General features: G+C 44.3%; 1 long non-coding RNA gene across 1 annotated transcript; it reads left to right on the top strand.

Moving 5' to 3' along the window:
• The first annotated feature begins 25909 nt into the window (after window positions 1-25909).
• LOC115830489 lies at window positions 25910-45567 on the top strand. The gene is made up of 3 exons (XR_004026041.1): window positions 25910-26025; window positions 40176-40331; window positions 45245-45567. It is a non-coding gene; the product is annotated as an uncharacterized LOC115830489 (long non-coding RNA).
• Window positions 45568-72089: the final 26522 nt, after the last annotated feature.

The following is a 72089-nucleotide window of genomic DNA, read 5'->3' as shown; positions in this document are numbered from 1 at the left end:
CTCCTCAGCACCCCCTGCCCTCCTCAGAACCACTTTCTCCCATGCCTCACCCACCACTGTAGAAAAGCAGGGGATGTCCAGAGTCCTGCTCCCTCAGGGCTGAGCGACTGGATATTTAAAGGGGAGGATGGCTCATGCTCCCAGCGTTTGTGCTAGTCCTCAGAGATGTCCTAGCCTGGCAACAATACACAGCCCCCTTCCTGCTCCACTTGCAGTGGGAAGTGCCCCTCTCCTCCACTTGGGGCACTCTGGATTCAGAGTGTGTCCACACCAAGATTTTGCTCACACCTGTGAAAGGAGATCCCACTTGAGGCAAAGGAGCCCTTGAAAATCACAGCCGAGCAGGGATGGAGCGCAAAAGTCAGAGGCCAACTTCCCATCTGCAGAAAGGGAGTGAACATCAGGGGCCAGCAGCTCCCTCCCCACGCCCAGCCTTGTGGTCACTGCAGAAGCAAGAGAAAGAAGTGCAGGAAAGAATGTGAAAGCAAGTACATGAGAATGGGTAGAAATGGCTGCAGTAGAAACCCACATCACCTTGGGAAGGAGACCTCTGCTCACCCTGTCATCACTACAGGGCAGAAAACAGCAGCTCAAGCCCCAGGTAGGCCAAGTCAGTAGAGTCACAGCCAGGTGGTACTGGAGCCCAGGTAGAGGGGGAAGCAGTTGACAATGGGTACAGCAGACAAGTCAGAACTTGAGTACCCCCTCCAACCCAAAACACACACACACACACCCATAAAGACTAGGATTAAAACTGAAGGCAGTGCCCCTGCGGGCTAGGGTCAGCTAGCAGGGGGAAGGGGATGACAGTGGTTCATGGTCAATGCCTGGACACTACACAGTTCTGCACACTAAGGTGTATTTAACCACTCCACCCCACCCCATATACCCTAAAGTCACCTGGAGAGGCACAAGCAGGGTCCCAGGGTCCATTTAATGCCCTTTACTATCTGCAACAGCCAAAGTGGCAGACAACTCTGGGAAACATGCGTGCACAGGGGAAATAATGAACTATTTGAGTATTTGAGGAGGGCAATTCTAAAAAAAAAAAAAAAAACCTAAGAAACTATAACAAAAAAGAGGAAGTAAAAAACTAAACAAAACAAGAATTTAAAATAACTTTATAATACTATTATCAGAGGTAAGGGAGGATATTGGTGGCCTACAGTGGGAACACGCAGTTATAAAGAAGAAGCAATTGGAAATTCCAGTATGGAAAACATCACTGTTAGAATAAAGAATTCTGCAGATGGGTTGAATAGCAGAATAGACACAGCTAAAGAACAAGCAGGTAAAGTGGAAGATGAGGTTGATGCTAAACAGTATTTTAAGAGGATAAAGAGTTATAAAATAGAAAAGTTGAGATATGATACATAGAAATAAAAATATCAATATGGGTTTAGTAAGAGTCCTAGAAGGAGAGAAAAATAAACAGAGGGAAGGAAATATTTTAAGGAATAATGAGTGACAACGTCTCAGTGAAGGGCAGTGCATCCTTGAAAGAAAGTTGAAAGGCCTCGGATTGAAAATGTTCAAATGTACCAAACAGGATGAATTTTTTAAAACTATATTATGACATAACTTAAGATCAAAAGCAAGAAGTAACATTTTTAAAACTTCCAAAAGAAATAGCAGATTCACCAGGCACGGTGGCTCATGCCTGTAATCCCAGCACTTTGGAAAGCTAAGGCAGGAGGATCACTTGAGCCCAGGAGTTCAAGATCAGCCTGGGCAACACAGTGAGACCCTGTCCTGCCCCCAAAAAAGCAAATAAACTACATATGAACAAGAGGCAAATCTACATCAGACTTTTCAACATTGATCCTGAATACAAAAATAAAAGGAAATAGAGTAACATTTTCAGTGTTGCAAGGCAAAAAACTTTAAGCCTAGGATTTTTTAATCCAAGTAACTTATATTTTAAAAATAAAACCAAAAATAATGGATAGTATCAGGCAGATGAGATCTCAAAATATTCTCTTTGAAAAAGTCTTGAAGGAAGTACTCTGGCAAGAAGATAAATAAATTAAGGATTGTGCTGGGAAATATATAGGTAAACCAGAAAAATGTAAGCATCGAAAACAAAAGTGCATCCACAACAATCTAGAACAAAGATTTTAAACAAATCTAACATGGTGGGACAAGGTCAGAGTCATCACGAAGGTGACAGGTCCCTGCCTTATTCAGGGAGAGAAAGTTACTTCAGAACTTAATGAGAAAAATAAATATAATTAGAGGTCTTCATAGGGCAGCCACCAGAAAAATTAAAAACAGAATGAATTACTTTTGATCAGTCAGCTTTTGTGAAGTCATGCTACAGTAACAAGCTGCCTCATCTCAGTGGCTTGCAATGGCAAAGGTCTATTTCTCACTGAGATGTTGGCTGCAGGATACATGTGTCCCATGTATCTTCTCATTCTAGGACCCAATTACAGGAATAGGGCTTGTCTCAGTCTGATGGCAGAGGGACAAGCGCAATGCAGGAACCACATGATGGTACTTAAGGCTACTCAGACATCATGGACAGATCTTTTTCATTTGTATTCCACTTGCCAAGCCAATCTTTTTTTTCTTTTTTTTCTTTTTTGAGATGGAGTCTCGCTCTGTGGCCCAGCCTGGAGTGCAGTGGTGCAATCTCCGCTCACTGCAAGCTTCGCCTCCTGGGTTCATGCCATTCTCCTGCCTCAGCCTCCCAAGCAGCTGGGACTACAGGCACCCGCCACCATGCCCAGCTAATTTTTTTGTATTTTTGGTAGAGACAGGGTTTCACCGTGTTAGCCAGGATGGTCTTGATCTTCTGCCCTCGTTATCCACCCGCCCCGGCCTCCCAAAGTGCTGGAATTACAGGCGTGAGCCACCACACCCGGGCTGCCAAGCCAATCTTAAGCCATGCATGACATTACTGAGGTAGGAAAGTATCATCAACCCACAGGGAAGTGCTGCAAGTCACGGGAAAATAGGCAGGATCGTGTCATCCTCCTGTGGGGAGGATGAAACATTCTTGAAACTAGAAAAAGAAAACAGACTCTAATTAATGATAGTCATAAAAGAGAATGGGTAAAAAATTATGAGACATGAAATAAGATGACAGAAAGGAGTACTAAAATAAATCAAAATTATAGCAAAGATGGGAAATCATATGTATATTTAATTATCTTAAAAAGCAAAACCTAGCAATATATTTTCTGTAAGAGCCATATTTAAAACAAAATCTAGACTTCAGTCTGGAGAACATGATGTAGAACTGTTTCCTTGCTCGTCCCCACCAAATGCAACTATAAACCTTGGAAATGATGCCAGAGGCAACCAAAAGAGAACTCTGAAAGGGGGTGAGAAGGCAAATTGGTCTGTGACCTAGGACAGGAGATCACAAGTAGAAGGGTATCTCATGTTCCCCCATCTAAGAGAAGGTTACCAGACCCACCATTTCTCAAACCCCAACCTAGCAAAGAAGGGAAGTAGGCTCATTCGTCCCCAACATCAAACAGAATTCCTCTGACAACAACAGGTAAGCTCAACACCAATTTGTGATTGATGGGCGCCACAGACACGCCCCTGGGAAAGCGCTCTCCTTCCCTCCTAGGCCTGAGGCTCAACTTCTCCCTGGAGAGCCCTCCTGTGACCCAGCCCTGCAAAACTCCTTCTACCCCTCAGGCAGCATGAGCAGGGACCAGCAGAATCCCCAGCAGCACCAGATAAACCAAATGGACCAAAACAACACAAGGAAAGCACTGAAAATCTATCTGTCATTGGAATGATCACCCACAGATAGAGGCCAAGACCTGTGTGAGAAACCTAAACAGAGTGACCACCTGCTAAAATGAAAAAGTTTAAATAAGACCCTGAGTCTCCTACAATTCCAGGTTACAATTATTTAAAAATTACCCTTCATATCAAGAAAAATCATAATTCAAATGACAAAAGGCAATCCACAATACCAACCCTGAGATGAATCAGATGTTGGGAATATCTAACAAAACACTTTATTATTATTATACTTTACGATCTGGGTTATATGTGCAGAATGTGCAGTTTTGTTACATAGATATACACGTGCCATGGCGGTTTGCTGCACCCATCAACCCATCACCTACATTAGGTATTTCTCCTAATGTTATCCTTCCCCTAGTCCCCCACCCCCACAGGCCTTGGTGTGTGATGTTCCCCTCCCTGTGTCCATGTGTTCTTATTGTTCAACTCCCACTTATGAGTGAGAATATGTGGTGTTTGGTTTTCTGATCTTGTGATAGTTTGCTGAGAATGATGGTTTCCAGCTTTATCCAGGTCCCTGCAAAGGACATGAAGTCATCATTTTTTATGGTTGCATAGTATTCCATAGTGTATATGTGCCGCATTTTCTTAATCCAGTCTGTCATTGATGGACATTTGGGTTGGTTCCAAGTCTTTGCTGTTGTGAATAGTGCCACAGTAAACATACGTGTGCATGTGTCTCTATCATAGAGTGATTTATAATCCTTTGGGTATATGCCCAGTAATGGGATTGCTGGGTCAAATGGTATTTCTAGTTCTAGATCCTTGAGGAATCACCACACTGTCTTCCACAATGGTTCAACTAATTTACACTCCCACCAACAGTGTAAAATCATTCCTATTTTTCCACAACCTCTCCAGCATCTGTTGTTTCCTGACTTTTTAATGATCACCACTCTAACTGGCATGAGATGGTATCTCATTGTGGTTTTGATTTGCATTTCTCTGATGGCCAGTTATGATGAGCATTTTTTCATATGTCTGTTGGCTGCATAAATGTCTTCTTTTGAGAAGTGTCTGTTCATATCGTTTGCCTATTTTTTGATGGGGTTGTTTACTTTTTTCTTGTAAATTTGTTTAAGTTCTTTGTAGATTCTGGATATTAGCCCTTTATCAGATGGGTAGATTGCAAAAATTTTCTCCCATTCTGTAGGCTGCCTGTTCACTTTGATGATAGCTCCCCTCCCCTCCCCTCCCCTCCCCTCCCCTCCCCTCCCCTCCCTCCCCTCCCCTCCCTCCCCTCCCCTCCCTCCCCTCCCCTCCCCTCCCCTCCCCTCCCTCCCTCCCCTCCCCTCCCCTCCCTCCGTCCCCGTGGCCCAGGCTGCATGTAAGGCTCGCTGCTGCCCCGCACCGCGGACTGCCTGGGACTGCCAGCGCTCGCCAGCCTGCTTTTCCTCCTGGGGCTGCAGGCGCGGTTTCGCCATATTGGCCACGCTGCTCTCCGGCTCCTGACCCCGAGTGCTCTGCCCGCCTCGGCCTCCCGAAGTGCTGGGACTGCGGGCGGAGTCTCGCTCACTCGGTGCTCCGTGTGGCCCGGGCTGGAGTGCGGTGGCGTGGTCTTGGCTCGCGGCAGCTCCGCCTCCCAGCCGCCTGCCTTGGCCTACCAGGGTGCTGGGATTGCAGCCCCTGCCTGGCCGCCGCCCCGTCTGGGAGGTAAGGAGCGCCTCTGCCCGGCCACCCATCCTCTGGGAGGTGAGGAGCGCCTCTGCCGGGCCACCCATCGTCTGGGAAGTGAGGAGCGCCTCTGCCCGGCCGCCCGTCTGGGAAGAAGTGGGGAGCGCCTCTGCCCGGCCGCCCGGCCGCCCCGTCTGGGAAGTGAGGACCCTCTGCCCGGCCGCCCCGTCCGGGAAGAAGTGAGGAGCCCGCCCCGCCCTGGAAGAAGCGAGGAGCGCCTCCGCCCGGCCGCCCCGTCTGGGAAGAAGCGAGGAGCGCCTCCGCCCGGCCGCCCCGTCTGGGAAGAAGCGAGGAGCGCCTCCGCCCGGCCGCCCGTCTGGGAAGAAGCGAGGAGCGCCTCCGCCCGGCCCCCCGTCTGGGAAGAAGGAGGAGCGCCTCCGCCCGGCCCCCTCGTCTGGGAAGTGAGGAGCGCCTCTGCCCGGCCACCTCGTCTGGGAAGTGAGGAGCGCCTCTGCCCGGCCACCCATCGTCTGGGAAGTGAGGAGCGCCTCTGCCCGGCCGCCCCGTCCAGGAAGAAGTGAGGAGCACCTCTGCCCGGCCGCCCCGTCGGGGAAGAAGTGAGGAGCGCCTCTGCCCGGCCGCCTCATCTGGGAAGAGAGGAGCGCCTCTGCCCGGCCGCCCCGTCTGGGAAGAAGTGAGGAGCGCCTCTTCCCGGCCACCCCGTCTGGGAAGTGAGGAGCTCCTCTGCCCGGCCACCCCGTCTGAGATGTGGGGAGCGCCTCTGCCCGACCGCCCCGTCTGGGAGGCATACCACGGAGGCCAGAAGCAATCTGGGGGCTGGACATGGTGGCTCACGCCTGTGGTCCCGGCACTCTGGGGGGCCGAGGCGGGTTGATCACTTCGGGCTAGGAGTTCGAGACCAGTCTGGCCAACATGGCGAAACATATGAAGAATACAACAGACAAACCAACCAACCAACTCAGTGACAACAAAACAGGTCTATCCTGGAGTCATACTCTAATTTTTTCTATTTTCCTCCCTTTCTGATCGTTTATCCCACTTTCTTTTTCTTCCTCTTCCTTCTCCTTCTCCATCAAATAGAGGATTGAGTTATTATCACTGATCCATATAAAGTCCCTCTCTCATTTATTTTGATTCCCACTCCCCATTTCTATTCCCCGTCTTCCCATGTGCAACCTTCCTAATATGTTTGATACGCATCTTTTTGTTTGTATGTATTTTTAGAAAATGTTTATTGTTTTTGTGTGCAAAAAAAATTAAAAAAAAAAAAAAAAGAGTACCAGGATAGTTTCTTTTGCTGTGCAGAAGCTCTTTAGTTTAATTAAATCCCATTTGTCAATTTTGGCTTTTGTTGCCATTGCTTTTGGTGTTTTAGACATGAAGTCTTTTCCCATGCCTATGTCCTGAATGGTATTGCCCAGGTTTTCTTCTAGGATTTTTATGGTCCTAGTTCTTATGTTTAAGTCTTTGATCCATCTTGAGTTGATTTCCTGACAAAACAGTTTTTGTAAAATGCTTCAACAATCCATTATGTTTTGGTTTTTTTGTTGTTTTTGTTTTTTTTTTTTTTTTTTTTTTTTGAGATGGAGTCTCCCTCTGTCGCCCAGGCTGGAGTGCAATGGCGCCATCTCAGCTCACTACAACCTCCGCCTCATGGGTTCAAGTGATTTTCCTGCCTCAGCCTCCTGAGTAGCTGGGATTACAGGCATGTACCACCATGCCTGGCTAATTTTTGGATTTTTAGTAGAGATGGGGTTTCACCATGTTAGTTAGGCTGGTCTCGAACTCCTGACCTCAGGTGATCTGCCCCCTTTTGCCTCTCAAAGTGCTCGGATTACAGGTGTGAGCCACTGTGCCCAGCCTCAAATTTTCTTGAAACAAATGAAAAAATAGAGACTCTTAGCAAAGATTGAAGCTTTACAATAAATATATTTATAGATATGTATATATATATATATATATAAAATTAAAAGAACCAGTGGACATTATAGAACTTAAAAATATAATAATACAGACTATAACATTGAGGATTTAAAAAATATAAGAACAGGATTTTTTAAAAACTCCGCAGATGAGCTCAACGATAAATAGAGATAACAGAAGATAAAATCAGTGCATGTGAGGACAGATAAGTAAATTTCACCCACCAATCTAAATGACACAGAGAAAATAGACTGAAAATAAAAATGAACAGAACCTCAGGAATCTGGAAGACAATAACAAAAGGTCTAATATTCACATCATCAGAATTGCAGAATAGGAGGAGGAGGAGAGTGAAGCTGAAAAGGCATTCAAAGAAATAACACTAAAAACTCTTCAAATGTGGTCAAAGACACAAACCTACAGATTCAGGAATCCAAGCAAGCCCAAAACAGAACAAACACAAAGAAATCCATGTCAAGAAACATCATAATTAAACTTATGAAAATCAAAGACAAAGAAAAAATCTTGAAAGCAGCCAGAGAGAAACAATGCATTACCAATAGGAGAAAACCAATTCCAAATCACAGTGGATTTTTCATATGAAATCGTGGAGGCTAGAAGAATGTGCATGACATTTTTGAAGTGCTGAAAGGAATGAACTATCCACTGCAAATTCTATATCCAGTGAAAGTATGCTTCAGAAATGAAGGTGAAATGAAGACATTCTCAGACAACAGAAAACTAAAATAATTTGTTGCTACCAGACCCCAGACCTACACTTAGATATTGACTGAAGAAGGTCTTTCAGTGGAAAGGAAATGATAAAAGAATCTTAGAGCATCAGGAAGGAAGAACAATCAAAAGGACAGAAATATTAGTACATACAAAAAGACTATTCTTCATGAGCTTTATGTCATTATTTGATGACTGAAACAAAAAATCATAACATCATCTGATATTCAAACACCCCAAATTTAGAAAATTTATTCAAACATTTAAGGAACAATTAACACTTCTTTTACACAATCTCTTCTAAAAACAGAAGAGAAGGAAAAATTTCCCAACTCATTTTTGAGGCTAGTATTATCCTATAACATAACTAAAGATGGTACAAAAAAAGAAAACTTCAGACCAGTATCTCTCATGAAATTAGTTGAAAAAATCCTGAATAAAATAGCAAGCTGAATTCAGCAATGTGTATAAAGAATTATATGTCATGACTTAATAGGATTTATTCCAGCTATATAAGGATGGTCCAACATTCAAAAATCAACCAGTGTAGCCCACCATATTAATAAGCTAAAGGAAAAAAGCATTTGATCACATCAATTGATGCTGAAAAAGCATTCAACAAAATCCAACACCCATTTAATATAAAAACGCTCAGCAAGTTAGAAGTAGAGGGCAATTACTCAACTTGATAACAAGCATCTACGAAACACCTACAGCTGACACCATCCTTAATGGAGAATGACTGAATGCTTTTCCCCTAAGAGCAAAACAAGACAAAGATGTCCACTATCATTATGCTTACTCAACATAATACTGGAAATTCTAACCATTGCAATTAGGCAAGAGAAAAAAAAATGGCATACAGATTTAAATGGAAGAAATAAAACTTCTATCTCTATTTACAGAAGACATGATTGTTTATGTAGAAAATCCCAAGGAATCTACAGAAGAAAAATTTCTACAACTAATAAGTGAGTTCAGCAAAACTGATAAAAGATAAAACACACCGTCAGGCATGGTGGCTCATGCCTGTAATCCCAGCACTTTGGGAGGCCGAGGCAGGCAGATCACCTGAGGTCAGGAGTTCGAGACCAGCCTGACCAACATGGTGAAACCCCATCTCTACTAAAAATACAAAAATTAGCTGGGCATGGTGGCAAGCACCTGTAATCCCAGCTACTTGGGAGGCTGAGGCAGGAGAATTGCTTGAACCCGGGAGGCGGAGGTTGCAGTGAGAGGAGATCAAGCCATTGCACTCCAGCTGGGTGACAAGAGAGAAATTCCATCTCCAAAAAAAATAAAAAGATAAAACTCACAAAATCAATCATATTTCTATATACTAACAATAAATATGCAGAAACAAACTAAAAGCACAATACCATTTATAATCACTCCAAAGAAAACGAAATAATTATGTGTAAGCTTATGTATAGAATCTGTATGCTGAGAATTACAAAATGCTGATGAAATACATCAAAGATGACCTAAATAACTGGAGAGATGTACGGTGTTCATGGGTTGGGGGATGCAACATAGTAAAGATGTCAATTCTTCCAAAATTGATCTATAAGCTTAATGCAATTCCTATCAAAATCCCATCAAGGTTTTCCTAAATATAGATGTATTAATTAGAATTCTCCAGAGCAACAGAGCTAATATAATCTCTAGTCATAATAAACCAGATATTTGTTATAAAGAATTGGCTCATATGATTATGGAGGTTGAGAAGTACCAAGATCTGCAGTCAGCAAGCTAGAGACCCAGGAAAGCCAACAGTATTGTTCCAGTCCTAGCCCAAAGCCTGAGAATGAGAGCCAGTGCTATAAATTCCAGTTTGAATCTGAAGGCCTGAGAATTGGGAAAGCTGATAATGTAAGTTCCAATCTGAACCCAAGTCTGAATCTGAAGGCAGGTGAAGACTGATGTCCCAGCTTGAAGACAGCTGGCCAGAGAGAGCAAATTCTCCCTCACTAAGCTTTTTTGTTCTATTCAGGCCCTCAGTGGATCAGATGATGTCCACCCATCCTGGTGAAGACAATGAGCCTACTGACTCAAAAGTCAATTTCATCCAGAAAAACCCTCACAGACATACCCAGAATTATTTTTAACCAAATATGTGGGCACCCCATGGCCCAGTCAATTTGAGACATAGAAATTAACCATCACAATAGACAAGTCTATTATAAAAATTATACAGAAAGGTACAGGCCCTTCAATAGCTAAAACAATTATGACAAAGAAGAATAAAGTAGGAGAAATCACTATCTCATATTAAGGCTTTGTATACAAGTATTGCCATAGTAATCAAGACAATGTAGTATTGGCATAAGAATAAAGACATAGATCGACGAGAGATCCCAGAAATAGACATACACAAATATGCTCAACTGATTTTTGACAAAGGTGAAAAACAATTCAATGGAGGAGGAATAGTCATCTCAACAAATGATACTGGAGCAATTGGACATCTACAAGTCAAAAAATGAACCTTGACCATATAAAAATTAACTCAGGAGGCCGGGTGTGGTGGCTCACACCTGTAATCCCACTTTGGGAGGCCAAGACAGGTGGATCACTTGAGGTCAGGAATTCGAGACCAGCCTGGCCAACACGGTGAAACCCTGTCCCTGATAAAAATGCAGAAATTAGCCAGGCGTGGTGGCATACACCTGTAGTCCCAGCTACTCAGGAGGCTGAGGCAGGAGAATCGCTTGAACTCGGGAGGCGGAGGTTGCAGTGAGTTGAGATCGCGCCATTGTACTCCAGCCTGGCGACAGAGCAAGACTCTGTCTCAAAAAAAAAAAAAAAAAGAAAAGAAAAAAGAAAGTGAGTGTGGCCACAGGAGAGGAACAGGATCCTTGTGGTAATGGAAATATTCAAAGTCTTGACTGTTGTGGGATACACAAACTTATACATGTGACAAAATCATAAAGAACTAAATGTGTTGGGAGGCCGAGGTGGGCAGATCATTCGAGGTCAGGAGTTCAAAACCAACATGGTGAAACCCGTCTCTACTAAAAATACAAAAATGGTGGTGAGCACCTCTAATCTCAGCTACTTGGGAGGCTGAGGCACGAGAATCCCTTGAACCCAGGAGGTGGAGATTGCAGTGATCCGAAATCGCAATACTGCACTCCAGCCTGGGCAATAGAGCAAGATTCTGTCTAAAAAAAAAAAAAACCTAAATGTGCGCACACAGAGATTACTGTGAGGAAATCTGGGTAAGGAATAAGATTGATGTGTTCTCTCAATGTCAATATTTTGATTGTGACATTATATTAGAGTTTTGCAAAAATGTTGCTACTGGGGAAACTGGTTCAAGTGTACATGGGATCTCCCCATATTATTTCTTACAATGTATGTGAATCTACAGTTATATTAATAAAAATTTCAATAAAAAAACAAATCTACAGGAAAGTTGAAAAATAAAGGGATGATAGGGCAGAGATGGATAATTGTCAATTATTAACATACTCATTCTTCCCTTCTTCCATAGAACACAATTTTCAGCTGGGCACATGGCTTCCTGGATTAAACATTACATTTCCCATCCTTCTTTGCAGCTAGGAGTGGCCTATGACTAAGTTCTAAGCAATGGAAATGATAATTACTCTACTTTTTGTTTTTATTTTTTTGAGATGAAGTCTCGCTCTTGTCCCCCAGGCTGGAGTGCAATGCCGCGATCTCGGCTCACTGCAACCTCCGCCTCCCAGGTTCAAGTGATTCTCCTGCCTCAGCCTCCTGAGTAGCTGGGATTACAGGCACCTGCCACCACGCCTGGCTAATTTTTGTATTTTTAGTAGCGATGGGGTTTCACCATGTTGGCCAGGCTGGTCTCGAACTCTTGACCTCAGGTGATCCACTTGCCTCGGCCTACCAAAGTGCTAGAATTACAGATGTGAGCCACCGTGCCCGGGTAATGACTTTATTAAACTTCCAGGTACTGTTCTTAAAGGGGGCATGCCCTTCTACCTCCCCTTCTTCCTTCCTTCTCCCTAAATCATGAGGACAAGAGACATAATCTTGAGACTGTGGAAGGATAAGGTGGAAGGACTCTGGATCCCTAAGGACTTTATGGGGCCACCGTAACAGCTCTTGCCTGTCTGTATTTCATTAAGAAATAAACTTTTATCAGTCATGTTAAAGCTGCACGAATGCTAGGTTTCTTCTGGACTTCTATGAAATAATTTCTACCTTATTTGGGAAATTGGTATTTGGGTTTTCTTTGACTGAAATTGAATCCAAACTTTACTAGTACAAAAAGAAAAAGATATTCCTTGCAAAAATCAAACTACAATTTTGTTATCAGGCCAGGTAGAATTCCAGACCAAGAAGAAAACTACAAGGGACAAAGAAGGATGTCACCAACTGTAAAAGAACTATAGATCAGGCAGATATAAGGATCATGAATATTTATGTGTTTAATAATATGGCCTCAAAGACTATAAAGCAACAGCTGACAGTGTTATGGGGGGAAAGAGATACATAAAAAACCATAGTTAAGGAATTTAGCATACCCCTCTCAGAGACTAACAGATCAAGGAGACAAAAATGAGCTAAAACAGAAGATTTAAGCAATACTACTAATAACCTTAAACTGAAATATAATAAAGGACTAGACTTAAGACATGAGGAGTATGTTATTTTTTAACTCACCTGACATTCAAAAAAATCCTCCATGAACTAGGTTACAAAGGATGATTATTCAACCATTTCTGAATGCTGTAATAAAAATGGGAATCAATAACAAAAAGACAGGATTTTATTAATACCAGAGGTAGAAAAACTAAAAAACCAAGCTACTTAATAACACCTGTGTTAAAGAGGAAATAATAGGGAAAATTACAAAATACTTAGTACTGAATGACAGTAAAAACATCACATGTCAAAATACGTGGGATACAGCTAAAGCAAGACTTAAGGAAAATTAATGGCTTTAACTATAGTTTTTATATATATATATTATTTAAAAAGCAGCAAAGATGGGGAAAGGGAGCTAAGTATTTGACTTAGGAATTTGGAAAAAAGATCACAGAAAAGAAGAAGGGGTAGAAATCAATAACATCAATAATGAAAGTATATTAAATTAAAATCACCTTTTTGCAACTCCTAATAAATTGATCTAGACATTGATCATCAATGGCTACTAAAATCATTAAAGGAAAGCCAATCAGATACTGTCATTATACTCCTCTCGAAGGATTAACATAACCCACTTGTGAGATAGTCTTGTCAAAATTGTATATCTATATTTCTATCAATCTAGATAGACAGGTAGGTATAGATTTAGATATTAAATTTGGTCAAGCCAATTGTAAATTTGCACATAACTCAACGAAATTTTACTCATCTCTAAGTTCAGTGAAAGTTCATCAAAATTCTAGCAGACATTTTTTAGAAAGTTGATGAATTGATTCTTAAATTAATATATAGAAAAATGAAGTTTCAAAGTTCACAAATAGCTAAAGCAATTTTTTAAAAAGAACAAACTATGATGATTTGCTATATCAGATATTAAAACATACTGCAGAACTATATGGTTTTATAAAATTTGGTATTAACTCAAGAACAGACATATAAATCCGATGGAACAGAACTTAAAATATATAAATAGACCTGTGTATATATAGGAATTTGACATATGATTAAGATGTCACAAATTAGTGGAGGAAGGATGATTTATTGAGAGTTCACCAAAAAAAGTATTAAATCTCCACCTCATACCATATACAAAAGTGAATTCCAGATAGATTAAACATCTAAAACTGAAAGGTAAAATGCCAGACCTAATTGAATGAAAATGAATAAAGCTCTCCTCATGCTCTTGGGCAGGGATGGACTTCACAAACAAAACAAAAATAGCCAAAACCACAGACAAAAATTGACTAATTTGACTATATCAAAAATAAAGATTTCTATTAATTGAAAGGATGCTGTATTCGTTTTCTAGGGCTTTTGTAACAAAGTACCACAAACTGGTGGCTTAAAAGAGCAGAAACTTATGGTCTCACAGTTCCAGAGGCTAGAAGTCTGAAATCCAGGTGCCAGCAAGGCCAGGCTGCCTCAGAAACCTGTAAGGAGGAACCCTTCCTCACCTCTTCCAGCCTCTGGTGTTTGCCGCCGACCACCAGGCTGTCTCAGAAACCTCTAAGGAGGAACCTTTCCTCTCCTCTTCCAGCCTCTGGTGTCTGCTCCTGACCCTTGGCTTTTCTTGGTTTGTAGGCTCATTGCTCCTGTCTCTGCCTCCATCACCGCATGGCCCTCTTCTCCCTGTGCCTCTGCCCTTCTTTAAGGACATCAGTCATATTGGATTAGGGCCCACCTTAAAGACAACATTTTAACTTGATTACATCTACAAAGACCATCTGCATTTCCAAGTAAAGTCACATTCAAAGGTACCAGGGGTTAGGGCTTCAAAATACCCTATGGAGGGAAATCAACCCCTAATAGGCGGCATAACTTCAATTTCTGCCTTCACTTTTACATGGCCTTCTCTTCTTTGTGTTCTCTTTCTGTCCTCTTCTCTTCCTATAATGATACCAGGATTGGATTTAGGGTCCTCCTGATTTCATCTTGGGATCCATGTGTATTAGTCTGTTTTCATGTTGCTGATAAAGATATACCCAAGACTGGGTAATTTATAAAGAAAAAGAGGTTTAATGGACTCATAGTTCCACATGGTTGGGGAGGCCTCACAATCACGGCAGAAGCCAAAAGGCATGTCTTACATGGTGGCAGGCAAGAAAGAAATAAGAACCGAGTGAAAGGGGTTTCCCCTTATAAAACCATCAGATCTTGTAAGACTTATTCACTGCTACAAGGACAGTATGGGGGAAACCGCCCCCATGATTCAATTATCTCCCACTGGGTCCCTTCCACAACATGTGGAAATTATGGGAGTTACAATTCAAGATGAGATTTGGGTGGGGACACAGCCAAACCATATCACTATGTTATGGATATGGTTTGATCTGTTTTGCATTGCTATTAAGCAATACCAAGAGTGGGTAATTTATAAGGAAAAGAGTTTTATCTGGCTCATCATTCTGCAGGCTATATAAGCATGGCACCAGCATCTGCTCAGCTTCTAGTGAGGCCTCAGGGAGCTTACAATAATGGCAGAAGGTGAAGGGGGAGCAGCTGTGCCACATGGCCAGAGCAGGAGCAAGAAGATGCCAGGCTCTTTTGAACAACCAGCTTTCACATGAACTAAGAGCAAGAACTCATTCATTACCTCAGGAAGGGCACTAAGCCATTTGCGAGGGATCTTCCCCCATGACCAAAACACCTCCCTCCAAAATTAGGGATCACATTTTGACATGAGACTTGGAGGGGACAAACATCCAAACTGTATTAGGATCCTTTACCAATCACATCCGCAAAACCATATTTCCAAATAAGGCCATATTCTGTGGTTCCAAGTGAACAAAAGTTATTGGGAGACATCACTCAACCCACTACAATCAGCCCTCTGGCCCCTCAAAGTTTACATCCTTTAAATGCGCAAAATACATTCACCTCATCCCAACATTCACAAAATTCTTAACCCAATCCAGCAACAATTCCAAGTCTAAAATGGCATTTAAATATTATCAATTGAATGAGTCTCAAATCTCATAACCCAAATTATCTAAATCAGGTATGGGTGAGACTCTGAATATGATCCACCCCAGGGGAAAAATTCCCTTCCATCTGTGGACCTGTGACACTAGAAAATAAGTTATCTGCTTCCAAAATGCAATGGTGGACAGGCATGGCATGGATATTCCCATCCCAAAAGGGAGGAATTGAAAGAAATAAAGGGGTCACCATTCCCAGCCAAGTCCAAAACCCAGCAGCAAAAATGTCAATAGGTTCAAGGTCTGAGAAAGAATAATCCTCTATGTTATCTGGGCCTGCAGTGACAGCTTCTGCCTCTGTGCCTGCCTCTCTGGCCTCTAACTCCACATCTGTGGGTCTGTCCTCAGTCATGGATCCTTTTCCTTTAACAGCAGCACATGTTTACAGCTGAGCAGCTCTGTCAACTAGTTTCCTGTCTATAGAATCCCAGAAGTCTGATAGCTTTTCTTCATTTCATAGTTTCTGTAAGTCCAGGCTGGCCGTGTTCCTATTGGTATAATATTCTCAAAAATTTTGTGGGTCTCCTGTGTATGCCAAGGGGATACATGTCATTAGACAGAAGCATTCTCCATAGATACTTCCTGATTAACCCCACCTCTATTCCTGGCTTCTACTGTGATGGCTGATTGGAATCATGAGTCACACACCTAATGTCTTTGCAAAATGTAGTCCAGCCACAGCTTTGGAGCTCTCTCCAGTGTGCTTTCTCAACAGAGAAACCAAGAACCTCTCAAATCAGAAAGTACTGCTTCATTTATGCTTAACAATTCCTTCCTCAATTTATCTCTTTCCTCTTGCACTTCACTATAAGCAATAAGGAGAAACCAGGCTGCACCCTCCATATTTTGCTTAGAAATATCCTCAGCTAAATATCCAACTTGAATTCTGCTTTTCGCCCAACAGCAGAACATAAATCAGCCAAGTTCTCTGACGCCTTATAAGAATCACCTTTGCTCAGTTTCCAATAACATGTTCCTCATTTCTTTCTACCATCTCACAGAAGTACCTTTAATGTTCCTATTTCTAGCAACGTTCTTTCTATATATATGATTATATATATTCTCTAAGATGGTAGAAGCTTTCTCAACCATTCTCATCACTTCCATCTAAGCCTTCACTAGAATTGCTTTTAACATCCATATTTCTAGCAACAATCTCTTCTTCAATGCTACCAGGCTTTTTCTATTATGAAATTCAAAAGTATGTATTACAGCAGCACCCATTTCCCAGTAACAAAGTCTGTATTCATTTCCTAGGGCTGCTATATCAAAGTACCACAAACTGGGTGGCTTAGAACAACAGAAACGTATCCTCTCACAATTCTGGAGGCTAGAAGACTGAAATCGAAGTGTCGGCAGGTCCATGCTCCCCCTGAAGCATCCAAGAAGGAATCCTTCCTTGCCTCTTTCAGCTTCTGAGGGCCCCAGGCATTCCCTGGCTTATAGCATCATAACTTCAATCTTTGCCACCGTCTTCACATGGCCTTCTTGTTTGTCTCTCTGTGTTTTCTCCTTCTCTTATATGGACACCAGTCATGGGATTTAGGGTCCACCCTACATCTAGGAGTACATAATCTTGAGATCCTTAATTAGTTACATTTGCAAGGACCCTATTTACAAATAAGGTCACATTCTGAGGTTCCAGGTGGACATGAATTCTTGGGAGACACTATTTAACCTACTACAGATACTATGGACAAAAAGACAAGTGACAGCTGATAGAAAATATTTCGAAGTCTAAAATCATTAAGGATTACAATATATAACATGCAAGAAACACAAATCAACAAGACGGGAAATTCTTAAGAAAAGTAGGCAAAGGAGATGAATAGGCAATCTGTGGAAGCAGAAACCCAAATGAATAAAACTTTTATAAGGAGCTATTTGGCCTCACTTCATAAGAGAAATCCAAATTAAAACAAGGAAATCCCACTTTATGACCAAAACATTAGCATGAAAAATTAAGTCAGATAACACATGTGTTAGAAGAATGTGTAGAAATGGAAACCCTACATAAGCTACACTGACTTCTCCTCTTGCTCAGTGTAAATCCAATGTCTATACTCTAACCCACAAGAGTCTACAATTCCTTGTCCCACTACAGCTCCAACCTCATCTCCAGCCACCTTCTGCTTCCCTCTCTCTGCTGCAGCCCACCAGCTTCTGCGCTGTTCCTCTAACAGGGCAAGCATGCTTTGACCCCAGGGCTTCAGCACTTGCAGTTTCCTCTGCCTGGAATGCATACTCCATTCATCTGAATGGCTTGGTCTCTTATTTCATTGAGTTCTCTGCTCAGATGTCACTTTTTTAAGGAGTCTTCATTAATCACTCTAGTAACATAGGATAGAACCTTCCCTCTTTCCTGGTTTTTCTCCATCACAGTTATAATTCTCCAGAGCATTTTATATTTTGCTTGTCTGTTTATTGTCTATCTTCCTCTACTAGAATGTACACTCAGTTTTGCTCACTGCAGCATCCTCCAAGCCTAGAACTGTTCCTTAAAAAGGTGACATTTGAACAAAGAACTCAATGAAATAAGGTGCTCAATAAATGTGCTGAATGAATAATGAAGTCCTACTGTTTATTGATTATTATACATTGAGTGCTTTAGTTGTACTATTTCATTTGATTCTTACAACCGTATGAGTTAGTCATTATTAATTCCATTATACTGACTTGGAGACTGAGGCTCAGAAGGGTTAGGCAACCAGTGGAGATCACACAGCTAACAAATCATTGATCTGAGACTTGACCCCAACCTGGTTGATTCAAAATCCCAGACCCTCACACTTCATTGTACTCTGTCAATCTCCCACAGAGTTCACAGTTCTCACATGGCAGTCATGCATGTACACAGCTGAGATCTCCTGCTGCAGGGAGCGTGGTTATCATTCTTCTAGATCCACCACCACGTTAGTGCTAAGGCCACGCTTCCCTCAGGCTGCTCTCAGCCAAGGACTAAGCACGGCTGGTACTAGTTCAGGCCTCTTCTGGTGGCAACTTTGTCTTGACGCTCCCCGTCAGCCTGGCCAACACCTTCTGAGACCTGCACTGGGCCTGAGATTCTCCCTATCCCATTCTCCTTTCTTCCTTTATCCTTTCTCAAGGTCAGACCAGTGTTGAGGTCTGAGGCTATCCCTGCCTTCTCCTGCCCCGTCCCCTTTGTCCTTTATAGATATCCTTCCCTCAGTAAAGCTCTTGTGCCCCTAGGCACAGCTTGGCCTCTCCTTCTTGGATGTCCAGCTCTAATATACCTCATGACACTCAGGAGTTAGCCAGCACAGCACATGCTAAAGCTGGGCACACACATTCCCAGGACCCAGCAATTCCTTTCCTATATATATGTTCAACAGAAATGCAGACATGTTGTTACAAAAGATAAGGACAGGACAGGCACGGTGGCTCACACCTGTAATCCCACCACTCTGGGATGCCAAGGCTGGTGGATTGCTTGAGCTAGGAGTTCAAGACTAGCCTGGGCAACATGACGAAACCCTGTCTCTACTAAAAATACAAAAATTATCTGGGCTTGGTGGGGAGTGCCTATGGTCCCAGCTACTCAGGGGGCTGAGGTGGGAGGACTGCTTGAACCTGGGAGGTGGAGGTTGCAGTGAACCGAGATCACGCCACTGCACTCCAGCTTGGGTGACAAAGCAAGACCCTGTCTCAAAAAAAAACAAAAAACAAAAACAAAAAAACCCAAAAGGACAATAACATACAGAGCAGCACTATTCACAATAGCCCCAAACTGGAAATTACTCAAAGGCCTATCAATGGTTGAATGAGTAGCTGCATGGTAGTTTTTCACACAATAAAATGTTATACAGCAAAGACAACGAACAGTCTACAGTTACAAGAATATGAATGAATCTCATAAACACTGAGTGAAATATACCAGATGCAGAAGAATATATACTGTCAGATTCTTGCTTTTTTTTTTTTTTTTTTTTGAGGCAGGGTCTCACTCTGTTACCCAGCTGGAATGCAGTGGCTCAATCTCAGCTCATTGCAGCCTCTACCTCCCCAGGCTAAAGTAGTCCTCCCACCTCAGCCTCCCAAGTAGCTGGGACTACAGGGATGCCCCAACATGTCCAGCTATTTTTTTTTATTATCATTATTTTGTAGAGACAAAGTTTCAGCATGTTGCTCAGGCTGGTCTCAAACTCCTGAGTTTGAGCCATCCTCCTGCCTCAGCCTCCCAAAGTGCTGGGATTACAGGCATGAGCCATTGTGCCTGGCCTTATATACTATAAGATTCTATTTATACAAAGTGCAGAACTAATTTATGATGTTAAAAGTCAGGACAGCAGTTACCCTTGGAAGGTGGGGTAGTGACTAGAAGGGACATAATAGGAGATTCTAGTGATGTTCTATTTTTGCATCTGGATAGAAGTTATGTGACTCAGTTTACCTTCTGGAAATCAGAAATGTGCAATTGTACAATCCGTACACTTTTCTATATATGGTAGACTCCAATAAAAAATATTTAATGAAAAAGTAAGAGTAGGCCAACATTGCACTCTCAACCAAAAGCCAAAATCATAACCCAAGTGATAAGCCCTAACCTTGTTCCTGTCAGGGCATCACCATCCTCATGGTCACCTCATGGCTCAAAGCTGTCCCTTGCCCTTATCCTTAATGGCTAGTATGTCACCAAGTCCTGATGACTCTTCCTGCACAATGCCTGTCAGCTCTGACCAGTTTCCTGTGTTTCTGCTGTCACTACTCCATTTGATGCCTGAATTTAGCAAAAGTTAGCATCTAACTGGTCTTTCAGCCAGGGCCAGGACTAGGGGGAGGAAAGTACGGCACCTAGGGGGCAAAATGTAAGGAATCATCACCCTCAGGATCTTGTAATTTCAGGATCAGTCCCTGACAGTGATGCTTCTTTAAATTTTCCCTGCCTCAGCCTAGTCCCAGCCTGCCCTCAGCTTCCCATTTTTCCCTCCAGCACACGTGGCTCCATGTTGCCAAATTATTCTTCTTGCTTCCGTCGTGGCCTTCCCCTGCCCAAGGATTTACTAGTGTCCCATCTGCCTACTAAATTAAGGATGGCCCTGGGATGGACACACATCTCCCTTCACCTCAGTTTCTTTATAAGGACGGTGAGAAACCTGGACCCAGAGGTTTCCTTCAAGTGCCAACTCCAGGCAGTTATAACAGCTATCTCAAGCCCTGGGTTGAAATAGGCCTCTGAGGACAAGTACAGATTCACTGTACAAAGGTATCGACCACGTACGGTGGCTCACACCTGTAATTCCAGCACTTTGGGAGGCTGAGGCAGGTGGATCACTTGAGGTCAGAAGTTCAAGACCAGACTGGCCAACATGGTGAAACCCTGTCTCTACTAAAAATACAAAAATTACTGGGTGTGGTGGCCCACAGCTGTACTCCCAGCTACTCAGGAAGTTGAGGCAGGAGAATTGCTTGAACCCCAGAGGTGGAAGGTGCAGTGAGCTGAGACTGCACCACTGCACTCCAGCCTGGGCAACAGAGACCCTGTCTCAAACTATATAACTGCTACAACAAACTAATACAGACTACTAGATGACTTCAGCAATGGTTATTTCCCACAGTTCTGCAGGCTGGGAACTCCTAGATCATAGCACATGTAGATTTGGTGTCAGGTGAGGGCTCACTTCCCGGTTCACAGACAGTGCTTTCTTGCTGTGACCTCACATGCTGGAAGGGGCAAGGAAGTTCTCCAGGGCCTCTTTTCTAAGGGCACTAATCCCATTCGTAAGGCCTCCACCCTCATGACCTTATTGCCTCCCCAAGTCCCCACCCTCTACTACTATCACCTTGAAGGTTAGGATTTCAACATAGGAAGAGTGAGGGGACATAAACATGCAGCCTATAGCAGCAAGAAAGAGGACAATTGTGATACACATGTCAGGTATTTGCCTTAAGTAAATCTAAACTGTGTACCCTGGCATTCCTTACCCTCCACAATCTAGTCTTACCCTACAATGGCCCTGTTTCCTAGGGAATCAATTCTAAAATGTTCAGCCTAGGTTCTAAAATAAGCTAAGCAGAGGCAGACTGAAACAAGCTGCACTGTGCTGGAGGCAGCATGGTCACCTGTGGTGGTCATGTCACTCTCAGGTCCACCGGGGCCAAGCCCCTATGAAGGTGGTCAGTCCTCAGGCTCCCTGGGGCTCATCTCCATTTCTGGAACCCAATTACAAAACATTGATCTGATCCCACTCCAGAGAGCTGATTTATGCCCTGGCTAAGGGAAAAGGAACCAAAAATATTGTACCCATTTGTTCAAGCTGTGGATGGTTAAACAGGGTAACCTCTCGCCTGCCAACTGGCCTGGTCTTCTCAGCTCCTCTGGCACCTGCTGGAGGCAGCTGGATTTGGCAGGTGGCCAGGCAGGTCAGCCCAGCCAAGAGGACAAAGCCCAGACTATGAACCCATGGAAATGCCAACCCAATGCCCCTTGGAGGCCCCCAGAGCTTTCTGAGTCCAAGACACACACACACACACACACACACACACACGTACCTAACAGTTCATGAGTTACTGAATGGAAAAATCTTCCTAGTCCCTAGTTTTTCTTCTTTCTTTCCCAGCATCTTTTCACCCAAATGGTAATGTCTGGGCTTTGCCGGAGCTGGCACACGCAGAGATATCTGGTCAGAGAGACTCCAGAAGAGATGTCCTTCCTCTCCGTCTGGGTGAGCAGCAACACACAGCCACCCAAAAGGCAGGTGGGGAAGGCAGGTGTGTATGAAGGCGGGTGTGCATGAAGGCGGGTGTGCATGAAGGCGGGTGTGTATGAAGGGGTGTGCAAGAAGGCGGGTGTGCATGAAGGCGGGTGTGCATGAAGGCGGGTGTGTATGAAGGCGAGTGTGCAAGAGGGCGGGTGTGCATGAAGGCAGGTGTGTATGAAGGCAACACAAGATTTGTGCTCTGCTTGGACCAAGTGCCAGAAAGATGCAGAAAAGAAGGGATTGATTCTTTAGAGTGAAGTATGGAGGCTTCTTGGAGGAGGTGACTGATGTGGGCCTTAAGGGATAAATAACAGCCTAACAGAGCTGCAATAAAACGGAAAAGCTTGTGCCAAAAGACAGAGGCAGGAATAAACTTGACAGATTATCAAGCACCCCCTGGAGCTCAAAACCCCAGGACAGGGCCTGTGTGTCCTCCAGGCCATGACCTCATTTCCAGAGCTTCAGGACAGCGGGTGGCAATCTTTGCTCTGCCTTCCCCAACCGGGCAGCATTTCCAGTTGGCTCCAACAGCTCCCTATGGACCACTGTCAAACCTTCCCAGGGACATTCCTAACATCCCTTGTCCAGGGAGGACCCCTGTGGGGAAAATCATGGCAGGTGAAACAGTAGGAAGTGAGGTTTCTAGAGATTGGAGAAGCCAGAGAAATGAGCGGGGCAGCTGGGCTCCACTCCTCCCTCTCCGGAAATGCCCAGCGAGGGGTTGATCCTGCCTCCTTCCTGCGAGGCTCGCCATCCTTCACCCACTGCTGCCTGCTCCTGTGAAACCCGGAATGCATGTGTGACCAAGTAAACAGCGGGGCTGGCAGTGGGGGCATGAGACTGCGCACGCACCACGCTCACTGGGGCTGGGGCGCACCCTTCTCCCATGAGCCAAACCGAATAACCTGATTCTCAGGAAGGAGTGTCAGAGAAGCCACTCAGAAGGACTTGGATACTCTGTGGGGACAAAGTTGGAGCACAGAGGGTAAGAGGGACAGAGGGGGCTGCGTGAGGGAGGGGGATGGAAGAAACCCCCTTTCCTCTTTCCATCCACCACCGCCTACTCCTAACACATGCCTACAGGCACCCTTCAAAGCCCTCCTCCTCCACCCACCCTCCCCACCTGCCCCAGCCAAAAAAGCCCGAGGTCTACCCAAGGGCGAGGACCACGCTCTCCAGTCCATTGTCTTAGGAAGCAAGGTTATGCGGTGGAATTAACAAGGGGTGGGGAGGCTAAGTTTATTTTTTGTTTCCAGTTATGACTTCTCCAAGTGGGTGACCTGGGGCAAGGTCCTCCTCTGTAACAAACATAGGTCTTTCATCTGCCAATTGAGACCTGATTATAGCACCTACCTCCCAATATGGAGGGGATTCAATGAGATATTTGTAAATTCCCAGAACATACTTCTCTAGTAATATGCTTCATTTTCAAGTGTACAGCTCACCTCCTCACCAACATTGCAAGCTCCAGAGGGGAAGTTTCGTGCCCCATCCCACCCCCATCAGACAGTGCTGGGCATGGGGACAGCTCAATAAATGCCCTCTGGAAATCACAGCTTATCAAACAAGAGGGAGGAAAAGGAGGCAGAATCCTGGGAAGGGTGCTTTGACCCCCCAGGCTGGGCAGGAGGCTGAGCCCCATCTTTCTAATCTAGTTGTAAAGAGCCTGTGTTCATTATTTTAACAGTTATTCATGATCAAACGATTTGGTGTTAATGTGGATCTAATGTATAAATCCATACGGGTCCCACAGTCATTTAGCATTAATTAAATGAGGCCATTCTAAGGCTGGGATTCCGCTGGGTTTATTGTGCTTAGCAGTGAATGGCAGAAACCACTCAGCTACTTTGCTTTCTCTCTGCTCCTGTCTTGTCCCATTTACCTCTGGAGAGCAGGGGAAGAGCAGGCTTGAAGCTACCCTGGACAGAGGGTGGGGCACAGGGAGGACCCTCGCTAGGGTGTGGAAAGTTGACTGACAGGTGAGGAGCTCCATAGAGGCCCTGCTTGCAAAGAAGAAATAAGGGTTGCATTAGCATACCACGGGCCTGGATGCCCAGAGAACAGGATTTTAGTCCTGCTCTGCTGCTGATGACTAGCTGTGCCGCCTCGTGCAAGACACTTCCCTGCTCTGTCTTCATCGGTTAATTAAGAAGCCTGGACAAGCCAACCTCATTCCCTCTACCTGGAATGCATCTCCTTCCGTTTCCCCGTGGCTGCTCCTTTCCATCTTTCACATCTCAGCTCACATGTCAGCTCCTCCAAGAAGAGATAACCACCCTCTGTTACCACCACTCCCCACCACCCAAGCACTCTGGAGCACATCGTCTCTGTTTTAGTTTCTTTATGGAACTTACCACTGTCTTAATTATCTCTGCATTTGTACTCACTTGTTCCCTTGTGTGTTATCTCTGTCTCCTCCCCACTGTCATCTCCACAAGATCAAGAGCTTCATATGTCTTATTCATCTCTTTCACACCAATTCAGTACATGGCACATGATGGGGACTCAAAAAAAATAGTATGTCCACCAGCAGAATCATGAGGTGATAATTAAAACCCCTCCAGGATGGCACTCAATAGTCCTTGACATCTGCACCCAGAAAGTAAGGGTGGCATAGGGTGCAGGAAGAGCGGGGTTCATCCAGGAGAACTCGTGGGAAAAGGATGATCAGAGCTAGGTTCTGGGAGACAGGAATGCCAGCCTAGAGAAGGGGAAAACCTGTCTTGAGAAGGCAGGCAGGAGCCACAGTGGTGGAGAGCTTCGAGTCCCTGCAGCTGCTACACTTTCAGGCTTCCAGCCAAGACCATTTGGTGAACTATATTAATAATCACAATACAAGAATCCCTTGTGGACTGGAACAATTTCCCTTCCAAGGCAGTGACATGCCTATCACTTCACTTTATTCTTCTGCCATCCCCTTGATACAAAGGAGGAGAAAATATCTTCTGCTGTTTATATGTATAAAATTAATAACAATTGTTCATTTGTATAGTACTTTCCCATTTCCCGAACACATTTTCTTATACAGGAATGACGGTATTTATTCCCATGTTGCAGAGAGAGAGAGAGGAGAGAGAAGAGAGAGGAGAGAGAGCAAAGAGAGAGAGAAGAGAGAGGAAGAGAGAGGAGGAGAGAGGAGAGAGGAGAGGGAGAGAGAAAGGAGAGGGGAGAGAGAGAGAAAGGAGAGGGGAGAGAGAGAGAGAGAGGAGGGGGGGAGAGAGAGAGAGAGAGAGAGAGAGAGAAAGTAAGTACACGGCTAGCTTATGAGAGCTCCCCACACACACATCCAGGGGGCTAAATTATTTGTAGGGTCAGGACGAGGCATGCGGACAGTGGGAAGGGAACAGTCTCCCTTCCCGACCTGAGCATGGAGATGGAGATCACCCTGAGTGAAAATGTTCATTTTTACAGTTCAGGGAGAGAGGGGCAGAGACTTCTTGTATTACAGAATTCTAGAATTCTCAGCTGAAAATGATGTTGGAGATGTCTATGATCTCATTATACCCAGGTCCCACTGCCCTCTTCTAAGCTCTTTATCATCATAATTTCTGATGTAAAGAGCATGATGCCATGCACAAAATGGGCCCTCAGTGACTATCCGATGCAGGGCCAGGCACTGAATGCAGGTGAGTGAGGAGGATCAGGTGCAATAAGCCAACAGCCATTGGCACTCAGCCCCTGTGTGGGGGATACAATAGGGAGTGGTGGGGACTGTGGCAAGTTAGGAGAGTGTAAACCCTGTGTGAGGGGAGAAAGATTGCAGCCAGTTGTTGCCATGTGGACATGCAGGCCCAGTGCTACCAATTCTTACAGTTTTGAAAGAAGGTCAGAAGTGTGGATCTCTATCAGAAATTCTAGAATATTAAATGTGGGCGCTTAAATTTAAAACACTGTATAGGCCAAACAAAATATGTCTAAGAGCAAGTTTCCTTTAACAGCTTTGTTGAGGTATAGTTGATATACAAATAACTGTACCTAGTTAATGTGTACAATTTGGTGAAGTTGGACATACGCAAACACCCATGATACCATCACCACAATCAAGGTAATAGGCATATCCAACACTTCCCAAAGTTTCTCGTATTTCTTTGGGGGGTTTTTTTTGTGGTAAAAACACTTAACATGAGATCTTAAGGAATCTTGAAATACACAATACCATATTCTTAATTATAAGCACTATGTTGTACAGCAGAGCTCTAGAACTTATTCACCCCACAGAACCGAAACGCTATACATGTGGAATAACAATTCCCCATTTGCCTCTTCCCCTAGGCCCTGACAATTTGCTCCAAGCCCTGGGTGCTGTTGGTGCAGCCAACTGTTTTCTCTCCTGATATTAGTTTGACAATTTCTGATATGTCATACACGTGGAATCAATTTCTGATACATCATATACATGGAATCAATTTCTGATATGTCATATACATGTGACTGGCTTATTTCACTTAGCATAATGTCCTCCAGGTTCATTGTGTTGTTGCAAATGACAGGATTTCCCTCTTTTTCAGGGCTAAATAATATTCCACTGTATGTATTTACTATGTGTTCTTTATCCATTCATCTAACAGAAAGTTTCTATCCATTGTTCATTGGTTTGACACTTGTAGTTAAATGAATAAATTAATCCTGTTCAAACCCTTCATTGTGAAGACTAGGCAACTGGAAGAGTTAAGCCATGTTCCTAAGGTAACAAGCAATGATGGGCAAAGCTTAAACTCCAAGTTTCCAGATTTCCAATCCGGTTCTTAAACTGTTGATCCAGGGACAAGGTCAGTGAGGGGTATTGTGTATATGAGGACCCGTTAGGTTTGGGGACACATCACCACCTAGTTTGCTGTCCTGAATCCACACATTCCATCCAGCCCAGACCTAGGCCAAGAAGCCAGGGCCCATTGTCCCACATGCACTGAAAGGCCTCACCCACAGAAGAGGCACAGGCAACAGCACCTCCTGGCCTCCCTCCAACCAAAACCTTAGAAGAGCCCCTCACACCCTCTCCTGTGCCCCATCCTCAGGCCACTTAGCATGCAGCACCGTGGCACAGGCCAGCTGTCACTTAGGCACTTACAGGCAGATCCGTGGAAAAACCAAACCACTGTTATTACACTTAATAACCAGTTTCCACATCATCAACTCATTGGAGTCTGACAGGCGCTGTTAGGGCGTCAGCTCCTTGGCCTAACAAGTCAGCACTAGCTGCGGGGTGGGAGAGCACCAGGCAGGACTGGGCACCAGCCTCCTGTGAGTTATTCCATCCCCCTCCTGCCCCACACGGAGGACACACACCGAAGGGCAGCCGAGGCTCCGACCCGCCTCTGCCCCCACACACTCAGGAGCTTAGCGGCCACATCAACAGGCACCCAAGGTTTATAGCAGGATCAGAACCCCAGAGAAGGGGACTCAGGGCCCTGACTGGTGTCCGAACAGGAAAAAACAGCCCGGCTCGGCAGAGTAGGGGCCAAGGGGTCTGAAGGAAGAGAATCCAGGACTGGGACAGCTGGTTGGATCCTAGCTCTACTGTGTGGCCTTGAGTAAGATACTCCATCTTTCAAGCCCCAGCTCCCCACGTGTAAAAGGTGGTACCTCAAAGGGTTCCTTGGAAGGCAAGCATTGTGCCAAGCATGGTGTCCATGCCTGATAAATGATGGGTATCACTGAGTTATTATGAAATGGAGACGGGCAGAGGGTGGGGGTCCTAACAGGAGGACACAGGACAAGCACAGGGACTATTAGAAAATAAGACCACTGAGAAATGCTTCTGGATCCACCTAATATACTAACTAGGAGAGGTTAGGTCTTTTAGAGCTGTCAATAAAATAGCTAATAATAAAAAAGCCTAATATTTTTTCATTGTACCCCCTTTTAGAAATAACTCAGAGATGTTAAGTCACTTGCTCGAGGTAGCCCAGCAAGCAAGTGGTGGAACTTGGCTTGGAGGCCCAGCAAGTGAGACTGCAGCCTGAGATCTCGGCAGTCCTTGCCCCTTCTCCCTCTCACTCCCTCCCCTTCCAGCCCATTTGGGTATCACAAAAGAAGATCTGCTGGAGGAGAAGCAGGAGGGGCTGGCCCAAGATGAGGCAGGGTCTTCATCTCCCACTCCCAGATCGTTCCACACTGAAACAGCAAATGACACTAGAGGCTTAGGGAACAATTCAGTGGTAGGTGGGGGCCAGGGCCCCAGGCCTCTGGAATGCAGCGATCTGCCTGTTGCTCTGGGTAAGGCCACTCAAGCACCGACTTCCAGGAGGCCCAGCCAAATTGGTGGTTCCCACTCAGAGCCTTGGAGGACAAAGGGCCAGCCCCGTGACCAGACCCTGGCACATACACCTGCCTGGCGGAACCCTCCTGCTGCCCGCTGCAGCACGGGCCTGAGGTAGTGCAGTGCTGCCATCTTTTGGCCACACGCTGCACTGCATCCCCACCTGGCCGGTTGGGTGGACAGGGCCCCAGGTGCTCCAGCAGCCCATTCTCCGGTGCTACAGCGTCGCTGAGCCTGGAGAGGGTCTACCCAGCAAGCTCTGGCAGGGCGGACTCTCCATCAAATGTGGCCCAAGATGTCAGAGCAGCCCTGCAGCCACAGAGGCGCCTTCAGCCTTTGGAAAGAAATCGTGGGCCATGGACCCAAGGGGCCCAAGTCTGGCTGGGGTCCCCCACTCCATCCCGTGGTGTGTGCAAGGAGGCAGAGCAGAGACAAAGGATGTGGGTGAGTGGGAGACGGCACACTCCAGGGACCTCAGCAGACAGTTTGCTACCTGCTTCCGCGTGAGCTGAGATTCCCAAGATGCCAGGAGCAGTTGTCTCTGAGAGGTGGAATTGTGGGTGATGGGAATGATTTTGTTAGGTTGACTGTTTCATTGTGATTATTCTATTATTTTTTCTTTATGTTTAATTGGAATTTCACATTTTTCTACAATGCCCAAGTCTCAAGAAATAATTTGTTTATAAACTTGTCTGAAAGTAAATTTGCTTTTAAGTAAACACATAATTCTAGAGCAGAAAGGGACCCTTTCTTTCACAGCTGAGGAAAATAAGCTGAGAGACAGGTAACTTGCCCAAGGTCACACCCCTAGTTTGTGGCCAAGATGGACTAGAACTTCCCTCTCAAGACAGGGTCTTTCTCCTTTGAGAGTGAACTGGGCCTTTCCCTGACCCTCTAGCTAGGGTAAGATCCCCTATTTCTCACCCATGGTAGCTGTTTTTCTGTTTACTCCCTGTCTCTCCCATGCAAGCTTCATAGGGGCAGGAACTTCACCCATCTTGTTCACTAAGGTATTCCCTGTGTCCATTATAGTCCAGGGCATGTGGCAGACACTCCATAAATGCATGTTGAATGGATGCATGGAGTTAATCAGGGAAGGCTTCCAGGAAGAGGTGAGTTATACATCCATTTTTGAAAAGGCACTTGTAACAGATCAACAGAGAAGATGAGAAGCATTCCTAGAGGCTGGAGGATGGGCTAGACCTGGCACACAGTAAAGATGTGTTCCCAAATATTTGTAGGGGAGAGGAGAATGGCAGAGTAGTACAGATTGTCCTTCTATGCCTGTAGGCACCTGAGCTAGGAACCCATCCCTGACCCTGATTCCTTACCTTGTCCTGAGAATTTGGTAAGAAGCCAAAAAGAATCCCTCTACAGGGCCAGGAAAGACACTAAGAGCTGAAGCCTCCATCAGCCTAACTGGATCTGACAAGGTCTGGCTGGACCTGGTTGGACCTGACCATCCTAGGTGGACAGATGGGGCCTGACTGGGCTGGGTCTGAGCTGAGAACCCCCTTCTTACTCCCGTATTTAGGAGACTCTAGTACCTGTCATGTCAGCCTCATCTCCCAGGGCTCTAGAGACATAAAGCAGGGGGAGTAGGGGGAGGGACAGAAACACTGAGGCCAAGGGAAAATGTGAGGGGGTCCAAATTTATGTAGAATCTTGTTTCTAGGGTCTTTTATAAGATCACTATTACTTTAGGAACATAAAGATGCATTAAGATGTAATGATCATGTTAAAGTATGGAAGCCATTTACTATGTTTAGGTACAGATATGAAAGTCAGAAAAATGGAAAATTTCAGCGGGGGGAATGAACATTTCTGAAAGGAAAAAAAATTCTTAATTTTTCTGGAAAATTCCCTCAAAACATTCTTGGAAAAAAAGGTTTATTTATCCCAGAATGGTGCATCATGTCTGACAAGGAGGCCAGAAGCCCTGTGCACCTCCCTCTGACCCCAATCAGAAAGGAGACATGCAATTACTGAGCACCTGCTGTATGCCAGGCTCCGGGCTGGGCTCTTTGTGAGCATTGTCTGGTGTGATGGAAATAGGTCCACCTGTAGACTGCAAGCACAGGCAGCCCGCAGGAGCCTTCGGTGGACCAATGGCATTCTCCCTGACACCTGGGGGTGTCTCTCAGCCTTAGCCTCTGCCTGTGCAGGTGTGCCTGGCCACACAAAAGGTGGGTGGGGTTCCAGTCTGCCTTTGGCCTGGCATATATTTGGAAAGTGGGGTACACATGCTTGTGTACCTCTCCCCTTCCCAAAGCACTTCATGACCGGCCCTAAATAGAACTCAGCCCCACACTGGGCTTCAGACTTTCAACGTCCTCCTGCAAAACCCTTCGGCACCAACACCTAAAGAGACCAGGATGGGATGTTGATGAGGGTCCGCTCAGGGAATTGGAGCTCGGATAATTCTTTATTGTGAGTGTGAAACAAGAATTCAGAGAGGAAGAGGGCAAAGACAGAATGACAGCGAGCATGTCAGAGAGAGACTCAGAAACAGAGAGAGGTAGAAACAGAGAGAGACAGAGAAAAAGAAAGATAGGGAAAAAGAGACAAGAGGAGAAAAAGAGATAAGCAGAAAAACCCAGAGAGGAGGTTACAAAGCAGGGAGGGGAGGAGAGAGGGATAAATGATGGACCAGCAGTTACAGGGCCAGGGAAAAGGGGGAAGGCGGAAGACTATCTTTCCCCGCTGCCCACCCCCAGGCCCGCCCCCCCTCGACCCTCCCTGGAAGAACCGCTCAGAAATGGGAGGCGAGGAGAGGGAGCAGATATAGGCAAAGTCGCTAGGTAACCTTGGAGACGAGAGCCAAGGAGATGTGCAGGGGGAGATGGGCACAGGGAGGGGCACGGCAGGGGGTGGGGACACAGGCAGGAGAGCGGCAACAGGTCCCACCATCCGGGGAGGGGCGGGTGGGGACAGAGGCCAAAGAGAGTGACCCGGATGAGCTGGGGGAGGGAGAGGAACAAAAGATTCCAGGAACAAACCTAAAGAGGCCTGAGAAGTCAGAATAAAGAGGGATTTTACTGAGAATCAATTTAGGGAAGAGCGAGCAGGGAGTTGGGAGCTATGATAAGAGAAAGGAGGGTGAGGCGGGTCGGGCAGCAGCAATGCAGCCAGGAGTAGCTGACCCACATGGCTGTGTTGAAGTGAGGGGGGCCGGGCCATTGGCTCTGGACAGTGGGGCACAGGTAGGAAACAGTCACGGCAGACTGGTGCAGGGAGCCTGGGTTTCTGACCCTTTCCCTGAGACCTGCTAAAGGCGATGAATCTCAGCTGTCTAGCCAGCGGGACCATTCCAATCATTTGTGTCCCAAATCCTGAGTCCTGCTATGTGCCAGGTGCTTTGCTAGGCACTCTAGGGGACATGGGGACCATTGACAAACATGTACCCTGAAGACACTCATGGGTTAGTGGGGGAAACGAAGTGTGTACACAAACAACGAGAAGATGGTGACATGGAGGGACTCCCGAATCACTCACTGCCATCCAGGGGCCCATGAGAGGGAGCCTCTCCAACGGGCCATGCCTGAGCCAGGTCCTGAAGACAGGGCAGGGCTGAGACAAGAGAAACGCTCATCAGGTAGGGGGCAGCAGGAGCCCGCAGCAGGCAGGCCAGGGAAGCCCAGGGTGACCCTGGGTCTGCCAGTACTAGTGTGTGGCCCAGGACAAGTCACCTCTTTTCTGAACCTGCCTTTTCCCACCTTGCAGAATTTAAGGATTATGGATAATATCTGTGTAGTGCCTGGCACATGGCAGCTACTCAATTAAGGGTAGCTATCATTGTTATAAAGAATAAATAGAAAACAGTGAGCTAGAATAAAAGGAAATGGCTAGAAATGGACTGGAAAGGGGGTTTTAAGACACCCTCACCTCCCACGATCAGAAGCAGCTGTGATCCACAGTCAGGAGGAACTATCCCCAAAGAGCCTTTGGTGGAGCTCTGATTGGTGTCTGGTTAAGAGCTGGGTAGCTTACCATTACCAGCCAAAAAGAACAGTTAAGAGTATGCTGGTTTTAAAATGTGTCCACAATTTTCTTTAGCATTCCTTAAAAAAAAAAAAAAAAACCCGAATTCCCCTCCACGTGAATGTGGCCAGACTTAGTGACTCACTTCTAGTAAAAAGAATGTGTTAGAAGTTACAGAGTGACTTCTGAAACTAGGCCATAAAAGACATTGCTCCTTTCTTCTTGGGCTCTGTCTCACTCAGATCACTCATTCTAGGGAAAGCCATGCCCTGGAGACACTCAAGCAGTCCTATGGAGAGGTCCACAGGGCAAGGAACAGTGGCTTCCTGTCAGTAGCCAGGAGGCCTTGTGAGCCATGCAAGTCAATCATCTTGGAAGTGGATCCCACAGCCACAGTCAAGCGTTCAGATGAGATGGGAGCCCCAGCCAACATGTTGACTGCAACTTCACAAAAGACTTCATGCCAAAAACATCTAGCTAAGCCACTCTCAAGTTCCTGATCCACAGAAACTGGATGAGATCATCCATGTTTATTGTTGTCTTAAACTGCTGAGTTCTGGGATCATTTACAGTGGATAGCTAATACGGGGGCCTATGACTAGGTCTGGAGCCACAACCCCCAACAGGGCATCAAACCCACAGCAGTGGCCCAGTCAGTGCCCATGGCAGTGAGTGGGGTGAGGAGATGAGACGTAGGGACCCAGGCAGGAAATCAACAGGTCCTGCCATAGCTGGAGCTCCGAATGACACTCAGAGCAGGCCTGGCTGTGTAAGGCATGGGCAGGTTCAGGGTTGTTCAGTATTTCCAGGAAAGGCAGTGAGATGGAATTGGTCATCTTTGTTCCTGGCTCTACCCCCATAGATACAGCTATGTGGCTCACCTAGGGCAGCAGGCAGGTCAGGGTAGAAGTAAGCACAAGGAGGCATTTACCTCACCTGATCTCAAACTCCTGTCTTCCACTTATTATCTGGGTTATCCTACACAAGTGACCCTGACTCTCTTTGCCTCAGTTTCTCATCTGTGAAATGGTGATAATAAACCCTGCTTTGTGGGGTAATACTCTCACAGTGTGGCAGAGCCTCGTTACACGAAAATCAGATGATGAAATAAATATGCAGCATTACACAAAGTCAGAGCTCCTTAAGCTTTGGTACCACCCAGCTCTTGGAGCCAAGAGAACAGGTTTAGCTGTGGGTCTGTTTTTCTTTGCCTTCTGACTCCCACGTGGCCCACGTCCCTAAGGGCAGAATCAATTTGTACCAAAGCTTAAGAGGAAATATTTCTAAAAGCACACTGATTATTTCTGATTCATATCAATCTTCCAACTTGTTTGCAGACTAAAACTTGGCATTGACCTCATTCCATTCTCATGACAACCCTGGTTGCTAACTGAGGCATGTTTGCTTTGCTTACCTAAGCCTCAGTCTCCTCATCTGTGAAACAGGGCTAGCAACTGTACTGGATCCATTTGGTTGTTGGGTTGGGTTGGGTTAAACGAAGTCTCAGGGGAATGGGCCTAGTAGGCTCTCCTCAAATGCTTAGGGTAACTATGGCAATGAAAATTTCACCAGGGCCTGCAACACTAAATATGCTCTTGTAGCACAAAATGTAAACAACATGAGCATCCTGACTCCTTTTATAGAAGAAGTCTATGCTCTTTCTGAGGCCTTCTCCTTGAATAATTAACTATTGGAAACCCCAGGAAATTCTGACATAAGGCAAGTGTCTGTCTTCCTCCCTGATCACTTGCTGCATCATTCTGTCCAGTGTTCACCTCTGTACCCACTAGTACACCTCCCACATCAGTGCCCGCTGCATGTACGCGAAGAACCTCTGGGATGGATGGATGGATGGACGGATTAGTAGATGGATAGATGAGTAGATAAGTGGGTGCCTGTGTGTGTGGATGGATGTGTGAGTAGATAAGTGGATGTGCATAGATGGATGGGTGAACAGATGGGTGAGTAGGTGGATGGGTGGGTGAGTGAGTTAAGGAGGGATGGAAGGAAGGAAGGAAGGAAGGAGGGAAGGAAGGAGGGAAGGAGGGAGGGAAGGAGGGAGGGAAGGAGGGAAGGAAGGAGGGAAGGAAGGAGGGAGGGAGGGAGGGAGGGAGGGAGGGAAGGAAGGAGGGAAGGAGGGAGGGAGGGAGGGAGGGAGGGAAGGAAGGAGGGAGGGAAGGAAGGAGGGAAGGAAGGAAGGAGGGAAGGAAGGAAGGAAGGAAGGAAGGAAGGAAGGAAGGAAGGAAGGAAGGAAGGAAGGAAGATAGATTTCAGCTCTCCTTCACTCCAGGCCCCATGCCAGACCTCACCCTATTCCTTCCTTGGGGCTCAGTATATACAGAGAGAATTCCTCTCCTGCAGGGACAGAGGAGAGAGAGAGGAACATCAATCATCCCACAGTTAGTTTTCAATCTTAATTATACACATTTCTGATGCATTCATCAACTTCCCCTATTAAGGCTGCCATAACGCCGTCTCTGCCCTAGGGTGTGCAGAGGGAGAATGGGCTATTCTCTCCAGAAGAGAGGGAGAGAGGCGTCCTAGCTAGATCTAGAAGCCTGTGTCCTTCAAGGTTCCGGGGGTCCAGCAGCCAGGTGCAAAGACACAGCCAGCAAGGCAGGAGCCTTCTACCATGTCCTGACCCCTGTGAAGTCTTAGGATTCTCTAGGAGGAGGATAGAGAGGACCCTCCCTCCACCAACACCAACACCCCACACCAGAGATGCCCAGAGAGATGGCTTGCTAGTGGCTGGGAGATTATTTTGATGTCATGGAAAGACTCCTACACTTAAGTCAGAAGGCTTGGACTGAAGATTCAGCTCTGATACCTACTGACCATGTGAACTTGGACAAGCCAAATGACCTCTTTGAACCTCATTTTGGTGAGGAGGTTAGATTAGATAATCTTGTAAGATCCCTACCATCTCTCAAGAGTCATTGGGTCCAGAAGTTCAGCATCAAGGTCATTCAGGAACCCCTAGTCTGGACACAGAGATCAAGGCAGGAGAGTTCTGCCTATTAGCTGGCCACCTGTTGGCCTGGATGAGTCAGGGAAGCCTCCCAGGTCCTCCCTCTCAAGACTATGACTGTTGCCAGGAAGGACACCCTAGCAGAGCCTGGAGCCTCCACACCATGGGCTGGGGTTGGCAAGGAGGCTGTAGCAGTACCAGAAACCTCTGAGCATGCCACACAACTTACCCTCTGCAGAGGTACCTGCCCTGTAGGGAGTCAGTACTTTCTAGTCCCAAAGCTTCCAGGAGATGGAGAGCCAGAACCACTTCCTAGGGCCCAATGAGGGGTTCATGGCCACATCCACCCTGCACCAAGTCCTCAAGAGCCAGGTAGAAGCTCCAGCCACAGGCAGAACCAAGCTTCCTACCCCGTGCTCCAGCCTCCACCTTGAACTCTAAGCCCCAGTCTCCCTGCTGTGAGTGCCACCTGGCCAGCCCAGGCTGCCCTGGCAAGGACATGGAACCAGGCCAGGTCCCTACTGTGGATGGTAATTCATGGTGCTTCAGCTCCACCAGGCCAGACTCCACCAATCAGGAGACAGGTCTTTCCAGAGCTCAGCCTCAACTGCTCCAAAGCTGAGCCTGGGAAGAGGGAAGGGTGACATGAATGGCCAGCCCTCACCTTCTGCCAAGCCCAGGGAAGAAGAGGGCTGGCATTACACAAGTACTTTCCTGGAGACAGTATCTGTTAGGAGCCTTTGCCTCCCTCTGGGTTCCAACCCAGCCTGCCCACCCTGTGGCCAAGAGCATCCCTGGCCCCTGGCTCCAGCCACAGCTCCCAAAGTCAACTCATTCTGCAAGTAAAAGCACTGAGCCCAGGAAGGGGAGACAACTTTCCCACGCAGCAGCAATAGAGAGAAGGGAGCTCTTCCCAGCTGTGCTGCCCTGTGGCTCCAAGGTAGAGGGATGGCAGTGCAGGCTCCAGGACCCAGCACCAGACTCCTCCATGGGTTTGGCTGACTCCCATGGGAGGGTCTCTAGGAAGACAAGAAACAGAAGCCTGAGGTACACCTGGCTTGGAGACTGGCTTCACCTGTCCTCATGTCCCTGCCACTAACCTGCTGCATAAGCTTCCCCCTAAGAGACCTAGCCCCAATGTGTCTATGGTTCCTCATTTGCCCAGCATCATCCTTGGCTCAGGGCTTCTTGGGAGGTCCATATGGGCAAATACCCTGCATCACCCGTAGATGCCAGAGCTGCAAAGAGACCTGGACAACATCCATCCCAACCTCCAGCTTTTGCAGTTGTAGAAGAGGCTCAGATAAGTTAGGTGATTTTCCCAAGGTCACACAGTATGTCCTGCAAGAATGAATTAAAACACTCATCACTGTATAAATATAAGGAATAGAAACAATGTTTATATAACAGATATTTGAATCAGTGATTATCTGATAAAAGTTACAGACTCTCCCTCTGAGAAACACATGTGTCAAAGTGCAGACTGCCCATGTGATATGAGGGGGTTGGCTACTGAAGCCCATTCATGGATTAGCCTGTGGTCAGGGTTTCCAGCTCTGTCACTTGGACAACTTACCTAACTCTCTGTGCCTCATTTCTTCAACAACCAAAGGGAACAACAGTACATACCTCCTGGTTGTTTGTAGGATTTAATGAGTTTGCAACGTACTTGGAACAATGCTTGGCACATAATAAATGCTGAATAAATGTTTGCTATTATTACTCCCTGAAGACAGTCTTGGCACCCCCAAGGAGCCCCAGATGCCAGGGAAGCCTTCCTACCAGAGGGCCTTTCAAATGTCCAGGGGTACCTGCTCATGTCTCCTCAAACTCCCAGCTTCACCTGGGCTGGGTGAGCAAACTGTGAGATGAGGATCCCACCGCCCCTGCCTCCCACCACCATTAGGCAAATGACCCTGATTCAAGCCTTGGTCAACCTCCACCTGCCCACTGCCCACCTGGACAGCCACTGGCTGCACTTCCAGGAAGCTGCCTCTTCCCCTCACCCTCCCCACGGCCCAGGAATCAATGCAATCCCCTAAAAGCTCATAACTTGGAGGTAATTATAAGAAGCATCAATTACCCAGCAATGTGGATTTCATGAATTCAATTAATTTGCATGGCAATCGATACGGGCGGGTTTGCTGGGGTCCCCAGGGGAAGTTAGGACATTGTTCTGCACGCTATTGATTTTACAATGTAAAACAAAACCTCTCTCCTCGAATTCATAGATGCCCATTCAGCCATATTAACTTTCAGATCATTTATTTTTGTATGTCTTTCAACTCTGTTTGTTGCTATCACACAGATGCAGAGTATTACATTGTAGGGAATAATTGAATCAATACAGTCATGCTATGCCAGATTTCCCCAGCTCGAGGAAGAAGAGCAGTTTGCCCACCAGCTCTTCTGCACTCTGCCTTCCCCAGCCAGCGGTCCACCCTCGCGCCCACCCCAAACTCTCCCTCTCCCAAGCAGGCCACTCCCCTAAGTTTCTCACTCTGTCCAATGTATCTACATTCAGGACAGACTTAAAGTGCAGCTGGGGAAATATGGTTAGACAATAGGAAGAATTTTTCCGTCGGTGAATGGAAGCTCAAGGACAGTTGGAAGGAATTGAGGGCTTCCCTTTTTGGAAGGGTCTTTGGAACCAAGAAGATTGCAGACTGATGGGACCCTAAGTTAGTGGCCTCTCAGGAATCCTGGACAGGTGAAGAGTGCTTCTTTTCCTCCCCTAGAAGCAATGAGATTGAGGAGACAGCATTTTCTGAACATTAACCCATCCCATCTCTTGAAGAAGGCCAAGTTTAATAAGAGGAGTGATTATGAAAAAAGTCAGGGGCCTACCAGCCTTAGCCTCCCATGCCTCCAGCTCAGGTGCGCCCAGCTCTGCTGTGTTCTTGAATCGTGCCCCCTCTACACCCAGCCAGCCAGCTCCCCGGGTCCTCTTTGAGGCCAGCATATGCTCTGAGCAGCATCTGAGACTCCTGCACACCCTACATATACACACACACATTGTCACACACACACACACACACACCACACACACTCAGCAGAACAAGGCTGGGGCCCGCCAACCCAGCCACACTCCCAGGAGAACAGGGACCACCTTCCTGCCCCACAAAGCCCCTACTCAGCACACCACCCTCCACTCCCCATGTCTAGAGAAGGAGTGAAGCCTTTTTTTTAATTTGCCTCTACCCCCCGCCCGTCAGGATATTAGACAGCTAAACAGCCCAGCGCCTGTTTCCTTCAGATAACCAGCTCCTGACAAGCCCCCTAATTGTCCCCAGAATCTCAGTGCCAGTGTATAGAGTAGGTCATTTAACCAACAGTACACACAACTAAATAAAAATCCATTTTCCAAGAGAAAATTCTATTCTTATCAGAGTTTTGCAAGAGGGTTGCAAGCGGCCCATGTTAATTGAAGCTTTGATGTTTGTAGGAGGAGGCCTCTAATCAACGCCACAAAGGAGGCTGATTCACTGCAGTGTGCCCCTCGGCCGAGGAGCAGAGTCTGGGGAGCTGGTGATGGGGGGCATGGGGTGCAGAGGGCTGGGCAAGGACAGAGGATCCACGCTAGCCACTGGACAGCACAGGGTGCCAGCCATTGCCTCAGGCGCAGAGGCAGGCACAAAGATGTCAGGGAGGCAGGTGGCTGGGTCAGGAAAGTCAGCAAGGCTGGAGGTGAGCAGGACCCAGTGTCAGACAAGCCTGGGGTCAGGATCTACCTGGTAATTTGCTCACTGTGTGGCCTTGGGCAAGTCACTTGACATTGCTGAGCCTCAGTTTCTCCTCTGGATGACCATAATCCTCTTTACCTATCCTCAAAAGCCATTTGATGATGATCAAATCAAAATAAAAGCACAGAAAGTGAGTTTCATTTCTGAGTATGTCCTATGAACTAGGCTACCTGCTAACCACTTTACAAGTGGCTTAGTGTAGTGCATCTGATGTGCTTCCTGCCTTCTGATGACTGCTTTGTAATTGTCCTCATCTCATTCATCTTCAAGGTGGGGAATCTTAGCCCATTTTGCATATAGGGAAACTGAGGCTCAAAGTGCCTAAGTGTCTGGCTCAAAACTTCACAGTAAAAAGTGGCAGAGCTGGGATTCAAACCCTGCTCTCTTCAACTCCAGAATCCAAACAGTTTTCTCTTACTTGAGCTGCTTCTCCTAAAACAAGGTAGGAGGGCCCATCCAGACCCCTCATGCCTATCTCCCCACTTCCCGTCCCTTTACCTTCACACCTTCACACACACACACACACACACACACACACACACACACACACACACGTCATTTCCTTTGCTCCTCACAGCAACCACCAAAGCAGTCAGGTAGGCACCTCAAAACAAGAAAGGGGATCTTGGGGGAGTTTGTGTGGGTTAATGAGCTATTCTTCATAAAGTCAACTCTGCTGGGACCATAACAAACTCTCAAAAACTGGCAGCCCCAGCACTGTGATAATGGTGGTGGTGGTGATGGTTTTCATACCCAGCACACAAGAACTGCTCAAAAGAGACAGTTAACAATAGCCATAAAATCATTAGCATCCCTGTTTTCTAGATGCATATACCGGAGCTCAGAGGATTTCAGTGAGTTCCCCCGGCCACAACCAGTGAGCAGCAATGTCAAGATGTCTTGAATCCTGGGCCTCAGCTGCAAAGCCATAACCAGTCCTCTGTGTTCCCATGGGCCAGTGCTTTACGAAGGTCCTTGCAGGTTAGGTGGAAGGGGAAATCTAAACACAGGCCTGCCCAGCACCTGGGCAGTGAAGTGAATCCCGGTCCTGAGCACCAGGCATGGGAGGGAAGTGTCTTCAGAAGAGAAAGGAGAAGGAGTGGGCGAATTTGCCAGGCCAGATTAGGCTAGAAAGAGTTTACATTCCATATTCAATATGTATTTACCTGTGAGCTGCCAGTTCTGCACCAGGGCTTGCGGGCTCAGGGATACAAGAACACATGGATGAGAGGCTTTCATTTCCGTGGGAGCTGTCTAAAGCCAGGGGAGCTTTGGCAGAGGTCTCCTTGGGCCCTCCAGGAAGAGAAGGTAGGTTTCAGGTGCCATTTCCAGGATGCGTGGGGGTGTCTGGGCAGGGAATTGAGGAGTGAGAGGATCTCCAGGATCTTTCACACCCATGGCTGCATTTGGCGACTTTACCAGCTAAGATCAACCAACAACGAGGAAACCGAGGCCCAGAGAGCTCCGGTGACTTGTTCAAGATCCCAGGATCTGCAGGGAGCTGAAGTGGCATCCAAACCCAGGTCTTTGACTAGCCTCTTTCCCACTATGCCAAGCCAGTAGGGGATGGATGCAAAATGTAAAGTGGCTAGCTCAAAATCAGGCGTTAAAAGCAGGTGTAAGGAAATGGGCACTGGGCAGAGCCCACGGGGCTGGCCTTCCCCACAGGCACCAGGGCCCAAGATCTCCAATAGGCAGTCACTGTGCCCAGCAGTGTACGCAGACCGTCTGAAACACTTGGACCCAAAGGGAGTGGGGCTTGGGGAAGGGAGGGAGAAATTTCTCTTTTTCTTTTTTTTTTTTCGAGATGGAGTCTCGCTCTGTTGCCCAGGCTGGAGTGCAGTGGTACGATCTCGGCTCACTACAACCTCTGCCTTCTGGGTTCAAGCAATTCTCCTGCCTCAGCCTCCCGAGTAGCTGGGATTACAGATGTGTGCCACCATGCCTGGCTAGTTTTTTGTATTTTTAGTAGAGATGGGGTTTCATCATACTGGCCAGGCTGGTCTCCTGACCTCAAGTGGTCCACCTGCCTCGGCCTCTCAAAGTGCTGGGATTATAGGCATCAGCCACCACGCCCGGCCAAGCAGAGCAATTTCTACCCAGGATACCAGCCTCTAGCTTCTGCCTGCTCAAGAGCTGTGGGGCCTGAGAAAAGATGATGGAGAGGTTCAGGGGACCAGTTACTGAGTCAAGGCCAAAGTGAATGGGATGTGTTAGGACCAGCAAGCCTCCTACTCCTTAACCATCTCCACTGATTCCATTTGCTATAACAACAGCAGGGCTTTTTGCTATGAGCTGGCATACCATGAGTTAAAGTTTAACAAGCATCCAGGAAAACTGCTTTATAAAAACAAAAGGTCACAACCTGAGTCTCCTGATCATGAAATCAGGTCCAGTGGAAGCCTGGGTTACTGAAAGGCTCCTAACTGGTCTTCTAACCCTGAACCTCTGTCCTACCCACTCTGTTCTCCACTCTGAAGCTAGCCAGAGAGATGACTCTATGGCAAAATGTGACCATGTCACTCCCCACTTAAAATCCACCAGTGCTTCCTCACTGCCCTGGGGACAAAATCCAAAGACCGTGCTGACACATAAGACCTTTCTCTTTTCCTCCTGCATGCCCTTCCAGGAGTCTTGCAAGCCCCTCCTCATATGCATGCTCCTACAGACAGTGCCCAGCATGCCCAGCTCCATACTCTTATGCTGTCCCTCATCCTATAACATCCCACCACCACCACTACATCCATCCTATGTGTGATGGGTTGCATTAATGGCCACCATTCCAAAGAGCTGGGTATGCGTGTGTTATCTCACTAAAGAGGTAGAATATATGGAATATGTTCCCCTGCCTCAGCCTTGGGTGCAGACATATGACTTGCTTTGGCCAGTAGAATGTTAGAATAAGTGTGATTGGGCTTTCTCTCTTCTCCTTTTTCTGTCACCATTAGAGAATCATGCCAGGCTAGGCTGGTGGTCCCAGAGGAGGATAAGAGGCTCATGGAGCAGAGTTGCCTGATGAGGCCCAGCCAAGATCAGCAGACCCTCAACCAACACATAGACACATGAACCAGATAAATGGTATTGTTATTTGCCACTGAGAGATGGTAGGTGTTTGTTACACAGCATATTGTAGCAGTAGCTAACTGACACATCATTTTAACTTGAGTAAATTCTATCCACTCATTGGATCTCAGTTAAGGTAGATGTCATGTCTTCTTAGAAATCTAACCTGAGCTCCTCGCCTCTTCCACAGGTCAGCATTGGGGGCTCCCATGGCACCCAGCATTAACCCTTACTGCAGCACACAGCATGTACTGGGTTAAAATTGCTATTTCACTTTCCTGTCTCCCTCACCGATCCTGAGCTTCTTGAGGTCAAGGGTTGAATGTTATTCACAATTTCTGACATAGAGGAATTCAATGACTATTTAGTGAAGGACTGAATGTGGAAGTGGCCTTTTCTAAGGGGTAGAAGCAAAAAGGACCTCTCACTTTTCCACCTCAGCCCACCACCATCATGAAAAATGCCCAAAGTGGGACAAAAACTCACGTGAGTTCTCTGCACTTCCTGCCAGCCTCTGGCACACACACTCACACACTTGAATCCCCCAAAGTTAGCCAGGCTGCACTTCCCTGCCGCCCGCTTGCTTGGTGATGAAGCACTTTTTGAGCCACTTTGCTCCATCTTTCTGCAATATCCTCCAGCAAATCAAGCATCCCCTTCTTGGGATGTTTTCAATCTGTTTTATGTTGATTTTAATTAAAGAATTCGAAACTGAACAAACAGTTCCTAGCAGGTGGCCATACAAGTGTGAAATAAGCAAACTGTTTTATCTGCCACAAACTCTGCTAGTAAATTTCTTCAAATTAATCCCAGCATCCGAGAGTCTGCTGATTCCAAGGAGAAAGCTAAGCAATCCTAGCCTCTAAATATTTGCTTTTGTTACAGCTCCTGGAGCCAACGACTGGTGGTGTCCGTCTTTCTCCACGCTCATCCACCTTGTCTCCCAGTCCCATCTCTGGCACTCTGTTGGCCCAACCCATCTGCCCAGAGCAAGGCTCATGTGGCCACATCACTGGGCTCCACAGCCAGAACTCCAGTAGGGTGGCCAGATGCCCAGGGAGACTTCCCAGCCCACCTTCTTCTGAGCACCATCTTCCCCATCTTTACTTTCCACTTCCTCTGCAAGCCCTCCAGCTGAGCCTGGGCCTCCCACCAATGCTTGCCCACCCCAGGGAGGCACAGACATGAAGGCCCAGAACAAGGCTTGCTTCCCTTCCCCTGGTACCACTCAGGAATGAGAGGCGCCCTTGGAAAAATGACACCACCCAGTCCTGGCCAAGGGTATGAGGAAATGGGCCACCTCCTTCACCACTGATGGGAGCTTAAATTAGCACAGCCTTTGCAGAGATCGGTTTGTCTATGCACATCAAGTGTTAGCATCTTTCTTACTTTTGGATCCAAAAATTCCACATGTAGGACTTTAGCCCCCTGCAAAAAAAAAAAAAAAAACAAATCAATGTGCAATAGCAAACATTTACCTTGGAACTGTTTATAACAGCAAAAACAGGGAAACATTTATTGTTCAACAACAAGGATTAAATGATACAGCCATATAAAACATTATACAATAGTATTTAATAATGTGGAAAATAATTTTATGATCTTAGTGGAAAAAGCAGGTTATAATGCAATATATACAGCATGAATTTATTTTTCCTTTATATTTTATGTGTGTACACAGAATATATCATATTCTACATGTAGCATTATATATAATTTATGTAGTATAGTATATATTATTTATGTAGTATACCATTATTATATACTTTTAATACGTATATATGTAGCATATATATTTCTGTAGTATACTACATGTATCTACAGAATATTGTCATTTTATAGGTAGTATATTCTATATTTATAATGCATATGGAATATGCAGAATATACTGTATAGTCTACATGTAGTATAAATATTGCATATACATTAGTCTAGATATGTAATGTGTTGTGTGCATTCACACGTAAGGAAAAAAAAAGACTGGAAGGATATAAACTAAAATGTTAACAATGGCGATCTCTCTGGGCATTGGGAATATAACCGATATCTCTCTTTTTTTTTTTTTTTGGGGGAGATGGAGTCTCGCTCTGTTGCCCGGCTGGAGTTCAGTGGAGTCATCTCGGCTCACTGCAACCTCTGCCTCCCAGGTTCAAGAAATTCTCCTGCCTCAGCCTCCTGAGCAGCTGGAAATTACAGATGCCCACCACACTTTTTTTTTTTTTTTTTTTTTTTTTTTTTTAAGTAGAGACGGGGTTTCATTATGTTGGCCAGGCTGGTCTCAAACTCCTGACCTCGTGATCCGCCCACCTCTGCCTTCTAAAGTGCTGGGATTACAGGTGTGAGCCACCGTGCCTGGCTTTTTTATTTTTAAAAAAATCATTATTTTGTTAGTTTTCTGATTTTGAAAACTCTGGCTAGAGAGGCAGAAGACCTGGGTTGTGCCCTAGCAGTGACACTGATACAATGCCATCTCCTGGCCTAACTCCAAAGCCAGATCTGGAGTCATTAATATCACTTGTGTCAACTTCCTGATCTACATACAATAAGGAAGAGAAATCAGGTCACCTGTAAGGTTGCACCCAGCTTCCATTTTATAATCCTACAGTGTGTCCTGAACCACAGTTGAGAGAGAAAGGCAGACAGGGAAAAAGAAGGTACAAACTCAGCAGAACTTCATCCAGTGTAACCTGTTCCCTCATTCAACCAGCCTCAGAGCCGTAAATATCACTGAATAGGCATTCACTATGCGCCAGGCACTATTACATTACACACTAAATGCAAAGGGATTGCACAGAGTAATAACCTGCATTTCTGCCCCACTGTAACTGCAGGATTATCCCTAGAAGATGGTGGTATCTCTGGCCGTACCCAGGAAAGGCGCCACAGATGCTCAAGTACAAGTGCAGGTCTAGGCATCAGCTACCACCCCATCTACTGGTGGTGCTAATACTTCTCCGGGATACCTCCCCTCCAGTCTTTTCCACCCCTACAGGGTCAGCACTGCTCTTAAGCCTTGAAGTGTCACATCTGCATGGCAGCTGCCAGCAAAACGGAGAAAAATCTCTGTATCCCTTCAGGTGACACTAGCTGCTGTATGGATAAACACCTAAATCTCACTTGGCTGAATGCAATAAAAGTTTATCTGATGCTCACAGCACTGCCCAGTGGGGAGTCAGCTCCACACAGTCATTCATAAACCCAGTCTCCTTCTATCTTGTGGCTCCACCCTTCTCCAACACCCCAGAATCCTCTCTGTTCTGCTGGCAAATGGAGGAAGAGCTAAAATTGCACAAGGGAGGTTCCCTATACAAGGCTGTATTTTAAAGTGTCCACAGCATCTACTCACATCCCATTGGCCAGGACTCAGTCACATGGCCACATTTAAGTGCAAGGAAGGCTGGGAAGTGTAGTCCAGTGTGTGCAGCCAGGGAGGAGAGGAGGCCATGTTGCTCTGGGCAACAACATCAGGTTCTGTCCCTTCTTCTCTCCTCACTTACTGGGTGACCCTCTTGGAGGCCTCTCAGTTGTGCAACCTCACACCCCAATGCCATACAGAGTTTATGAAGTGGCTCTTTCTCACCTTTTTTATTTTTCCCTGGAACCCAGAGACACATCCCGGTTGTAGGCATAGGGGTGAGGGGTGTTATCAGCCAAGGACACAACAGCACACAGGGAACACAGTGGCTTCTAAAACTACCTGCTGAAAAGAACCAAATACAATATCCCCATCAGTCTCCCACAGCCCAAACACTTCAAAATTCTAGAGGTCGCCAAGGACCACAGGTCGCCAGAAACAATGACTTCATTTGGGCCTTTCTCATTTAGTCTTTCTGAGGTGTTGGACGGCAGTGACACTTTCTCAAGGTCACTCTCCAGGCCGCATGACCTGGCGCTCCCCAGGCTTCCCTCTTGTTTCCAACTTTACCTCCTCTGCCCCCTGTGAGGGCTCCTTTCCTTACTCCTAATGATGCTGTTTCCCAGGCAGCCACTTCCACCCTCTGCCTCTTTCTTCTCATCTCCACCCTCTGCCTCCCTGGGACTGTCATCTGCACCCTACCTCAGATGCCCCTTTCACCACAGCCGCAGACCTTTCCCTTAGGTCTGGACATTGCCAACTGCCTGCTGGTCACAGCACCTGCATGTTTCCATTTATCTTATCCAAAGCTGGGCTCACCGTCATCTTCCTGGAATCTCTCATCCTCCCTCTTAGTGAATAAGTCCACCCTCCACCTCGTCACCCAGGGACAGCCCCAGAAGGCCCCTAGAGTAGAGTCCAGCTCTATCTGGCCCCACAGCACGGTGGCAACAAGCCATGCCACATCCAGCTCCCAGGTTTGTCTGGGCGCTATTCCTTCAGTAGCTCGACCTCCACCCTGTCCCCCACCATCTCTTACCCAGCCCACCCAAGAGACATTTCTCCTGGTCTCCTTTCCTCCAATTATACCCCTCTATAGTCTCCTCTCCCCAAAGAAGCCAACATGCTCTTCCTAAAAACACAAATTTCACCACGTCACTCCTTCCAAACATGCAAGATGTGGGGTCCTCAAGAGAAAAACCAAACTGCCTAGTCTGTCAGGAAATGCATGTCACCACCTAGACAAGCCCTCCACTCTAACACCCCATCTGCTCCTCCCGTTGTCCTAACTGCATCCTCCACCACACCCTGCCCCAGCCCCACCAAACCCAAGACCTTCTTAGCCCTGAGCTCCATACCTGCATTCACACCTGTGGGTCAGTGCAGGTGAAATGCTCTTTTTACCTGGAAAAATCCTATCCATCTTCCCCAAGAACACTCCTTCTCCCCTTCCCCTGCCTCCTGAGGAAGCAAGGGCAAAGTGCCCCCGCCTCTTGGCCCCCAATACTTTCTCTTCCTCGAAGCCACTCTCCCTTGTCCCACTCATTTATTTCTGGTCTAACTCTCCTACTGGATGGTGAGCTTTGGGGGGCCTAGCACGGGGGCTGGCACTTGTAAAGGCACATGAGGTCTATAGAAGAACACTACATCCTCCTCTCCACCCCTCCTCAGGCCAGGGTACTGCGGAGAGGCACACATAATGGGAGGCGCTGGGAGGCCCACGTTTCCACCCTGACACTCTCCCCAGAAAGGCTGCAGGGACCTGGCCAACACCCCTCTCTGCTTCTCTGCCAAAGCTGACTTGACCATAGCCTTGAAGGCACAAAGCCGGCAAGAACCCTCTCTGAGGCAGCAGGCCCTGCATGCTGATGAGGGGGCCAAGGGGGCAGGAGAGGTAGATGGCCTATACAGCATCCTCCTCTTCCTGGGAGATGATGAGAAGGGGCCGGTGGCAAACAAGAAATCCTTCCCCTTCACCTGCTGATCCCATGCCTTCCCTCAGAACTGCTTATCAGCATCTGTAATGATCACTGTGCCACCAGGTTCTGGGAATGTCTCCCCAGGGTGCAGTGGCAGCCTAGACTCAAAGTCAGTCCCACCACCACCTACAGTGGGATTCTCAGACTGCCTCCCCAGCCCAAGGGAGTCCACAGCCTGCACCCAGCCAGGGGGATGGGGGTGTCCCCTTCCTAACCTGAGGGCAGGGAGGCTTAGGGATCCACCAAGGTGAACTCACCAGAGCCATGCAGGTGCATAGTATTGCCCCTAAACACACACACACACACACACACACACACACACACACACACACACACACAGGTATCCAGTACAGATACAACCCCATAGGTATAGATAGCATGTACTGAGGCAGATACATATATGGGAAGAAATGCCATCTGGCCATTTGCCTAGGGCCAAAGCTGTTGCTTCCAGTTCACTTTCCTCCTCATGCTCCATTCAATCAAGAAGTACTACAGACTGAGCCCTTGCTGCACTCCTGGCACAGAGCTAGATCCATAGAGTACAGGCCCAAGGCAGGACAGCAAGACCCAAAGCAGGAAGAAAATTGTGGGAAGAGGAGGCAGGAGAACAGTCTGGGTACCCTGGCGACATTTGCCTGAGAAGGGAGGAGGCTGGTAAGGGGAGAGAAGGTGATAGGGGATTCTGGGAGCTATAGCAGAGCCAGGAGGCCCCCTCTCCCTGACTGCCCTGCTGCTTAAAGGCCCAGGGTGTGCAGGGCAGCCTGTGCCCAGCCTTTGAGCCAGGTGAGTCAGCCTGACTTCTGAATATTCACCACTGCAGCAGTTCCCCATTCCCCACAGCCCACTCTGCACACAGCAGCCAGAATGGTCTTTCAAAATCTGATCTTATCACTCCCTGCTCAATAGTGTCCTATCATGCTCCGGACAAAGTCTGAAGTCCTTACTGTGAGCTAGAAGTTCCTAAGTGATCTGGCTTTTGCCCACATCTTAGCACTCTTGACACTGTAACATACATACATGTGCATTTATGTTGGTCTCCCCATAGCATGCCAGCTCCCTGGGCAAAAACATTGCAGTCCTCACTGCTATGTAGAGTCCTCACAGTATGTAGAGCAGCACCTGCCACATAGTAGACACAGGATACGCCTTTACCGACTGAACACCTATTACAGGTCAAGTCCTGGCAAAGCACTGGGAATGCAGCATACATGCTCATGATCCACGCTTGTCTCACTTAGCCTGGGGGTTCTTACCCAGAGATCATGAGAGGATTTATGCAGGGGTTTCAGAGAGTCCTTGAACCCCCAGAAATTAGATGCAAAATGAGTTTATAAACACTTTTCTGGGGAGAGAATCCATGCTTGTTATCAAATACCCATAGGGGTAAGAGTCCAAGGAACTAGAGGGAAAAAGAAGGGACTGTCATTGACACTGTATGAGGTCTGTCCCTAGGGGGAGGGCCAAGCGGTAGCTCACACAGGCACAAACCTGACCAGATGCCAGGGAGGCAGGTGTGCGAGGAACCCTAGCAAGTGTGCACACAGGAATGTGCCTTTGCCATCCTGGAAGGCTTCCCCAGGGAGGTGATCAGAGCAGGCCTGAGAATGAGCAGACAACAGGCTTTCTGTGCAGACACTCTTCCTTCTTGGCCCCAAGGAAAAGGAAGTGGAGAGGATGAGGGGGTCTGGGGCAGGGCAGGGGGATGTCAGCGGAGGCTGATAGAAAACGGGAGGGGGACAGGTGGCCAATTTATAGCCTGGCCTAGGCAAACATTTTCAAGGCTGGCAGCAGGGCCACATGGTGAGGAGCAGAGACTTTGGGGTCCTGCAGATTTGGAGGTATTTAAAGCCATGTGACTGGAAGAAATTGCCTAGGAAGAGAGAAGAGATGAAGTACAAGGACCGAGCCCTCAAAATTTGAAGAGATGAGCAAGAATCAGCAGAGGAGTTAAGAAGGGGGGTCCGAAGTCCAGGAGAGCTTCCCGGGGCCTGAAATCACTCTTGGCAGCTCAGACAATAATCACAAAATTATGGAAGCTGAAAAACTAAGGGACAAGACAAGTGATAAATGACTTCGTGGACCTAAGAATGCTGAATCCACAGCTAGCAACAGGAAAAGCTGAGAATTAGCCCAATTTACACTGTAAAAATCCACAAAAGCCTCAGGAACTGACAGTTCCAGACACCTCTGGAATGAGGGTTGGGGAGAGGGATGGCGAAAATAGAAAGGACTAGAGGAAAGCCTTTTTGAGAAGGACCTAGCAATGAGGCCATTCACTTAAACCTCTCTGAGACTGTTTCTTCAACTATAAATCTATAAAATGGGGATGACTGCCCATTTCACAGGGTTATTTTGAAACAGAAATAAGTCAAATGGAAAAAGTTCTCCACAATCACTGCCATAGCTTCCTCTCCTACCATTTTCTCTAGAACTCATTCTGATCAGGCTTTCATTCCCACGGCTCCAGGAGACATCACTCATTGAGGCGACCAATGACCTCTGTGCTGCCAGGCCCAGTGGTTACTTCTCCTTCCCCATCTTACTCATCAGGCTGTTGGGCACAGGTGATCACTCCCTCTTTCCCAAAACCTCTGTGTCACTTGCTTCAGGGACACTACTCTGTCCCATCTGTCCCTCTCCTTCACTGGCCTCTGTTTCTTGGTCTCCTTTGCTGATTCTTCCCTCCCCCATTCCACGCTGCTGGGCAACTGCCCCCCACCCAACCCATGGCAGAACACTGGAAGTTTATTCTCTAGAAAGGGTCTCTACAGGCCAAACACCACAAATGAGGGAGTGAGTACCAGACCATAAACAATGGAAACCAGTTAGCGTGTAACACTAAATATGGGAGCCAGAGACTTCCAGCCCTGATCATCTACTTGGTTCCAGAATGCTGGCAATCAGAACTTTATCCTTCAGGCAGGAGTTTGGTAAAGTACCATCTGGGAAATACAACCAGTCCAAGAAGAGGGACCCAAGACACCGACATTGTTCTCCAACAAACAGCCCATTGAAGTTGGCAAGCACCCCTCAAGTTCAGAGCTTATAATCAGCTCTTCAGCCTGCTGAGTGACTTGTGAGCTGACAGCCAAGGATTATCAGATACTTGAGGGAAGAAAGCTTCTAATACAAAAGATAGAGGCCAAAGCAAATAAACAGAAAAAAAAAATAACTTGGAGGAGAAAACTAGACAGAGGAAAGAAAATTTAGAAGTTAAAATTAATGTCCTCAGAGAGATAACAGAAGATACTGCATCCACAAAATAAGAATGGAATACTATAAGAGAAGAACACTGAAAGAACAGAAAAGAGCTCTTGGAAATTTCTGATAGCAAAAACAAAAAATGCAATAGGAAAGAAGATAAATTTGGGGAAATACCCTAGAAAACAGAGCAAAAAGATGGAAAATAAAAGAAAAGGTAGCCAGTATATTTTTATGGCAGCCAAAAGTCTGCCACAGGTGCAGTAGCATGTGCCTGTAGCGTGAGCTGCTTGGTAGGCTGAGGCAGGGGGATCACTTGAGCCCAGGAGTTCAAGGCTGCAGTGCACTATGATCACGCCTGTGAATAGCCACTGCACTTTAGCTGGACAACATGAGAGACCCCACCTCTTAAAAAAAAGTAAAAAACTTAGAACACTAGTTCAGGAAATTCAACATCAATAACAAAATAAAAAGAAAAAATAGAGAAAAATCGATAAAATAACTCCAGAGATTTCCCAAAAACAAAAGAACATGAATTTCCAAGCTGAAAGGGCACCATATGTTAAGCACAATTGATGAAAATAAATGAACACTAAGACCCATCATTGTGAAATTTCAGAACACTGAGGTTAAAGATAAAATTCAAATAGAAAAAAAAAGGGAAGGTCACAATTAAAGAATCAAGAATTAGAATGGTTTTAAACTTTTCAATAGCCATACTAAAGAAGGCAAAGGAGTGATATGTTTAACATTCTGAAGAAAAACAATTTACAAATTAGAATTCTGTATCAGTCAGGATGGGCCTGGTTATACTACAGTAACAGACAACTCCAAAATCTCAGCTGTTACACATGCATCTCAGTTCAGCAGGGACCCAGGCTGTTGGAGTTTTCACCTATTTCCACAGTAGAAAAGGAAACATGACAAATGGCTCTCTTAAAAATTCTGTCAAGGTGATATCACCAAATTGGTAAAGTCAAAGCAACCTGGCTTTATTCTCTCCCACAAAAAAAAAAATAAATAAAATAAAATCCAGTACCAATAGAATATCACCAGCATTATCCCAGAACTCAATTCTGAGGCTGAGACAATCCTCGGAACGACAGAGAAGTGAAACACTCTGAGTAGATGATAAGAGAAACAGACTTCTCTATCCACGATGCCCCTCCTTCAATCTGCCAGGCACCACTCATGGATCATTTCTTCCAGACTCACATTTTCTACCCTGGAAGAAGTGAAAGCAAGGCAGACAGCCAGCTTCCTCACTTTCTTGGGTTCCCTTGCACAAAAACTGTTCCTGCCTCAGCCCACCAGAAGCACCACAAGGGCCTACAGGGAGAGAAAACCCTGAGGGTACCTAGAGACAAACAGGGGAAGCAGAACTAGAAACCCCAGCCCACAAAACTCTGCTTTTTATCTCAGCCAAAGGGATGCCAAATCAGAGTAGCTGTTTAATAGCATCATGCTATAGCAGGCATGTTCCATGGGCCTACTGGGCATACACCCCTTGCCAGCCTTCCCATATAGCCAGAATATCCCCCATTCAGGACAAGCAGTGCTCTGAACTTTTGTGAGAGCTGAGGCAAACCTGAGCTTAAAGCACTACCTAGTGCCAAAAAAGAGAGGCAACAATATAGGATTAAGGAGACTTGCAGGCAGCTACAAAGAACCTTTAAGAAATATACCCTAGAAAGACCAGAAGATGTGAGACAGTGATGACTAGAATCAGTAAATAATCTTTCAATGAAAATCCATAAATGCACATACACAAGAAACAACAGCAAACAGGGAATCATGACCTCCACAGATGGACAAAGCAAAGAGCCAGTGATCAACCCTAACAAGATGGGGATGTGTGAACTCTCAGATAAAGAATTCAAAATAGCAATTCTAAGGAAACTCAGTGAATTCCAAGGTAATATAGAAAATCAATTCAGAAAATTAACAGAAATTTCACAAAAAGATTGAAATATTATTTTTAAAAATCAAACAAAAATCCTGGAACTGAGAAATGCATTTACTGAACTGAAAAACACATTAGAGACTCTCAACAGAATGAAGATCAAGCAGAAGAATCAGTGAGCTCAAAGACAGTTTACTGGAAAATACACAGAAAAAAATGAAAAGGAATTTAAAATGCCTACAAGATACAGAAAATAATTGCCTAAAAGCAAATGTATGTCATCGGCATTCAGGAGGAAGTTGAGAAACAGCAAGAGTAAGAAGTTTATTCAAAGAAACAATAAGAAAATTTTCCAAACCTAAAGAAAGATGTAAATATCCAGGTTCAGGGAGCACCGAACAGATTCAACCCAAATAAGACTACAGCAAGGCATATAATAAACTCTCAAAGGTCAAAAACAGAGGATCCTGAAAACAGCAAGAGAAAAGCAGCAAATAATACATAAAAGAGCTCCAATTTGTCTAGCAACATACTTCTCACCAGAAACAGAGGCCAGGAGGGAGGAGGACAGCATGTTTCAAGTGTTTTTAAAGAAAACTGCTGAGTACATTGTACCTGGCAAAGCTTTCCTTCAAACATGAAGGAAAGTCTTTCCCAGACAAACAAAAGCTGAGGGAATTCATCACTAGACTCATCATATAAGAAATGCTAAAGAGATTTCATCATACAAGAAATGCTAAAGAGAGCTCTTCAATCTGAAAGGAAGGATGCAAAAAGCAAGCATTTGAAGTTGTAAAACTTACTAGTAAAAGTAAGTGAACAAATTCAGAATACTCTAACACTGTAATTGTGGTGTGTAATCCACTCATATCTCTAGTATGAAGACTAAAAGACAAAACTATCAGAAATAATAACTACAGTAACCTGTTAAGAGATAGGCAAAATAAAAAGATGTAAACTGAGACAACAAAAGTCAAAATGTAGCAAGGGGTGGAGTTAAAGGGTAGAATTTTGTTTAGTTTTTCCTTTGTTTCTTATTTTTGTGATCAAATTTAAGTTGCTGTCTGTTTAAAATAACTTGTAAGCCTCATAGTAACCACAAAGCAAAAATCTATAAATACACTACAAATAAAAAGCAATCAATTAAAACATACTACCAGAGGCAGTCCATTCCAAGATGGCCGAATAGGAACAGCTCTGGTATGCAGCTCCCAGCATCATGGACGCAGAAGACAGGTGACTTCTGCATTTCCAACTGAGGTACCTGGTTCATCTCACTGGGACTCGTTAGACAGTAGGTACAGCCCATGGAGCATGAGCCAAAGCAGGGCAGGGCGTCACCTCACCCAGGAAGCACAAGGGGTCAGGGGATTTCCCTTTCCTAGCCAAGGGAAGCCATGACAGACTGTACCTGGAAAATTGGGACACTCCCACCCTAACACTACACTTTTCCAACGGTCTTAGCAAACAGCACACCAGGAGATTGTGCCCCACGCCTGGGTCAGCAGGTCGCACACCCACAAAGCCTTGCTCACTGCTAGTGCAGCAGTCCAAGATCAAACTGTGAGGCAGCAGCCTGGCTGGGGGAGGGGCATCCACCATTGCTGAAGCTTGAGTAGGTAAACAAAGCAGTCGGGAAGCTCGAACTGGGTGGAGCCCACCCTAGCTGAATGAGGCCTGCCTGACTCTGTAGACTCCACCTCTGGGGGCAGGGCATAGCTGAACAAAAGGCAGCAGAAACTTCTGCAGACTTAAACATCCCTATCTGACAGCTCTGAAGAGAGCAATGGTTCTCCTAGCATGGAGTTTGAGCTCTGAGAATGGACAGACTGCCTCCTCAAGTGTGTCCCTGACCCCTGTGTAGCCTAACTGGGAGACCTCTCCCAGTAGGGGCCAACTGACACCTCATAGAACTGGGTGCCCCTCTGAGATGAAGCTTCCAGAGGAAGGATCAGGCAGCAATATTTGCTATTCTACAATATTTGCTATTCTGCAGCCTCTGCTGGTGATACCCAGATAAACAATCTGGAGTGGACCTCCAGCAAACTCCAACAGATCTGCAGCTGAGGGACCTGACTGTCAGAAGGAAAACTAACAAACAGAAAGGAATAGCATCAACATCAACAAAAAGGACATCCACACCAAAACCCCATCTGTAGGTCACCATCATCAAAGACCAAACATAGATAAAACCACAAAGATAGGGAGAAACCAGAGCAGAAAAGCTGAAAATTCTAAAAACCACAGCACCCCTTCTCCTGCAAAGGATTGCAGCTCCTTGCCAGCAACGGAATAAAGCTGGACCGAGAATGACTTTGATGAGCTGGGAGAAGTAGGCTTCAGAAGGTGGGTAATAACTAACTTCTCCGAGCTAAAGGAGGATGTTCGAACCCATCGCAAGAAAGCTGAAAACCTTGAAAAAAGATTAGATGAATGGCTAACTAGAATAAACAGCATAGAGAAGACCTTAAATGACCTGATGGAGCCGAAAACCATGGGACAAGAACTACATGATGCACGCACAAGCTTCAATAGCCAATTCGATCAACTGGAAGAAAGGGTATCAGTGATTGAAGATCAAATTAATGAAATGAAGTGAGAAGAGAAGTTTAGAGAAAAAAGAGTAAAAAGAAATGAACAAAGCCTCCAAGAAATATGGGACTATGTGAAAAGACCAAATCTACGTTTGACTGGTGTACCTGGAAGTGACGGGGAGAATGGAACCGAGTTTGAAAACACTCTTCAGGATATTATCCAGGAGAACTTCCCCAACCTAGCAAGGCAGGCAAACATTCAAACTCAAGAAATACAGAGAACACCACCAAGATGCTCCTTGAGAGGAGCAACCCCAAGACACATAACTGTCAGATTCACCAAGGTTGAAATGAAGGAAAAAATGTTAATGGCAGCCAGAGAAAAAGGTCGAGTTAGCCACAAAGGGAAGCCCATCAGACTAACAGCTGATCTCTCAACAGAAACTCTACAAGTCAGAAGAGAGTAGGCGCCAATATTCAACATTCTTAAAGAATTTTCAACCCAGAATTTCATATCCAGCCAAACAAAGCTTCATAAGGAGAAATAAAATCCTTTATAGACCAGCAAATGCTGAGATTTTGTCACCACCAGCCCAGCCTTATAAGAGCTCCTGAAGGAAGCACTAAACATGGAAAGGAACAACTGGTACCAGTGACTGCAAAAACATGCCAAATTGTAAAGACCATTGATGCTAGGAAGAAACTGCATCAACTAACGGGCAAAATAACCAGCTAACATCATGACAGGATCAAATTCATACATAACAATATTAACCTTAAATGTAAATGGGCTAAATGCCCCAATTAAAAGACACAGACTGGCAAATTAGATGAAGAGTCAAGACCCATCAGTGTGCTGTATTCAGGAGATCCATCTCATATGCAGACACACACATAGGCTCAAAATAAAGGGATGGAGGAAGACCTACCAAGCAAATGGAAAACAATAAAAAGCAGGGGTTGTTGCAATCCTAGTCTCTGATAAAACAGACTTTAAACCAACAAAGATCAAAAGGGACAAAGAAGGCCATTACATAATGGTAAAGGGATCAATTCAACAAGAAGAGCAGGGCAGGGCTCTTCATCCGGGAAGCACAAGGGGTCCGGGGATTTCCCTTTCCTAGCCAAGGGAAGCCATGACAGACTGTACCTGGAAAATTGGGACACTCCCACCCTAACACTACACTTTTCCAACAGTCTTAGCAAACAGCACACCAGGAGATTCTGCCCCACGCCTGGGTCGGCAGGTCGCACACCCAAAAAGCCTTGCTCACTGCTAGTGCAGCAGTCCAAGATCAAACTGCGAGGCAGCAGCCTGGCTGGGGGAGGGGCGTCCACCATTGCTGAAGCTTGAGTAGGTAAACAAAGCAGTCGGGAGACCTACAAGTTCTTAGAGACCTACAAAGGGACTTAGACTCCCACACAATAATGGGAGACTTTAACACCCCACTGTCAATATAAGACAGATCAACGAGACAGAAAGTTAACAAGGATATCCAGGACTTCAACTCAGCTCTGCACCAAGCAGACCTAATAGACATCTACAGAACTCTACACCCTAAATCAACAGAATATACATTCTTCTCAGCACCACATCACACTTATTCCAAAATTGACCACATAGTTGAAAGTAAAGCATTCCTCAGCAAATGTAAAAGAACAGAAATCACAATAAACTGTCTCTCAGACCACAGTGCAATCAAATTAGAACTCAGGATTAACAAACTCACTAAAAACCACTCAACTACATGGAAACTGAACAACCTGCTCCTGAATGACTACTGGGTAAATAACGAAATGAAAGCAGAAATAAAGATGTTCTTCAAAACCAAAGAGAACAAAGACACAACATACTAGAATCTCTGGGACACATTTAAAGCAGTGTGTAGAGGGAAATTTATAGCACTAAATGCCCACAAGAAAAAGCAGGAAAGATCTAAAATTGACACCCTAACATCACAATTAAAAGAACTAGAGAAGCAAGAGCAAACACATTCAAAACCTAGCAGAAGGCAAGAAATAACTAAGATCAGAGCAGAACTGAAGGGGATAGAGACACAAAAAAACCCTTCAAAAAAATCAATGAATCCAGGAGCTGGTTTTTTGAAAAGATCAACAAAATTGATAGACTGCTAGCAAGACTAATAAAGAAGAAAAGAAAGAAGAATCAGACGTAATAAAAAATGATAAGGGGGATTCACCACCGATCCCACAGAAATACAAGCTACCATCAGAGAATACTATAAACAACTCTACGCAAATAAACTAGAAAATCTAGAAGAAATGGATAAATTCCTGGACACATACAACCTCCCAAGACTAAACCAGGAAGAAGTTGAATCCCTGAATAGACCAATAACAGGCTCTGAAATTGAGGCAATAATAGCCTACCAACCAAAAATAGTCCAGGATCAGAAGGATTCACAGCCAAATTCTACCAGAGGTACAAAGAGGAGCTGATACCATTCCTTCTGAAACTATTCCAATCAACAGAAAAAGAGGGAATCCTCCCTAACTCATTTTATGAGGCCAGGATCATCCTGATACCAAAGCCTGGCAGAGACACAGCAAAAAAAGGAGAATTTTAGACCAATATCCCTGATGAACATCCATGCAAAAATCCTCAATAAAATACTGGCAAACTGAATCCAGCAGCACATCAAAAAGTTTATCCACCAAGATCAAATTGGCTTCATCCCTGGGATGCAAGGCTGGTTCAACATACACAAACCAATACACATAATCCATCACATAAACAGAACCAACGAAAAAAACCACGATTATCTCAATAGATTCAGAAAAGGCCTTTGACAAAATTCAACAGCCCTGCATGCTAAAACTCTCAAGCTAGATATTGATGGAATGTATCTCAAAATAATAAGAGCTATTTATGACAAACCCACAGCCAATATCATACTGAATGGGCAAAAACTGGAAGCATTCCCTTTGAAAACTGGTACAAGAGACAGATGCCCTCTCTCACCACTCCTATTCAACGTAGTGTTGGACGTTCTGGCCAGGACAATCAGGCAAGAGAAAAAAATAAAGGGTATTCAATTAGGAAAAGAGGAACTCGAATTGTCCCTGTTTGCAGATGACATGATTGTATATTTAGAAAACCCCATGTCTCAGCCCCAAATCTCCTTAAGCTGATAAGCAACTTCAGCAAAGTCTCAGGATACAAAATCAATGTGAAAAAATCACAAGCATTCCTATACACTAATAACAGACAATAACAGAGAACCAAATCATGAGTGAACTCCCATTCCCAACTGCTTCAAAGAGAATAAAGTACCTAGGAATCCAACTTACAAGGGATATGAAGGACCTCTTCAAGAAGAACTACAAACCACTGCTCAACGAAATAAAAGAGGACACAAACAAATGGAAGAACATTCCACGCTCATGGGCAGGAAGAATCAATATCGTGAAAATGGCCATACTGCCTAAGGCAATTTATAGATTCAATGCCATCCCCATCAAGCTACCAATGACTTTCTTCATAGAATTAGAAAAAACTACTTTAAAGTTCATATGGAACCAAAAAAGAGCCTGCATTGCCAAGACAGTCCTAAGCAAAAAGAACAAAGCTGGAGGCATCATGCTACTTGACTTGAAACTGTACTACAAGCCTAGAGTAACCAAAACAGCATGGTACTGGTACCAAAACAGAGATGTAGACCACTGGAACAGAACAGAGGCCTCAGAAATAACACCACACATCTACAACCATCTGATCTTTGACAAACCTGACAAAATCAAGAAACGGGGAAAGGATTCCCTATTTAACAAATGGTGCCAGGAAAACTGGCTAGCCATATGTAGAAAGCTGAAACTGGATCCCTTCCTTACACCTTATACAAAAATTAATTCAAGATGGATTAAAGACTTAAATGTTGGATGTAAAACTATAAAAACCCTAGAAGAAAACCTAGGCAATACCATTCAGGACATAGGCATGGGCAAGGACTTCATGTCTAAAACACCAAAAGCAATGGCAACAAAAGCCAGAATAGACAAATGGGATATAATTAAACTAAACAGCTTCTGCATGGCAAAAGAAAGTACCATCAGAGTGAACAGGCAACCTACAGAATGGGAGAAAATTTTTGGAATCCACCCATCTGACAAAGGGCTAATATCCAGAATCTAAAAAGAACTTAAACAAATTTACAAGAAAAAAAAACAACCCCATCAAAAAGTGGGCGAAGGACATGAACAGACACTTCTCAAAAGAAGACATTTATGCAGCCAACAGACACATGAAAAAATGCTCATCATCACTGGTCATCAGAGAAATGTAAATCAAAACCACAATGAGATACCATCTCAGACCAGTTAGAATAGCGATCATTAAAAAGTCAGGAAACAACAGATGCTGGAGAGGATGTGGAGAAATAGGAAAACTTTTACACTGTTGGTGGGAGTATAAACTAGTTCAGCCATTGTGGAAGATAGTGTGGCAATTCCTCAAGGATCTAGAACTAGAAATACCATTTGACCCAGCCATCCCATTACTGGGTATATACCCAAAGGATTGTATCATGCTGCTATAAAGACACATGCACATGTATGTTTATTGTGGCAGTATTCACAATAGCAAAGACTTGGAACTAACCCAAATGTCCATCAATGATGGACTGGATTAAGAAACTGTGGCACATATACACCATGGAATACTATGCAGCCATAAAAAAGGATGAGTTCATGCCCTTTGTAGGGAGATGGATGAAGCTGGAAACCATCATTCTGAGCAAACTATCACAAGGACAGAAAACCAAACACCACATGTTCTCACTCATAGGTGGGAATTGAACAATGAGAACACTTGGACACAGGGTGGGGAACATCACACACTGGGGCCTGTCATGGGGTGAGGGAAGTGGGGAGGGATAGCATTAGGAGAAATACCTAATGTAAATGATGAGTTAATGGGTGCAGCACACCAACATGGCACATGTATACATATGTAACAAACCTGCATGTTGTGCACATGTACCCTAGAACTTAGAGTATAATAAAAAAAAATAAATAAGTCATACTACCAGAGAAAATCACTTAACTACAAAAGACAGTAAGGAAGGAGGAAAAGAGGAGTTAAAACTACCAGAAAACAAGTAACAAAATGGCAGTAGTAAGTCCTTACCTATCAATAACATTTAATGTAAATAGGCTAGATTCTCCAATGAAGACACAGAGTGGCTGAATGGGTTAAAAAAAAAATAGAGGAGACCTTAAACTCACTTTATCTATAAAGACACCCATAAGCTGAAAGTGAAGGTATGGAAAAAGTTATTCCATACAATGGAAACTACAAAACTGCAGGAGCAACTATACTTATTTCAGATAAAATAGACTTCAAAGCCAGGCGCGGTGGCTCACACTTGTAATCCCAGCACTTTGGGAGGCCGAAGTAGGCGGATCACAAGGTCAGGAGATCAAGACCATGGTGAAACCCCGTCTCTACTAAAAATACAAAAAATTAGCCGGGTGTGGTGGCAGGCGCCTGTAGTCCCAACTACTAGGAGAGACTGAGGCAGGAGAATGGTGTGAACCCGGGAGGCAGAGCTTGCAGTGAGCTGAGATTGCACCACCGCACTCCAGCCTGGGCGACAGAGTGAGACTCCATCTCAAAAAAAAAAAAAAAAAAAATAGACTTCAAGTCAAAAAACATTTAAAAAGTAAAACAAGGTCATTATATAATAATAAAGGGGTAAATTCATTAAGAATATATATATATATAATATAACAATTATAAATACAAATGCACCCAACACCAGGGCATCCAAATATATAAAGCAAACTTTAATATATATATATATAAAGAGAAAAATAGACTGCAGTATAATAGTTGGGGACTTCAACATCCCACTCAGTAATAAATCGATCATCAGATAGAAAATCAACAAAGAAACATCAGCGCTGAACTACACTCTATACCAAATGGACCTAACTAGTATTTACAGAACATTTCATCCAACAGCTGCAGAATACACATTCTTCTCATCAGCACATAGAAAATTCTCAAGAATAGAGCACGTTAGGCCACAAAACAAGTATCAACAAATTCAAAAAAGTCAAAATCATATCAAGCATCTTTTCTGACCACAATGGAATAAAACCAGATATCAATAACAAGAAGAATTTTGAAAACTATACAAAGACATAGAAATTAAACAACATGATCCTGAAAGGTCAATAGGTCAATTAAGAAATTAAGAAGGGGAAGGTGGGGAGTGAGTAAGCACTGAAAAAACTACCTATCAAGTACTGTGTTCACTACCTGGGTAACAGAATCATTCATATGCCAAATCTCAGAGACATGCAATTTACCAGTGTAACAAGCCTGCACTTGTATCCCCTGAACTAAAAATAAAACTTGCAAATAAAAGACAATTAAGAAGGAAATTTAAAATTTTATTGAAACAAGTAGATACAAAACTTGCCAAAATCTATGGGATAGAGCAAAAGCAGTACTAAGAGGAAAGTTTATAGCAATAAATGCCTATATCAAAAAAGTAGAAAGTCTTCAAATAAATAACCTAATGATGTACCTAGAAAAGCATTAACAAACCAAATCCAAAATTAGCAGAAGAAAAAAAATAAAGAGCAGAGAAGTAAATGAAACTGATACTTAAATACAAAAAATGAAATTAGTTTTTTGGAAAGATAAACAAAATCAACAAAGCTTTAGCTAGACTAAGAATAAAAGAGATGACCCAAATAAATAAAATCAAATTAAAAATGAAGCATTACAACAAATACCATAGAAATACAAAGAATCAGAGACTATTATGAACAGCTATAAAACAAAATCAAAAACCTAGAAGAAACTGTTAAGCTCCTAGACACATAAAACCTACCAAGATTAAACCATGAAGAAATTGAAAATCTCAATAAACCAATCACAAGTAATGAAATTGAAGCTGAAAGTCTCCCAGCAAAGTGAAGCCCAGGACTTGTTGATTTCACTGCTGAATTCTACCAAACATTTAAAGAACTAATATCAATTCTACTCAAACTCTTCAAAACAAATTGAAGAGGAGGGAATACTTCCAAATTCTTTCTAGGAGACCAGTATTACCCTGATACCAAAACCAGACAAGGAAACAATGAAAAAAAAAAAAACTGCAGGCTAATGTATCTGATGAATGTAGATGCAAAAATTCTCAACAAAATGCTAGCAAACTGAATTCAACAACATTTGAAGATCATTCAACATCATCAAGTGGGATTCACCCCAGAGATGCAAGGATGGTTCAACCTAGACAAATCAATAAATGTGACACATCGCATTAACAGAACCAAGAACAAAAGCCATATGATTATTTCAACAGATGCCTAAAAAGCATTTGGTAAAATTTAACATCCCTTTAGAATTTTATACCCTCATCAAACTGGGTGTAGAAGGAACATATCTCTAAATAATAAAGGCCATATATGACAAACCCACAGCTAACACTGAAAAGAGAAAAACTGAAGGCCTTTTGGCTGAGATAACAAGACAAGGATGCCCACTTTCACCACTATTATTCAGTATAATACTGCAAGTCCAGGCTAGGGAAATTAAGCAAGAGAAAGACATAAAGGCATCCAAACCGGGAAAGAAGAAATGAAATTAGACTTGTATATGGTTTGACAGGATCTTATACTTAGAAAAACCTAGACTCCACCAAAAAAATTGTTAGAATGGATAAACAAATTTAGTAAAGTTGAAGGATACAAAAATCAACATACAAAAATCAGTAGTATTTATGTATACCAACAGCAAACAATCTGAAAGATAAATCAAGGAAACAACCCCATTTACAATAGCTACAAAAAAATATAAAATATCTAGGAATCAATCTAACCAAAGAAATGAATGATCTATACCAAAAAAACTATAAAACTCTGATGAAAGAAATAGAAAAGGACACAAAAAAATAGGAAGATATTCCATGTTCATAGATAGGAAGAATTACTATGCTAAAATGATGACACTACCCAAAGCAATTTACAGATTCAATGCAATCCATATCAAAATACCAATGACATTCTTCACAGAAATAGAAAAAAAATTATAAAATTTATATGGAACCACAAAAGACCCCAAATAACCAAAGCAACCCTGAGCAAAAAGAACTGGAAACATTACACTACCTGAATTCAAAATTTACTACAAAGCTATAGTAACCAAATCAGCATGGTACTGACATAAAAACAGACACGTAGACCAATGGAACAAAGTAGAGAACTCAGATATAAATCTATGCATTTACATCCAACTCATCTTCAACAAATGCACCAAGAACATACATTAGGGAAAGGACAGTCTCTTCAATAAATGGTATTGGGAAGTAAGTATATGCAGAAGAATTAAACTAGATGTCTACTGCTCACCATACACAAAAACCAAATCAAAATAGATTAAAGTCTTAAATCTAAGGTCTGAAATGATAAAACTACTAGAAGAAAACATTAGGGAAATGCTCTAGGACATTGGTCTGGGCAAAGATTTTTGTGTAAAACCTCAAAAGCATGGGCTGGGTGCGGTGGCTCACATATGTAATCCACTTTGGGAGGCCGAGGCAGGCAGATCACTTGAGATCAGGAGTTCAAGACCAGCCCAGCCAACATGGTGAAACCCTGTCTCTACTAAAAATACCAAAAAAAAATTAGCTGGGTGTGATGGCAGGTGCCTGTAATCCCAGCTACTCGGGAGGCTGAGGCAGGAGAATCGCTTAAACCTGGGAGGTGGAGGTTGCAGTGAGCCGAGATCGTACCACTGCACTCCAGCCTGGGTGACAGAGCGAGACTTCATGTAAAAAAAAAAAAAAAAAAAAAAAAAAAACCACTCAAAAGCACAGAAAACCAAAGCAAAAATAGACAAATGGGATTACATCAAGCTAAAAACTTCGGCACAGCAAAGGAAACAACAAAGTGAAAAGACAACCCAAAGAATGGGAGAAAATGTGTGTAAACTACCCAACTGACAATGGATAAATATCCAGAATATATAAGGAGCTCAAACAACTCAATAGTGAAAAACAATCTGATTTTAAAATGGGCAAAATATTTGAACGGACATTTCTCAAATGATGACATACAAATGACAAAAACATATGAAAAAAGTGCTCGATACCACTAATCACCAGGGAAATGCAAATCGAGACCACAATGAGGTATCATCTCATTCCAGAGAGGATGGTTATTATCAAAAAGGTAGGAAATAAGAATGCTGGCAAAGACTGGAGAAAGGGGAACACATATACTGATGGTGGGAATGTCACTGAGTACAGCCATTATGGAAAACAATAGTTTCCCAAAAAACTAAAAATAGAACTACCACATGATCCAGCCATCCCACTGCTGGGTATACATCCAAAAGAAAGAAAATAAGTATATCAAAGAAATATCTGCACTCCCATGTTTACCACAGCACTACTCACAATAGTGAAGATATGGAATCAACCTAAGCTTCCATCAGTAGATGAATGAAGATGTGGTATATATATACAATGGAATATTGGACTTAAAAAATGAAATCCTGTCATTTGCAGCAACGTGAATAGAACTGGAGGTCATTACGTTAAGTGAAATAAGCCAGCCACAGAAAGACAAATACATGTTCTCACTCATAAGGGTAAGCAAAAGTGGATCTCATGGAGGTAGAAAGTTGATGGTGGTTACCAGAGGCTGGGAAGGGAAGGAAAGAGGGAGAATTGAAGAGAGGTTGATTATTGGCTTAAAAAATAAACAGCTAGATAGAAGGAATAAGATCTAGTGTTCAATAGTACAATAAAGTGACTATCATTAACAATAATGTATAGTTCAAAATAACTGAAGAATTTGAATGTTCCCAAACAAAAGATAAATATTTGAGGTAATGAATATCCCAATTACCCTGATTTGATCATTTCACATTGTAGTCACGTATCAAAATATCACATGTACCCCTACTAAGTACAACTATTATGTACCCATTTTTAAAAATTGACAGGAAGTGGCACACATCATTTCTGCTCACATTTCCCTGGCCATAGTCAGTTGTGCAGACTTATGTAACTTCAAGGAATCAGAGAAGAGTAACTCTACCATGTACCCAGAGAGAGAAGAATTAGATATAGATAGATAGACGATTGATGAGAGAGAGAGAGAATGAATGAATTAACGAGAATGAATGAATTACCATTCCATCCTCTGGCCACCAAATATTTGGCTCACTCACCTTACCAAACAACATGCACTCACCCTCTCCCCTAGGAAAACAACCCAAAAGTTCCATCTAGTCATAGCAACAAATGCAAAGTTCAGGACCCCTAACTGATGTGTCATGGTGTATACACTAGATCCAGATGTGACTCTGCTCTTAATCTGGAGACCTATAAGCTAAAAATAAATTTTCTGCTCCACACACCCAAGATACAATGTTGGAACAGGGATAGGATAACCACAATAGCCAGTCCCATTCAGTAAGGGAAGAATGGAAAGACACAGAAGACACTGACTCATACCAATTCTGAAATCTTGCTGGGCAGACATTTTGAGGGACAACCCCTGGGAGCAGGGATATTTCTGGGTTTGGCTACCGTTATTCTATCTGGGTATAGCAATGATACAGTTTGGGTGCTTGTCCTTTCCAAATCTCATGTTGAGGTTTCATCCCCAGTGTTGGAGTTGGGGCCTAGTAGGAGGTGTTTGTGTCGTGGAGGCAGATCTCTCATGAATGGTTTGGTGCCATTCTCACAGCAATGAGTGGTTCTTGCTCTACTAGTTCCCATGAGAAATGATTGTGAAAAAGAACCTGGCACCTTCCTCCCCTTTCATCCTCTCTTGCCATGCGATGGCTGCTCCTGCTCCTCTTCTGCCATGAATGGGAGCTTCCTGAAGTCTTCAACAGAAGCAGATGCTGGCACCATGCTTCTTATACAACCTGCAGAACTATGAGCCCAATAAACCTTTTTTCTTTATAAATTACCCAACCTCAGGTATTCCTTTATAGCAATGCAAATAGACTCTAAGATGAGCTCCTTCATTCATTATACTCCATTGCTCCTGACTCCTTCCTCTAGGACATTATTTTCCATTATTCTCCTTGGCCATATTGGAAGTGAATGTAAGGGAATATGCTCTCCTTAAGGGCTGAGCCTCTTTCTCAGATCATCTGCTACTGAAACATAGGGTCATTTTAGGTCTTGAATACTCTAAGTCCAGACTGGTGGTTCTTTTGGCAATGCAACTATCTCAATAATGTCTTACCTATTTGATTCTGACAGCAACAGAATCCAGTAGCCATAACCATATTCCTTTCAGAGACACAGGTTCCAGAGTTATGTCTTTGATTTCTCATCTCCAAATCTCTCTCCATCTAAAGATCAGTGTACCTTGAGCCTATCAGGATTATGTAGATATCCACAGCATTAGTCTCTTTTCCTTGAGACACCTGTCCAATTTAAAGGAATAACTACGTGCCATATCCTTGAAAGATACTCTGAAACATATTAATAAATTGAAAGATTTTAAGAGTGGCCATGCCCTTATTTTGATCCTTGCCACAGTAATAAATTTTTCATTCAAAACTTTTCTCAATTTTATCTTCTACTATTGGGAATCCAAAATTAGGGCTCTCCCAAATATTTCAAGGCCTCCAGATTTTGGAAACCTTCTATTCACTTTCATTTCTGCTTGCATATTGGCCAATTCTTTTCTGAGCACATTCTTTAATACTATAATACTTTGCTGAGGACAGTCAATAATAACTAAACATTTGCTAACATACTGTTTTTCCATATCTTCATCTTCAGTTACAATTTTCTCAAAATGTGATCTGACATCTATACAATTGTAATAAATATTTCCCACTGCATAATATAAATTTCCATCTTCTAACTGCCAATAAAATTTTCTTGCAGTTCACTACACAGCCCCTAGGACAGATTATCTATTTTAAGCTTTCTGTTTCATCAGTACTGTATTCCATTTCTAGGAGTCTATCTTTTTCTCTTTTTTTAAGACAGGGCCTCCATCTGTCCTCCAGGCTGGAGTGCAGTGGCACAATCTCAGCTCACTGCAACCTCCTCTTCCCAGGCTCAAGTGATCCACCTTGGCCTCCCAAAGTGCTGGGATTACAGGTGTGAGCCACTGTGCCCAGCCTGGGAGTCTATCTTAATGTCTGTCAGGATGAATTAGATTATGCTTTGACAACAAATAACCCCTAAGTCTTAATGCTTTAAAATAATGAAAGCTTCTTGCTCAGCTACTTGGTGGGGAGAAAAATGTCCCAAGTTATTCTCACTCGGGAACCCAGGCTGACAGAGCCTCCAGCATCTCAAATATGTTAGTCAGTAGCGGAGAGGAAACATGGTGAATTACACATCATCTCTTAAAGTCAAGTAATACCTTCCACTTTTACTCACATTTTGTCTAAAGTAAATCACATCACAATGCCTGAGAGTATACAATCCTGTCATGTGTCCAGAAAAGGAAAAATAGAAATATTGGTGAATAATACTAAATGCTACCATAAATGCTATACCTATACAAACTATCACCTGCTATAAAGTAGAATAATTAGACTTTTCAATTTTGCAAGATCTCAAAAGATTTCTCTCTTCCATAATTGTCATGAAGCTACAGAGCTTGTCTCTTACCAAAACAGAAGAGTAAGCCAAGAAAGGGGAAGGCATAGAGAGAAGCAAAGGGAATCCCCTGGACAAGGGTGAAAAAAGACTCCAGAGTGACAACTGTTCACAACACAGGAAAGACAACCAACTCATATTGGAGCATTATGACTCAAGAGATACGAATATCACCACCATACCTTTGCATTTACCATTAATCTGATAAGATAGACAAAGACATGAGATTTGGAAACAAGGAATTCAACCCAGGAGAGAGGTGAGGGAAACCCAAGACTGACAGCAAAGAAAAGACCCAGATGATAGGGGTGCAACAAGCCTTGAGAGTAATTAACACAGCTTGAAAAAAAATGGAGGTCTTCAGGAGGGATGGCTCTAATTTTTTACATAATGCAGCTAACAGATTATCTGAGAGACTGGCCTTGTGGTAAATCATACTGAGAGCCTGTTAGGAGTTATAGGAAGAATTGGAAATGGGTCCACATAAAACTAAGCAAACTAACAATCAGGCCAATTATTAACTTCAGGAGAAATAAAAATAAAGTATACTACAATGTTCAGTTATTAATATCTGCATAACAATGTAAATACTGAATATTGGTGTATTGTAAATGGTAATATAGCTATATTGGAGCTTATAACTAAATTTATGTATCTATAATAAATAGAAGTCAACGGATATCTTGAAATTATGAATCAAAAGGAATCAATATTTATTTAGAAAAATGTGGCTGGGCACAGTGGCTCACGCCTGTAATCCCAGCACTTTGGGAGGCTGAGGCGGGTGAATCATGAGGTCAGGAGTTCGAGATCAGCCTGGCCAACATAGTGAAACCCCGTCTCTACTAAAAATACAAAAATTAGCCGGGTGTGGTGGCACCTGCCTGTAGTCCCAGCTACTCAGAAGGCTGAGGCAGGAGAATCCTTGAACCTGGGAGGCAGAGGTTGCAGTGAGCCAAGACTGTACCATTGCACTCCAGCCTGGGTGACAGAGTAAGACTCCATCTCAAAAAAAAAGAAAAAAAATAAAAGCATGTATAAATATTAGGATAAAAAGTCAAAGATATTTCCTCTGAGGAGGAAGACTAGGGAGAGAGGAGTGCTGAGACAGAAAACCACTGTATTTTGTTATAAGCCTTTTGGCATTATTTGATTTTTTAAAACCATGTGCATATAATACCTTCAAGAAAATAAAATCAAAAAAAAATTTCCTAAGTTACTCTGATGCTCAAATTTAGGAACTCCTAGGCCAGTTCACACTCCCATCCATTATTAGAAACTCCTCTGCAACATTCACTGATAAGCAGTTGTCCAACTATGACTTGACTATTGCCACAATAAAGAATTCACTACGTGAAATTTCACCTCCTATTTCTTTATAGTCCTAATTCTTATATCAGTTATAAACATTGCATAATAAAAGTACAGAGATACTGTGAGACTGTACTGGCCCATTCTACTTCCAGGGATGAAAGTAACGGGGGCAGTAATGAATGTCTCATAATTCTCCAGTAGTGGGTGGCTATCAACAGGGTGAGTCCTGGCTGGGTGCAGTGGCTCATGCCTGTAATCCCAGAACTCTGGGAGGCTAAGGCAGAGAATTGCATGAGCCCAGGAGTTCAAGTCCAACCTAGACAACATAGGGAGACCCTGTCTCTACAAAAAATTCAAAAATCAGCCAAGTGTGATGGTGTGCACCTGTAGTCCTAGCCACTCAGGAGGCTGAGGTGGGAGGATCACTTGAGCCCAGGAGACTGAAGCTGCAGTGAGCTGTGATCACACCACTGCACTCCAGCCTGGGTGATAGAATTACACCCTGTTTCAAAGAAAAGAGGGTGAATCTTTTCGCTATGCTATAGCCCACTTCGCTGGCAATCACTGTAAAAGATATTTGTCCCTCAGAGTGAAAGGGAGGGATCAAGAGCTCTAGAAATCTTACATTTAGGTCTCTTTCTCTGGCTTTAGTGACACAGCCTATGCCATTCTAAAGATTCTCAGAAGCTAAGGTGGTGATACACCTCAGAAAAGAGGAAGACAGAGGAAGGAGCTATATAAATTGTGCCAGGCATTTGAGTACAGAAGGTAGCTATTTATCTCAAGAGTTGAGACATATTTTAAAGGATTATTTTCTTTACCATATCCCCAGGCAGCCCACTTCATCCCCTAAAGCTCTGTTAGAAGGTCTTCATAAGAGAGAGAGAGAGAGAGAGAGAGAGAGAGAGAGAGAGAAATTAAAAGTACTGGCTTTCAGTAGTGCAGACAGATAAAATGAATGAAATTTTTAAAAATTCAATCTAAAAGACAACAGAAAACTAAGAACAAATAACAGATATGGCCAAAAAAACAGAGCAAGGAGGTAAATTTAAACCCAGCTATGTACATAATTACACTAAACATAAATGATCTAAACACCCAAATTAAAAGACAGATTAAACTGGATTAAAAAGCAAGACTCAACACTTGGAAGAAAAAGGCACAGCTAGATTATAAGTAAAATGATGGAAAACACATACCAAGTAAGCATTGTTCAAAAGAAAGCACTGATATATTAACATCAGACAAAGTGTAGTTTGCAGGATAAGGAATATTACCTGGATAAAGAGGGACATTTCATAAAGAGGTCAATTACTCAAGAAAACAATCATAAATGTGTGTGCACCTAATAAGTGGTTTTCTGACGGTTTCTTTTCATGCTGCTGATAAAAACATACCCAAGATGGGGGCAATTTACAAAAGAAAGAGGTTTAATTGGACTTGCAGTTCCACGTGTCTGGGAAAACCTCACAATCATGGCAGAAGGGAAGGAGAAGCAACATCTTACATGGATGGCAGCAAGCAAAAAAAAGCTTGTGCAGGAAAACTCTGCCCTCCCCCCCCCACCCCCCACCTTATAATCATCAGATCTCATGAGACTTACTATCACAAGAACAGCATGGGCAAGACCTGCCCTCCTGATTCAAATACCTCACACCAGGTCCCTCCCACAACATGTGGGTGAATTGAAGACCAGATTTGGGTGGGCACATAGCCAAACCATATCATTAACAAACTAAAAACAAATACAACATATAATCATCTCAATAGATACAGAAAAATCATTTGAAAAAATTTAACACCTATGTGTGATATAAAAAAAACTCTCAGCAAACTAGAAATAGGATATTCTTAAATCCATAAAGGGCATTTTAAAAACCCTGCAGCTAACATCATACTTAATGGTGAAAGACTGAACACTTTTCATTTAAATTGGGAACAAAGTAAGGATATCTGCTCTCATCACTTCTATTTAATATAGTATAGGTAACCTTAGCCAGTGAAATAAGGCAAGAAAAAGAAATAGATTTGAAAGAGATGGTAAAACTGTCTTTTCAAGTTTTCTTTTTTTAAGTTCAGGGGTACCTGTGCAGGTTTTTTACATAGGTAAACTTGTGTCATGGGGGTTTGTTGTAGGTAAAACTGTCTTTATCACACAATAAGATGACCTCTGTAAAAAATAGCCCAAATAATCTACAAAAAAAAAAACTACTAGAATTGATAAATGAGATTAACCCACATACATGATACAAGGCCAATTTTTTAAAAATTGTATTTCTATGTACTAGTAATAAAAAATTGGAAATAAAAATGTTTAAATACTACTTTAAAAATCAAGGATAAATTTAAGAAAATTTCTGTAAGATCTGTACACTGACAACTAGGAAACATTGCTGAGAAAAAGAAAAAGAAAGCCTCAATAAATAGAGAGATGTAACACATTCATGGATCAGAATATTCAATATTGTTAAGATGCTAATTCTCCCCAAAATGGTCTATAGAGTCAATGCATACATAATCAAAAGACCAGTAGACTGGGTTTTGTTTGCTAGTATTTTAGAAATTGGCAATCTAATTCTAAAGGAAATACAAAGACTTAGAATAAGGAGAAAACAGTTGGAAGCCTTGTACTACTTAATTTCAAGACTTACTATAAAGCCACAGTAATCATGTCAGTGTGGTATCGGGATGATAGACATATAGATGGATGAAATAGAAGAGTCCAGAAATATACCCAACATATATGGTCAACTGATTTTTGACAAAA

The sequence above is a fragment of the Nomascus leucogenys genome, chromosome 15 (assembly GCF_006542625.1).
Source record: "Nomascus leucogenys isolate Asia chromosome 15, Asia_NLE_v1, whole genome shotgun sequence".
NCBI classification, from domain to species: Eukaryota; Metazoa; Chordata; class Mammalia; order Primates; family Hylobatidae; genus Nomascus; species Nomascus leucogenys.
The sequence above is the reverse complement of the archived record's forward strand: the minus strand, read 5'-3'. Positions and strand labels throughout refer to the sequence as shown.